The sequence below is a fragment of the Myodes glareolus genome, chromosome 5 (genome assembly GCF_982192425.1).
Source record: "Myodes glareolus chromosome 5, mMyoGla1.1, whole genome shotgun sequence".
In the NCBI taxonomy this organism is placed as follows: Eukaryota; Metazoa; Chordata; class Mammalia; order Rodentia; family Cricetidae; genus Myodes; species Myodes glareolus.
In genome coordinates, this window is record NC_142030.1 from 87885241 (window position 1) to 87940363 (window position 55123).

General features: G+C 48.9%; 2 protein-coding genes across 3 annotated transcripts; both read left to right on the forward strand.

Annotated features, from left to right (window-relative positions):
* The first annotated feature begins 837 nt into the window (after positions 1-837).
* Inava (innate immunity activator) lies at positions 838-16338 on the forward strand. 2 transcript variants are annotated; one of them, XM_087906470.1, is made up of 10 exons: positions 838-982; positions 1597-1721; positions 2280-2396; positions 3016-3238; positions 7630-7683; positions 8442-8474; positions 8512-8689; positions 9251-9424; positions 12646-13330; positions 14608-16338. In XM_087906470.1, exons 1-10 carry the CDS (start codon positions 928-930, stop codon positions 14698-14700), a joined length of 1737 nt encoding a protein of 578 aa, XP_087762596.1. In that variant the 5' UTR covers positions 838-927; the 3' UTR covers positions 14701-16338. The 2 variants fall into 2 exon arrangements, with proteins under 2 accessions (XP_087762596.1, XP_087762597.1); XM_087906471.1 differs by having other exon boundaries at positions 9254-9424.
* A 1085-nt stretch (positions 16339-17423) lies between these two features.
* On the forward strand, positions 17424-50329 carry LOC125398220 (maestro heat-like repeat-containing protein family member 7). Its single transcript, XM_085688178.2, has 22 exons — positions 17424-18377; positions 20912-20976; positions 21330-21452; positions 21566-21645; positions 22011-22140; positions 23313-23399; positions 28500-28607; positions 29080-29215; positions 30317-30405; positions 31795-31944; positions 33454-33608; positions 40432-40576; positions 41029-41186; positions 41619-41756; positions 41859-41973; positions 44851-44991; positions 45552-45728; positions 46580-46738; positions 47783-47884; positions 48810-48912; positions 49446-49505; positions 50052-50329. Exons 1-22 carry the CDS (start codon positions 17975-17977, stop codon positions 50201-50203), a joined length of 2976 nt encoding a protein of 991 aa, XP_085544304.2. The 5' UTR covers positions 17424-17974; the 3' UTR covers positions 50204-50329.
* Positions 50330-55123: the final 4794 nt, after the last annotated feature.

Here is a 55123-nt window from a genome sequence, read left to right on the forward strand (position 1 = left end):
TAGCCAACAGCTGCCAGCCATGGCCAGCTGGGATCCCTCTGAGGGTGTGGGTTTGGAAAAGAGATAAGGGGCAGTCACAGGTGTTTGGGTTAGTGACGTGCTGGGTTGTAGCTATACCACCAAAGTGCTCTCCCATCACAGAGGGGCAGAGAAGCCAGTGTTTTCCTTTCCATCCTTGGTAACTTCTAGTCTGCTCCCAGCCATCCAATAGACTCCTCCCACCTAGCTATGGAGTGTAGAGCCTACAGGTTAACTCCTCCTGGGGAAGTCTCCTAGGTATGCTGGTGGCTTGGGATTCAGGACAACTCTCTGGCATGGAACTGCTTCCTCGACCTACAGGTGAATAACCAGGTCCAGACAGCAAGGTGTCCTGGTCCTTGGGTCCCAGACTGGCTTTGGCTTTGTGCTCACTGCCCAGCCAATTCTTGCCAGTGCCTTTAGCCAGTGGGGCAGTAGGCTGGCCATGCCTCATGCCTCACAACTTGAGAACACAGTGTTCTCGAGGTGAGGATGGCTGTACCTCATAAAGACAGCTTGTCATCTCCTTCCTTTGCCATCCTGTCCCATCTTCCCGCCTTCTCATCTCCTCTCTGTTATTTTTCTTGGTCTTGTACAGCCGCCAGTTCATTCAGCCTCTTTGGACCTAGGGGATTTTCTGTAGAGGAGACGTAGCGAGGGGGAGCGAGGCTGTACCCTAAGGGTGTCCCACCACCCCAGAAAACCTCTCACCCCCAGACCATTCCAGAAACACAATCCTCACTGCCATTTCCCCACCTCAAACATCAAAACCACAGGCGGCTTCACAGAGTGTTCTTGTTATTTTCTCTTAAAAGCTGGAAAAACGCCAGGCAACCTACCCATCCTGGCCCGGGCTGGGACCGGCGCAGCCCCTTCTTCCTCTGCGCCCCTTCCCCCCAGAAATTCATCATGGAGAGCAAGGATGAGGTCAGCGACACGGACAGTGGCATCATCCTGCAGTCTGGTGAGTGATGTAGGAAATTCCCCTGCCCTGGTCGCTGCTGACTCCAGACTGACTCCCTAGGCCTTGGGCTAGTTAAGCTAAAACTCCCAAAGGGCTAGAGAAGGAGAGGTGGCGAGGGAAGTGGGGGGACTGGATGGTCTGGCACCTCCAGGAACTGTAGTTTTCCTTGCTGGAAGACACTAGCCAGGAGTTTCTGTCCTGTCTGGAGCAGGGATCTGTTATATCTAACTTTAGCTGCAGCGATGAACTAAGAAGCCGAAAACTCTTATCTAACAACTGTTAATGTCCTGTCTCTCTACTAAGTCTGGGCCTGTGGGTCTAGACTGCCCTGGCTTCGAGAGAGGACAGGAGACGAGGGGGAAGACACAGTTCTGCCCATGGTCCCTTCTCCCCACAGGTCACCTGGTGGGACAGCTCTTCCTTTGCACTATAATGGTACCAACCTTTGGGCAGCCAGGAGATAGGATGCTTTGTGGTTGTGACACAGACCTTAGCAGCTAGCTTGTAATTTGTGGGCAATGATGAGACTGTAGGGGTGTGTAGGGGTGGTCAACGGTATCCTAGGGATGCCTTGCTTCCGCAGTCCTGAGCAGGTGTCCCTTGTCTTCCTGCAGGCCCAGACAGCCCTGTTTCACCAATGAAGGAGCTGACCAATGCCGTGCGCAAGCAGCAGAGGGCCCTGGAAGCGAGGCTGGAGGCCTGCTTGGAGGAACTCCGTAGGCTCTGCCTGAGGGAGGCGGTGAGGAGGCCCCTGGAGCCCCTGCCCCTTCAAGCTTAGGGTTCATCTCAGGAGCCCTGGAGCAATGCTTTGGGATATTGGGGCCGAAGGGAAAGTCACATTGTTGAAGGGATTGGAAATCAGACTGAGGTCTGGGCCTAGAGTCTCCCTCATGTGGGTTTGACCTGAACACTGGGTAGAGGGGAAATAGACCTGGCAGATGTCCAGGTACTGGAGAGGAACAGATGAGGGGCTGCAGAGAGGTCAGAGAGATGACCGCACATTTGATAAATGTACCTTGGGTCAGGGTAGCCTTTGGGAGGAAGTGATCAGATGGGCTGAGAAGGCGAAAGGGGAGAGAGCGGGGTGCTCGAGAATGGGGGTCAGAAGACAACTGTGGCATGCTGGGAAGAGCTGGGCAAGAGCACAAGTTGCTCTTGATTTCTAGAATTCTTGATTTCTAAGGTTTCTGGGACGTCAGGCCCATGCAGCGTGGGACTAGACAGCAAGTTTAAATGGTTGAGTGAGGGCGGAGCAGGTGGTGAGGGCCTGACTTGACTCTGCCCCCTCCAACCCCAGGAGCTGACTGGAACTTTGCCAGCAGAATATCCCCTTAAGCCGGGAGAGAAGGCCCCCAAGGTCCGGCGCAGGATCGGAGCAGCGTACAAGCTGGATGAGTGGGCTCTGCACAGAGAGGTGAGGAGCGTCCGAGGGAATGGTCTCTGTGCCCCATCCCCGGAGGCTGACGACCGAAGCGGTCCAGTGCTCTGGCAATGTCTGCCATCCAGTCTGGGTGCTGGCGGTGTTAACCCAGGGCTTCTCCTCCTGAGTAGCCCAGATGGCTCTGAGTAAGCATGCCACCTCAGCAGCTGGGGAGCTGAGCTCTAGGGAAGATACTGGGCTTGGCCCTAGTGGGCAGAGGATTGAGAATACCAATAACCACCACGAAGAAGCAGTTGCCAAGGAGGTTGGTGTAGCATGAGGCCTGACCTTTCTCAGCCTAGGTAGAAGGAGGTGGGGTGGCTCTGGCCTTAGGTGACCTTCCCCATGAGTTGGCATGCTTGGTTCTTTGGGGTCAGGAAGGAAAGTGCCCCACTTAAGTCCTCTCCCAGTCCTGCACAGCAGGTAGCTGGGGTGGGACTCTCATAATTGACAAGTTGACTTTGAGCTCCTCCCACCGCTCCACCCTTTGCTCTGTATCCCTGGACACTGTTGCCTGCTCACCACCGGGTCAGAGCCGCCTGGAGTCTTCTGTTCCCCCTAGCGCCAAGGACTCTTCTTGGCCCTCACTCCCAGTTCCCCCCTGTACCCCCAGGACCCCCTAAGCAGCCTGGAGCGCCAGTTGGCTCTGCAGCTTCAGATCACCGAGGCAGCTCGAAGGTTGTGTGCGGAGGAGAACCTCAGCAGACAGGCTCGCAGGCAGCGGAAGCATGCGGCTCTGCAAGAGGAGAAGAAACTGAGGGAGCTCGAGCGCCGCCTGGGTGATCGGCGGCGGAACAGCGAGCCCCCTCCCACCACTGTGCCCTCCCTGGGCAGAGGTGAGCCCGCTCTCCTGAGCTGCGCAGGCCTCTCACAACGCAGCCCTGTACTCCATTTTGCATTATGCGTTTGGCTACTGCCTGTGTTAATGTTTCTAGCGCACCATCAGGGTACTCCTTCCTGGGTCCACAGAGACTCGGTCCTTACCTATGTACCCCACCAAGGCATCTCCACCCTGAGAGACCTTCTCCATCCATTTCCTCTTTCTGATCTCCCTCACAGTACCCCACTTTTACAAAACTTTATAGACAGAAGGCATTTCTCTGCCTGATCATAATCCAAGGATTTATTCAATCTGGACTATTACCTTCAGGGCAAAGTGCAGTAAACCGAAGGTTCTACAGTGATGCGCTTTCCTCTAGGCCGAATTAGGAATTTACTGTGGCTGTGGGTAGCCGATTGCTGATGGGGTCAGTGCCTCCTACTTGGGTGTTTAGGCTGAAGTCCAGTTGTATCCTCAAAGTCCTTTCAGTGTCTACAACTGCCGTGGTCAGGAGTCCTGGTTTTCACGTCTCTGCTGAACCATTCTTGTAGCTTAGTGCCTGAGCTCCGATCCAGAGATGAGGCTGCAGGGTACCTCAGAACCAGAGCCAGCCAAAAATGACTTCAGTATGTCCAGTCCGGTGAGCTTTTGAGCCCTCAGGTGGGACTGTTTTCCTTTGCCCTGACCCAAATCCGGCTTGTCAGGTCCGGACTTGTAACCTCCATTTCACTCCTGGTTCAGCCCTGCTCCCAGAAATCTCTTGGCCTGGCCCCGGCCGCATCTGAAGGAGGCAGTGTTAGGGACAAGCTGCTGGCCTGTTCACTGTAGCCTTGGATCAGAGCCTCAAGCTCAGCCTGTGGAGCAATAGCCTCCCACGCACCCCTGTGTCCGTCGCCACACAGCTGGGTTCTTGCCCAGCTGTTCTCTTCCCTGACTGGACACACGTTAGAAGCCTGCAGGTCCTTCCTGTTCCCCATGCTCCATGCCTCAAGTAGGCCTTGCTTTCGGCAGCTGCGACTAGTTCAGAAGTGTGTGAATAGACACCAGCCAGGTCACCCTTGGAAACCTGGAGTAGATGGCAAAGAACAATGTTCTGCTATGTCATGGCTGACCGAGAAACCCAGAAGTGCATTAGACTGAGTCAGGGCCTAGTGGCCAGACTCTTCTGCTTCCAGTGGGTCTGGTCCCAGTACAGGACGTCACTCTCACTTCCCAAGGCTCCAAGAAAAAGGCCACTTTCTGTTTAGTCTCCATTTCCCACAGGCCCTGGGTATGGAAAGGATAGCAAGTGACCGAAGCGTAATGATCCCCAAGGGCCACCTCTGTACTCGGAGGAGCCATTAATGATGAGATGCGTCCTCTCCCGGTGGGTCTCAGCCCCTCTGGTCCCTCTCCTGCATGTACTGTTTGGGAGCTCCTTTGCCCATAGGTGCTGACATGGCTAGGCGTTTGTGTTCAGAGAGGGACTTTGCTGGGGGGAGGGGGAGGATGGTGTCACTACCGCTGCCATTGAGACTGATGACACTCCTTGTCGGAAGTGGGGAAGCAGGCCAGGACGTGCCTAGGGCTTTGGCTTAACCCTGTGTAGGAGGCGAGCGGCTGAGGTTCTCAGGGCCTTTAGCCCAGAGAAGATAGAGGTGTGCAGAGAAACACCTGGCACAGGCAGTGCCTCGTTTGCCTCCAGTGCAGACCCTGCCCTCCAGACAGGCCCGAGGTTCTGGGTTCTAGTGTCCTGACTTGGGAGCTCAGAAGGAAGTCGTTCTGGACTAGCCATTCCTGTTTCGTGGCTCCTCCGTCCCTTGTACTCACCTGGAAAGGAGGAAGTCGAGAGAGAGAGATTAATAATTAGTTTGAGGCTAGAGGGTGTTTTCAATTCAGAAGGAAAAATAAGCAAACAGACCAAAAAAAAAAAATCAAAACGAAACCCCACCCACCACCCCCTTTGCACACAAGGGTTATTCAGTTTGAGAAAGTAATTAGCCAGGTGAGGGTAATTAGTTCTCTGCAGGTGGCAAAGAGCGGCCAGGTGTTGAGATGATTTTTACCATGAGCAAGCCGAGAACCACCCCCTGGACTCCTCATGCAATGGGTGCTCAGTATGTGCTTGTTGATTGGCAGTGTCAATCAACACCATCTAATAGGGACTCAGTGATGGAAACACTGTTGCGGTGACTGCCTGCTGAATACGCTGTGTGCATGGTGACTGCCTGCTGAATACGCTGTGTGCATGGTGACTGCCTGCTGAATACGCTGTGTGCATGGTGACTGCCTGCTGAATACGCTGTGTGCATGGTGACTGCCTGCTGAATACGCTGTGTGCATGGTGACTGCCTGCTGAATACGCTGTGTGCATGGTGACTGCCTGCTGAATACGCTGTGTGCATGGTGACTGCCTGCTGAATACGCTGTGTGCATGGTGACTGCCTGCTGAATACGCTGTGTGCATGGTGACTGACTGCCTGCTGCACGTAGCTCCTGGACGTTTGGACTGTGTCCTGTGTGACTGAGGAACTGAAATTTTAATTTGAGTTAGCGTAGTCTCGTATTGTCTGGTTTGATTTGTCGTGCAGTGTGGCTTAGTAAGTATGGTTTCATGGTTCTATCTCTGCCTGGGCTATTTTGTCATGGCTGCCAGGGGAGAGTCGTGGTAGGTAAGAGAGCAGGACAGGGGTGAACCAGAACCAAACTGGGACAGGGTGGAGACAGTGGGCATCTCAGGAGCCACTGTGTTTGGCAGCTTGTCCTCCCAGCTTCCACCCTGCAAAGCCACGTGTCTCCAGAACTTTCCTCACAGCCTTGTATCCTTTGACCTACAAAACCGACAGTCCTGTTCATACGAGGATTGGAGGTGACAGGGAATGATGTCTTCACAGACCTTTCCGCCCTGACCAACACCTATGATTTGAACCCACATTGCACTAGTGGGCCGTGAGAATAACACTTGGATAATTTCTTCAACTTGACATTTGCAAAAAAATAAAATTTCTCTTAAAGTTTTTTTGTAAAAGACACCAAACGGAGAACCAGAATTCAACCAGAGGACTTCTCGTCATTGCACCCCAAGGCAAAGGTTATATGCAAAACTTTGGCTAGCTACTCGGCAGCCTAGCCACAAGGCCATAGACGATAAGAATTGCTATAGGTATAGTTTATCTTTGGCTTTAGTTACAGATCAGAAATTGGCAGTTTTCTCCATAAAGACCTGGAGAACAAATATTTTAGACTTTGTGGGCTATACAATCCCTTATCACAACTAACTCTGCCTTGGTGCTGAGGCAGCCAGACACCACAACTCTAGAGCTGTGTCTCAATGCGACCTCACCGGTGCAGCCCTGCCTACAAACTGGATTTGGTCTGTGGGCTGAAGCATACCAGCCTTTTTAACAAACGATTTTAAGATGGTTGAGACTGTTTCTTCCACTTAGAACTTTCTGGTAACAACCTATACTTGCTGACAGGAGAGCCAATCAAGGGGTGTGGCTTACTTGGATCACAGCCTCTAGCTAGACAGGTCCGGTGTGAATTCTTCCTCAGCAGCCTTTTTGGTGGATTGACCCAAATCTCCTTGCCTGGGCTAAGACTCAGTTTCCCCAGTTACCTGGAGATGACAGTATCTACCTCAGTTATTATGGGTTTTACATGAATTAATGTAGGTGACGTATTTAGGAAAGGATTGGCACAGTAGAAATATTAGCTATTATTAATATTTTCTCATCTCCGTTCTCAAACAGCTGAAAATGTTTTCTGGGTTCTGTCTGGGTCACTCCGAGTTAGCCTCAAACTCCAGAGCATCACATCTGTTCAGGGGCAAAAGAAAAATAGGGCTCCCCCTCCCCCACCCCGTGTCCTGAGTGACAGCTGTATTTCACACGGCGCTGCTGGGCTCCAGTTCCCTCAGGCGACTGGCAGGGCACTAGCAGGCCACTCTGCTTAGGGCCCCATAGTCCCCGCAGCCCAGACTCCCACCCCCACTGCTCTTGTTCCTACTGCAGGAATCCTTATGTTTGAGACCCTGGAGATGAGTTGCATTTGGGATATTTGAAGATTGTAGACACCCTAACAAAATACTCTGCATCCTAAGAGCATTCTAAAGTGGCTCTCGGTCTTTCCCCTTATTACCAGAAAGTCCTTGTTGGCTGATGGGAAGTCTGTAGTCCAGAGCCTTGAAATGACTTATTCAAGGTTGTGTGGTTCAGCATAGAGGAAGATTAAAATCACCTTTTCTGTCTCCCAGTCCTTAATTTGTGAACCCCTTTTTACCTCTAGGTAATAAGTTCTGAGTACATGATTTAGCACGTAGTGGGTATTTCCTGGGGGGAATTCAGCCGCTGTCCTGGCAGAGGAATTGGGCGGCTTAACTCTGGGCTCATTGTCTCTCTTCTCTGTCCTCCCCTTTGATTGCTGCAGAGCTCAGTGCCTCGGATGACAGCTCCCTGTCTGATGGGCTACTCCTGGAGGAAGGTGAGATGCCAAGGCTGTGGGGGTTTGCAGAGTGTGCTACTGAGGTCTCTCAGGGGGACTGGAAAGTTGAGGTTGCTGCTGAAGGCAGGGGCGCCAGCCAAGGGTCTGCTTGGATCTGATGTCAGTTGCTGTGTGTCCAGGCTCATGCCCGGTTGAGGGTGGGGGATGTGCTGAGCTCCTCTTTCAATGGGTCCTTTTGATGAGGAAGGGACCCATGAGCTCTATCCTGTCCCATTAACCCTGGTGTCTCTGCTTCGCTCAGAGGCTATGTTTCAGAGCCAGTGAATGGGCTACTCAAAAATCATTGCTGTGGTTGAAAGGAAGGTAACGCTGGAGAGGATGCACAAGACTGTGGATTAACGATCTTGTTTAAAAAGAATGAGAGCATTGAGGGTCAAAGTGGACTAAGAAGGCGATGCAGGCGTGCCTAGGGTGTGCCCAGGCCAATAAGGAAACAGGGCACCTAGGTGAGGCAGGAACAAGAAAAGTAGGTAGCTGCAGACAGGCACCGTGGGCAAATGCTGGAAAGTGGGGTCGAGAGAATCAGCAAGGAAGCAGGTGTAAAATTAAAACAGGACGGGGGGGGGGGGGAAGGGAGGGTGTCCCAAAGGAGAAGAAAACAGCGTTTCTTATCTGGGATTGGGGCTGTGGCCTGGAGCAGTAGGTCAAGGCATGGGGAGGGAGAGCAAAGCCTGCGCTGAGGAGGTTCTTGCTGAGCCGGTTTTCCCCAGCCTCTGCCTTTTCTTCTACCCTTGCAGAAGATTCCAAAGCACCAAAACCTCCCCCAGAGTCCCCCGGCACCGGCTCCGGCACCAACTCCGACACCGGCACCGGCACCATCTTCGCGGCCTCTCCCACCCCAGAGCCTTGAGGGCCTGCAGCCAACAGGACCCGAGTCTGGCGGCCTAGAACGGGCCCCCATCCAAAACAGTCCGTGGAAGGAGACCAGCCTGGATCACCCCTATGAGAAGCCCAGGAAGTCTTCTGAGCTCAGTAGCGAGTCCAGGTCAGGCTGGGGAGGAAGGCAGGGGGCAGATAGGTGGAGAGTACTAGGGTGGTCCCGACTGGGGCTGTGGATGGGGAATGTGCAGGTGGTCACTAGGGTCGTCCCGACTGGGGCTGTGAGTGGGGAATGTGCAGGTGGTCGCTAGGGTGGTCCCGACTGGGGCTGTGGATGGGGAATGTGCAGGTGGTCACTCTTCTTCACTAGGTGATGCCACAGGTGTGAGAACTGGTAGCCTTTTTGGGTGCTGATCACTCTCATCGAGGCCCCAGCCTCATGAGCCTTCAAATTAGAGGTTCTCAACCTGTGGTTCCTGGCCCTGTGGGTGGGGAAAGACCCTTTCACAAGGGTTATCTAAGATCATTAGAAAACACAGATATTTACATTCTAATTCACAATAGTAGTGAAATTATAGTTATAAAATAGCAACAAAAATAATTTTATTTATGGGAGGGGTCACCACAACTTGCGGAACTGTGTTAAAGGGTCACAGCATTAGGAAGGTGGAGGACCACTGCTCTAAGTAAAGCACTGTGGTCACTGACATCCCCCATTGCTTTGCAGCAGCCCAGCCCCCACTCCTCAGGAGCAGCCCAGCGCCTCCAGCCTGTGGCTGCTAGATCCTGCCTCCTACCACATGGTCCCCATCCGAAATGTTCCTGGCCAGCGGCAGGGCCGCACCAGTGCCCCAGCTACCCCTGAGATGCAGGGCAGGAGGGGCCAGTCACAATCTCTGAGGTAAGAAGGCTACCTTAGGGGTGCAGGGGACCGCCCATTCCCATCCCCAGCTCTGCAGATATGGCTGAGACACCCTGGGCGACACATGGCTAGCACCTTGGGTGCTCCTTTGCGTCCCTCTGGGGTGGCTCTCTGAGGAGGTAGAGGCTGCTCTTCAGCAGAGTGCAAAGCATTTCGTCCACGAAGGAGGATTCCTTGACTCGAGGTTCCCAGCCTCGCCCAAGTTTCACACACTGGCGAATATTGGTTTACTGTTGGTCGCCGACAAAGCATACTTTTCCAGTCGATGCACAGTTGTTTCTCGTTATTCACGGTGGTCGTGGTCTACAGCATGGCTGTAAACACATAATAGCAAAGGTTCTCAACCTGTGGGTCGCAACCCCTTTGGGGGCGGAGCCCCCCTTTCTCGGGTGTCATCTAAGACCATCTGAAAACACAGATATTTACATTACGTTTCATAACAGTATCAAAATTACAGTTACGAAGTAGCAACGAAAGTAATTTTGTTGGAGGTCACCACAACATGTATTAAAGAGTTGCAGTATTAGGAAGCTTGAGAACCTCTGTCCTAAGGAAATACAGATTTTGGTGACAGTGTCGCTCATTAACTGAGTAGTGCACATATCCTTGTGGAACATGAGTTTCTCTTTAAGGACAGTTTCTGTTTAAGGACACTTAATATATCTGTGGCTTTATTAACACTGGACTCTTGCCAAATGACACTGTAAGTTAGTCTGAATGAAGTTGATCTAGCAGTCTTATTTTCTCTACAGGACGGTTCACAGTGTTCTTGTGCTTCGAAACTTCAGGGAGCAGTTCAGCATCACTTGTGGGGCCATTTTAAATATAAAGTAGCCAGGTGTGGTGCCTCCCATCACTTGAGAGGCAGAGACAGGTGGGTTCCAGGCCAGCCTGGTCTACAGAACAAGGTTCAGGACAGCCACGACTACACTGAGAGACCCTTTCTCGAAACAAGCAAGCAAGCTGGGCAGTGGTGGCGCATGTCTTTTATCCAAGCACTTGGGAGGCAGAGAGAGGAGGATCTCTGTGAGCTCCAGGCCAGTCTGGTCTACAGAGCGAGTTCCAGGACAGGTTCCAAAGTTACACAGAAAAACCCTGTCTCAATAAACCAAACAAAGCAAAAAAGCAAGCAAGCAAACAAAAAATAATAAAGTCACCTTCCCTCCCCATACAGTAAGTAATACCACAGGAAGTCTGAAGGATGTCGTATGGTGGCCGCACATGAACTTCTCTTTAGTTCTGTTTCAGTGTGGGCAGAGCTGGAGAAGGAACCAGGCCTCGTGAGAGAAGCTTTCTGTGTGCCCCCACCTGTGTTTTGTTATTGTTGTTGTTTGCTGGTAGATAAGATTTCCCTGTGTAGTCTAGCCTGGCCTGGCATCCACCATCCTCCTGCCTCAGCCTCCTTGGTGCGGTACTTCTGTACTACCCACACCAAACTCAGCACCTGACCCTTGGTCAACTTCTGCTGGAGATGTGTTCTTAAGGCAGTCTGAATCCTTTGCTGCATCAAGCGACCATGACTATGTGTTAGTTACTTTTCTCCTTCGATGCTGGGATAAAAATACCAGACAAAGCAACTCGAGGAAGGAGGTTTTGCTTTGGATCACAGTTGGAGGTGCTGTCCACCGTGTAGGGAAGGCATGGAGGCAGGAGGATGAGGTAACTCAGTGGATCTGCGGCCAGGGAGCAGAGAGATGAATGTTGCTTCCCAGCTCATTCTCAGTTCCTTTGTTTTGTTTTGTTTTTGTTTTTCAAGAAGAGCTTCTCTGTGTAGTCATGGCTGTCCTGGAACTCTGTAGACCTGGATAGTCTTGAATTCGGAGATCTGCCTGCCTCTGCCTCCTGAGTGCTGGGATCAAAGGTGTGCGCCACCAGGCTCAGCAACTCTCAGTCCTTTTAATTCCTCCCAGGACCCTAGCCCGTGGAAAGGTACCATCCATATTTAGGGTGGTCTTCTCACTTCAACTAACCCAGTATAGAAACCCCTCACAGATGTATCCAGAGGTTTGTCTTGTACGTGATTCTAGATCCTGTCAAGCTGACAAGATTAGCCATTGCAAAACGCAATGCATATTGACTTTGGAATCAATTTTAGCAAATAGGTGAATTGGCAAATACTAATCCTATGAGTAATGAAAATCAACTGTATGTTTCTTTCCAAGCCCCTACTACCTGATAGTAGTTTCAGTCAACGAGATAGGAAAAGTGGTGCTAGCCATGCCTACCTGGTACCACCAAAGCCTCTTCAGGTTGCTCATCAGGTAGCCTTAGACAGGTGCAATGACTCTAAAGTAAAACTGATTTTATACTGTCACTACCCCAAGGTCATTTTATAAACAATGTCTTTGTACAGAAATTTCAAAGGGAATCCTGTCCCAGGCCCAGTATATAAGCAGACAGGGGCTAGATTGTAGCTCTCCATGATCCCACCCTGCACGCTCCTGCCCTTTGGAACACATGAAAGCTTTTCACATTGAAGTTAGATGCTTGACAGTGTCTAAGCAGACAGAGTCTGAACGAAATGTTACTGAACAGAGTGTACCCTAGTTGCCTGGGAAATGTGACATGGGTATCGCAGAATGTCCGCCTTCCTATCTGTGGTTTGAATCGACTGAGAAACCAGAATCCTTTTAAAAATCACATATGTGTTGGACAGGAACAAATTCCTTTTGCAGGGCTGGGCATTGGACCTAGGACTTCATGCATGCTAAGCAAATATGCTTATCTCTGAGCCACATTCCCTGTCCGTCAGATTCTCATCACTATTCCTAAATAGTACAGTACGTGAACTAGTTGCATGGCCTTTGCACCGTATTAGGAATTATAAGAACTCCAGAGATGGTTTAAAGTCCACAGGATGTATTGTATATAACGCTTACCTATTTTATGCAAGGGACTTGTGACCTGGATTTTGTGACTCATGCTAGCACCCATGGATTCAGTTTATCCCGATGTAGAAAGGGCTAGAAGGAATCACTTGGGCGTGAATGGAGCAGGAACAGATAGCAATAGAGCTTGCAGGGAGGAAATGTGTTGCCTTTGCATATAAGCACAAGACTGAGGAGGTCTGACCAGAGTAAGCCAAGCACACGCTCATTGCCTTGGCTTTGGGATAGAACACTGGCCTCTAAAGTCATAATTTATCAATTCCAATGTGGCTCCTCCGCAACTCAGAGCTTTCCTGCTTTCTTCCTCTTCAGGATGGACTCCTTCCGATCAGGTGCGGAGGGCCGAGGTCGCAGTGCCTTTCCCCGCCGCCGCCCCACTCATTACACGGTGACTGTGCCGGACTCCTGCTTCACGCCCAGCAAACCCCCGCTGCCACACCCTGCCTGCCACTCTTGCTCTGAAGACAGCGGCTCTGACGTCTCCAGCATCTCCCACCCCACCTCACCGGGCAGCAGCAGCCCAGATATTTCCTTTCTGCGGCCCCTCGGTCCCCCTGAGCCACCTCGCCATCATGGGGCCTGGGGCCCAGCCTATGGCAGAGAGCTGGCCCCTCACTACTCTAAACTTCTGCTGCCCGCTGGATATTTCCCAACGGGGCGCTATGTGATGGTGGCCGAGGGCCACCTGCCACCGGCCGAGTGGGAGCTGTATCGTGCAGCCCTAAGCGCTGCCTACGATGAAGAGGGCGCTCCCCTGCGCTACCAGCGGCTGGTGCCCTCCCACAGCCGCATCGTGCGCACACCCTCATTGAAGGACAGTCCTGCAAGCAGGGGACTCAGCAAGGCAGCCGTCTCCGAGGAGCTCAAGTGGTGGCATGAGCGGGCACGTCTCCGGAGCAGCCGCCCCCACTCACTCGACCGCCAAGGGGCTTTCCGCGTTAGGAGCCTGCCGCCCGGGAGGGAGAGCTTCGGGCGGGCCTCAGGACCCCGGACTCAGGTCGAGCATCCCCTGGGGGAAGACATTAGATCAGCAGACTGCTGGCCAAGTAATCCCTAATTAGGAAAATTAGGCAAAAAAGAGAAAAGTATTCTTTTGGCTTTAAAAGGCACTTATGACCTCCCTAGGGGTGTCTCTTCCTTGTGCCTGCTGTGTCTAGTGTCTCCTGCAAGAGCACATACCAGTGTGGCCCTGTAAAGATCGTCCACACAGATAGCTGTGGAGATTTCCCCCTAATGACTTCACAGACGATCCACACCACAGATAAACTTCCTTGTAACCAAATGTGCAACCCAAATTAACCCCTGGAATTTCCTGACTCCAGGGCCCAGGACAAAAGGAGAATCTGAAAAACGGGTTTGCAGAAAGCAACTCAGGGCAGCCAAGCTGAAATGGTTTTTTGGTTAACAGCTAGAGTACCGGGTTCTAATCCTAGCCCCACTTGTTACAAGTTATATGCTCCTGTGCGCAGGCTTCTATTTCCTCCCCTCTAAAAGACAGGCATTGTGAGTGACTCCTCTCATAGGGCGATTAAGCATCTAAAATGGCTAGATCAATGCACAAGAGCTCTGGAGTAAGAGGTAACGTCACTCAGGCTCCCAGAGGCCCGGGGTAAGCTGCGGTGGTCGTGTTTAGGCTTAAGAACACTGACTTTGGGTAGGGATGCAACCTTGGTTTCTGTGAGACCCATTTCTTCATTCTTAGAGCAAGGATAGCAGGCATGAATCCTTTCTTTCTTTCCCTTCCTGATTCAGAAGGCTATGCAGGGGACACGCTCTAGAAGTTACCAACAAGCTGCTTCTTTGAGACCCCAGATTCCCAGCAGCCCAGCTGCATCATCTGTCCCCCCCCCCCCCCGGTTCTTTGGGCTGTTGCAGCTGCCATCCCTGGCTGGGCAGCACCCTGGCCCAGTCCCAGGCTGAACACCCTTCCAGCTGACATGCTCTTCTCTTCCTGCGAGCTCGGACCTGTCTTTGGTCTAGGCTTGGCCCATCCCAACCTGTCAGACAGGGACGGTGATGAAACATGAGTCCAGGAAAGGTGGGGAAGAAGGTCAGGGTGCCCGTCACACCCCAAAGAACCTGGAGTGGTAAACAGATACGGGGGGGTGGGGGTGGTACCTGGGAGCATCATTCTTGGGGAGGGCGGGAGCAGACCACAGGGTCTCGGTCTGTGATGGTCTGTGCTTTAAAGCAAAAAGGAAGGTGTGAGTGTGTTCTCAGTGCTGACATGTCTGCCTGGTTTGCTCATCCGCCTCTCCTTTCTCCCTGTGACAGGTGCCCCCAGTGTGTGTACTCCGGAGGTCACCAGATGGGGCTCCGGTGCAAGTCTTTGTGCCTGAGAACGGCGAGATCATCAGCCAGGTGTAACTACGTTGAAAGCCTTGGCCGCAGCTGTAAAAGACTTTCATATTGGAGCTGGGGTTGACACCCCTCACCCCTAAGTGCTTCTTTTGGCTCTCCTACCCTCATCGCCGGCCGATGACTCAGAGCTGAAGCCTTTGTTTTTTACATGAGCGTTTTCCAGAAGCCCTGACCTGAGGATTTTTATCTGTGATTTGTCTTCATGGTTCCTATAATATGATTATACTTTATCCCCCGGAGTCTGGCCTTTTGGACTTAAGGACTTGCTGGGCTGATTGCCGCATTTATCTTATGCAGTCCAAGTGGCCTAGAGGCCCCTTGGGATTCCCCCGATGCTCTGTGCCTTCTTCCTGAGGTAGCTGCTGGTTCCGACCACGGGAGGCGGGATGTGGTACACACCCGACAAGGACTCTTCCCTTGTTCCCAGATCTCTGGGTACCGTACGCTGGGCAGGATTCTCCTCTCCCTTTTATGTGCTCTGTGATGCACACTCCATGGCCGGAGAGGTCATTATGTCCTGGAGCCTTGTCTTTCTGCTGTTCTCCCAACCTTACAGGTCTCTGCTAGCAGCCTTCACCTCTGTTCTGTCTCCATACGTTTGAGCTCTCAGCCCACTGAACCTGGAGTTTGAGGCTACACTAGACTGTCTAATCAGGGGGCTGGTTGGTGGGGACCACCTCGCCCTTCATAGCCACTGCTGGCCGTTGTGAGGCTAGGCTGGTTAGCAAGTATGCCCTCTGAGATCTTCATAGTCCTAGAAGCCAGCACCTTAGAAAAATGTATACATATGTATGTATGTATTATATATAAAATGTATACATTTTTTGAGTGCCACTTTTGTGGCATGTTTGAGGAGGCAGTTACTGCCCCCTTCCATTTTCTGCTCAGCCAGCTTCTGCTCTGAGAAAAATCCTTGCTTGTTCAGACCTGGAGAAGTTCATTAATGACTCCCGATGGGGTGCTGGACAACATGAGTGAGTTGTCCCAGCTCCTAAGACCAGGCAAGCCAGGAAGCTGCCTACGCTTAGACCACTGGTACAGTTAAGTTCCTTTGCTGCCGGGTCAGATAACCAGGTCAGCATCTTGCTTAGAAGCAACTAGGAAGGTAGCGGTTGTGATTCTGTGTGGCCTCTACTTCAGCACGGCCTCTTCTTCGGTTCCTCTCCGGACTGGACGAACGCCAATGTCTGACTCTCCTGCTGGAGAGAAAACAGTGGGACCCATTGCACTGGGGCTGGGGGAGGGGCGGTGCTAGGAATTTGGGGGGGCTAAGGGAAGCTCTAGGAGATGCACAAGGCATTTCTGTCCTGTGTTCTCACCTCATCCTACACCGTCCCAACTCCACTCTCCACACTGGCTGCCCTGCTTTGGTTTGTCTGGCTTCTGAGCCCCTTCCCTAGTGTATAGATGCTCCTTCCCAGCATGTTCTCTGGATCCCTAAGTGCCTTAGATCCTAAGTCACAAAGCTGGAAGACATCTGAGTGCTGGGCCCTCCCGACGCCTGAGCACCCTCCACGTTAACTTATTGGTCTTACCTAACAGCTATTTCGTGTGTTTGCACAGTGGCGGTGCCCGCAACTGCAGGGCTGAGACTGTGCAACATTGTGCCAAATACTCCAATAAAGTCTGATTGGCCCAGCCGAGGAGGAAGGATTTTGTGTGTGTGTATGTGCAGAGTTTTCTGACAAAGGCTGTGCCCAGCTCCCTGAGTGTCTGGCTCACCTTTCCAATGATCTGGCCATGTCTCTAGGGAGCAGGTGGGGTGGCAGAGGGAGACCCAAGCTGCTTCTTTGACCAAAGGGAATCCTTTGCAGCTCCTTGATGTCTCCAGGGACTGAGAGCTATGCTTTGGAAGTCATCTCCAGAGAGATCAGAGTTTGGGACAGTTGTCAAATGGCCCAAGCCAAGCAGTGGTTAGAGGCTTGTGAGAAACAATTCCTGTGGCTGGGAAAACAGGCTTTCCTTGGGTGGAAGAGGGGTTGTCCATAGCTTCTTCTGTGTTTCTGCGAAAAGCCCATAGCGTCTCCCTCTATGTGGGGGTGGGGGTGTAGGAGACTGCAGCTTTCACTGGGCCCTGTTGGGGTGCTCAAGAACTGGGAGCAGACTGCCCCCATGACTACAGTTTCTGGGGAAGCTTGTGGTCTGGGTCTGAGGTAGCATGTAAAAGGGTCTCTGTTTTGCCTGTCCCTGTCCACAGTCAAGAAAGAGGTAGGTCACAAAGGGGCAGGCAGGTGGTTATGTAGGTGTGACTGCAGCCCTGCCTGGGTGCCCAACCCTAGGGACTGTGGGCATCTGACCTTCAAGGGCCTGACTTCTTTAGGCCTGGGGTTACTTTATACTAGGGGTTAGGCGGGGAGGGAAGGTAGTTCCAGAGCCTCTGGAGAAAAGCTGTGGGCATCCTAATCTCAGATCTGAGTATCAATTTAACTTTTAGCTGTGGGCAGTAGGGGCTTGATTTTGGATTTGACTTATTTTGTGGTGAGTTTGAACCTTTCTTTGCTGCGTTGGGGATGGAACCCAGGGCTTCACACATGTTAGGCGACTATTTGATTTTGTATTTTAGCTATTTGTTATCTGTTAGGCCAAGGAAATATAGTTTTAGACTTTTTTTTTATGTGTATGGGTGTTTTGACTGTATGTGCACTATGTGTGTGCAGTACCCACTTCAGCCAGAAGAGGGCATCAGGTTCCCTCACAGAAGAATTACTGTGAGGGTGTTGGTAATGGAACCTAGGTTTTCTAGAAGATCAGTCAATGCTTTTAACTGTCGAGCCATCTCTCCAGCCTCCACCCCCAACTCCAGGAAAAACTTGAGCCAATATCAGAGGGCTTTGCTGAGATAATCTGTGTAGGAGGCAAGGCAAGTTAAAGGGGATGGGTTTAAAAAAATATCGAAGTTTTTCCTAAGCAGCCAGCCATGAAATGTGCCAATGTGAAGACCTGGTCAGGCAGCAGTTCCTTTCAGTCCACAGGCTCCTTCTGCTGCGCCATGTCTGGGAAGGGCAGGCCTGTGGAGCACTTAGCTCCCCTACCAGAGGGCAGAAGTGGGATGATGAATCCCAGGGAATGGGAGTGAAGCCTCTCCACTCAGAGCAGCTTTGGGATTCGACCTTAAGGCACCCAGAGCCATAGGTGGAAACTTCCCTGAGATCCAACTTGAGTTTGCGATCGTCCCGGAAAAATCCTTGGATGGAACAGGTGCCTACACAAATCATAAGTAATCAGGACCCTTCAGGGGGCTGTGCACCTGGGGGTTGTGCCCCTTCCCCTGAGGGAGCAGATGAAGCGGGAAGCTGACAAAGGAGACCCAGCTTGGGCAGCATCTTGGGGTGGTTCTTTTCCTGTAGTTAATCTCCCGTTTTCTGCACTCTGCCCCCATGCCGTGGATACGTTTAGAGCCTCAGTGTACGCTAAGGCTAATGGCAGCACTCTGTTATTGAACCACACCTCCCCAATCCCACCTTTTTCCTGTAAATGGTCAGGCTGTCTCCTGCAACCTCCCCCTATACTAACCCTGACTCCCCAAGAAGACCCAGCTCATACCAGGCCTGACTGCTGGTCCCATCACAAGCTATTTTGTTCTATCCTGGGTGTGCAGACGAACCGATACCTCGAGAAAAATCTGAGCAGAGTAGCATTTCATCCATCAAGTTACAATTTGTTCTTGAAGCCAAACTTCTCAGGTGAGCAACTTTCTCCAGGCCCAGTATCTCTCATCTTACTGCCACAGTTTGGAAGTGAGGGAGGATGAGGATGATTGCCTGGCCCTTGCTGGAGACGCCACTCCAAGGGCGCATGTCTGCTTACTGCTGGCTACCCCCACCCCCACAGCTCTCATCTCTATAGGTCTGCCTCTTTTGCAAGCTTGCCTCCCTGAGGGGCCTGGAGCTGGCACTGACATTGTCTAAGATCTTGGCCATAGCTCACCTAAAGACAACTAGATGTTCAGGGGAGCTGGAGAGCAGGCCATCAACCTCTAACAGACACCTGCTGTTCAAAGTCCAAGTTCCAGTATTTTTCAGTTTAAGTGTCCTTTATTTCTTTAGTGTGTGTGTGCATGTTGTGTACAATATGCACACGTGCTATGGCACACATGTGGAAGTCAACAGACAACTTACAGGAGTAGGTAATGTGGGTCTGGAAGACTGAACTCAGCCTCTCAGCCTTGGTGGCTAGCTCTTATTCTGCTAGCCTGCTCTTATTCTGTCGGTCTTCTCTCTTTCTTTCCCTTCTCTCTTCCTCTTCTCCCTCCTCCTCCCTCCTCCTTCCTCTCCTTCCTCCTCATCTCCTTCTAGACAGAATCTTGCTACATTACTCAAGCTTGCGAGTTACCTGCCTTGGCCTCCTGATTAGCTAGGATTGCAGGGATGCATCACCATGCCTTATCCGAAAGTCTATTGATGCCCATTGATTATCTGCACTTTGATGCCCGGTAGACCTCTCAGAATCAACATGGTCCATGCTCCAGCTGAACTCTGTCCTTACTGCCATTTCCTGATCTCCTCAGGTCAACAAACCGCAACCCAATCCTTCTAGTTTCTCAGGTCAAAATTTAATCTGTTGCTTGTTTTTGTTTTGGGTATTTTCCCCCTCGAAGCAGAGTCTTGCTATGTGGTACCGTGTACCATGGCACTGGCTGCCTCGGAGTTCATTCTGTAGATGAAGCTGGCATCACGTTTGCACTGATCCTTCTGCCTCAGCCTCTCAAGTACTAGAATCACAAGTGTGTGACACCACAGCTCTTCGTTTGGATTTTGCTTGCTTTGGTATCTATTTTCACTTCCTGAGACAGGATTTTGCTCTGCAGGCCAGGCAGGCTTAAAACTCAACTTATATAGCTCAGGGTGCCCTCAAATCCAAGATCCTCTGCATATGCCTCCTCAATGCTTGGATGACAGGTGTGTGCCTAGTGCCTAATTCAATTGTGTTTCGTAGTTTTCCCGAGGAATTGAACCAGGCCCTTCAGCATGTAGAGCAAGCGCCCTACCACTGAGTCCCAGTCCTAACTTCCACACTCACATCCCGTCCATCATCTGTCTCTGTGATCATCAGAATAGATTCCGGATCTGACAGCTTACTGCTGCCCCCTCCCTTGCTATGCTACCATTTGTCTCTCTGGGCTGTTATTTCAGTCTCTCAACTCATCCCACTGTTTTTAAGACAGGGCCTTCTTATGCTGTCCAGGCTGGTCTTGCACGCAATATTAGCCGAGGATAACCTTGAACTCCTGACTCTGTCTCTACCTTCCAGACGCTAGGATTACAGGCATGCAACTACAGCCCTGGGTCGGGTGGGGGTGGGAGCACTATTTTATTGAAGATCCCTCTGCCTTTATTAGTTCGTTGAACCCCACAACGTGGAGGTCCATCTTCCCCATTGCACAACTGAGGGAAATAAGTTGAGAGCTTCTTATGCCGCAGGCTGTAGGGCTAGCAAACGGAAGAGCTGTGCCTTCAAGCCCCGCCTGGGATCGTGTGTCTGTAGGGCGATGTGGAAGAACAGCAGAGGCCTGAGCTCAGGCCCCTTATCTGTGCTGCTTTGGGGCCATACACTGCCATAGTCTTCACCCTTATCCCTTCTGGACTCTTTCTAACCTCCCTCCTAAACTCTGTCTTCACTTTTCATTGCGGCAGGCCCTTTAGGTTATAGCCATCTCCCCCAGGTGGATAAGAAAGGCTCCCAAGGCTGACTTGAGATTCAAAGTCCATTCACAACCAGGAATTTCTTTCTTCTTTCTTCTTTCTTCTTCCTTCCTTCCTTCCTTCCTTTCTTTTTTTCAAGACAGGATTTTTCTATAGCTTTGGAGCCTGTCCTGTAACTAGCTCTTGTAGACCAGGCTGGCCTCAAACTCACAGAGATCCATCTGTCTCTGCCTCCTGAGTGCTGGGATTAAAGGCGTGTGCAATCCCTGCCCAGCCACAAACAGGGCTTTCAAAGGCAGTGTGGGACAGTCCCCAGAAATCTGTGGGACGCTGAGAGTGACTTAAAGGCTTCTCCCTTCCTAATCATTCTCAAATCAGTGGCCGCATCTCATGCAGAAAGTCTAAATGAAAGTCCCGTGAGAGGCAGTATGCAGGCCCACGCTGCACGTTGGTGGTTTTCTGCTCTTCTCAATGGAGGGGGAGGAGAAGAGAGTCTAGAAGACTAGAGAAGGCTAGTCTTCCTAGCCCATCTGATGAAATCAGCTAACCTCCTTCAATGACACTCCCCTTTTCAGGATTGTGTCAATCAGAAAAAGAAGCCTATCAGCTAATTCTGAACTTTACGGAACCAGGCGAGATGGTAAGAAAATTCTCTACAACTCCCTGAGAATTGAGGAGCAAAGTGGAAAAATCTGAAGGTCCATCTTTCCTTAGCCCTGTTCCTGAGGCCACCCGAATGTCAGCTCACTAAGGGCTCTTGATCTGGGGAACTCTTGGGGGCCAGGTCACTAGGCAAAGCGGCAGTACCCTTCCTCTCTAAAGGACCTTCCTTGTAGACTCTTTGCCCTCCTGTCCCCAGAAGGCTACACAGGCTGGAAATAGTGCTGTTTAGCACCGGGGCATAACCAATACTTCAGTCTATTTGAAACGGCGTAGAGTGTAGAGTGCCGGTCCCACGGTTTCCCCCGAGACTGGTTTTGTCTTCTGTCTTAGTCCCAGTCAGACAAGCTGAGTTTCCTGAATGCTGTGACAACTCTGAGCAGTGTTGTGCGTTACCAGGTAAACGGCAACATGAATAACTACTATCCCAAAACGCTTCTGGCCAAGAAAATTGAGGTGAGAAAGAACATAACTCTTAGTTGGTTACTCTGGGTTGAAGGTGGCAGTCCTTCAACCCAAGGCTGGTGACCCTCTCTGAAGTAAATTCTCATTTTCCCTGATCCTTCTAGACATTCATCCAGCAAGAACCCACCGAGACCTTGGAAAGCAGTGTGCGTCAGCAAGCCATGCTCTGCATTGTGGCCTTGAGGTTCCTTCCCCACAGACCCTAACCCAGTCCCTGGGGATTCTGGTCCTGAAGACATTTGGGTTGGAAAGACAGGCAAAGTTTGGGAACTTGGCTGGAGGTTAAAAGTGGCAAAGTCTATAGTTGCCACTTCATCCGCCTGCACCCTGGAACCAGCCGGACCAATTGGAAATCTCTTAGGGCATCGAGTGTAGGAAGCCTCCCTAATCAGTGTTCTCCTACCCAGACAAGGAGTCACTGAAAAGTGGTCCATGGTTTTCTGTACCTCAGAGAACATAGCAGAGCAGCTTCCCCCAGAGGGTTCTGAAAATATACCTCAGCCTCACACAGGCCCCCCGAAGTCCCTTGTTATTCGTTTCTCCTCCAAGCCAGGTGAAGCCACCTTTCCACTTATGCCAGAAGCTGGACCTGGTCAAGGTGAGCATCACCAGCGTCTTCTCCCTGCCGCTTATCACGCCCAGTATAGACCGAAAGGACAGCGCTAGTCTCTACCTCCAGGTAATGGTGGTGGTTGTTTTTTGCTCTTTTGGGGTGCCCACCACCCAGCTCCCAAATAAATCACATGGAGTCTTATTCTTATTTATAACTTCCTGGCCTTAGCTTGGCTTGTTTCTAGCCAGCTTTTCTTAACTTAAAGTATCCTAACTACCTTTTCCCTCTGGGGTTTTATCTTTCTTACTTCTGTATATCTTACCTTCACTCTTATTCCGTGGCGGGCGGGCTGGCCTGCCCCTAGCATCCTCTCTCCTTTTCTTGTTCCTCCTCCTCGATTCTCCTCCTTATTCCCGCTGCCTGCCAACCTTGCTGCTATCCTTGCCCTTGCCTCGCTATTGGCCGTTCAGCTCTTTAGGAAGACCATCAGGTGATTTAGACAGGCACAGTAACACAGCTTCAGAGCATTAAACAAAGGCAACACAAGCAGAAGTCACACACCGGAAAAGGCTGTTCTACAAGGCAAGCACCATTATTGTCTCTTGCTGAAGATCTCCATGGGGTTGGCTTTGTTTCGGGGATCACCTCCTGTTTGCTTGTCTTCCTGGCCTTCTTTCTGCTCTGATCCCTCCCTCAGGACCCCATGGCCTCCATTCTGCTTGCTGTCATCCTGGGCTTCCCAAGGAAGGGTCATCACCCACATCCCTTCTCCTTGAAGTCCACATGCCTTAGTCCTAGATAAACTAGCAATAAAACCCATAGATTATACATAATTGGCGAAGGGACTGCCAAGTTTTCCCAATAATATTTGGTTCTAAAATTTGGACAGGGGCTATTGCTCAGTGGTAAATCACTTGCTTAGGACCCAAGAGGTCTTGGATTCAGTTTCCGAAATTGCAAAGATGAAACACAGAAGTCTCCATAAACTGGGAGAATGACTAGCTAACACTAGGATCCCAGTAGACTTTTAGTTGGCAGGAAGTGTCTACAGCCTGTATTTTACTATTGGCTACAAACTGAGATGGGCCTGCCCCCACCTTTAGTAAGCTCACCGAGAAAGCTCACCACTAAGGAAAACCTGAGTGTAACTGGTGTGTGAGCAGATGCAAGGACAACAGAACCACGCTGGCCCCCTGCTCCTTCATCTTGTAGGAAAGACGGAGAGGGTGCTCTCAGGAAGCTGAGCGCGCCACATGGCCGTCATCCTATGGTCTACCCCATGTCTTCTTGATCCTCAGACAATCCAGGCCTTGGATGACATGTTACAAGCTCTTGTGATGGAACATAGGAGCCCCGACATGCTTATATTGCAAAACTTCATAGAGGTAGGTGGTTGCAGAAACCAGAACCCCATGCTGTTTTTTGTACGTATGCAGGGCAAGGCAGGAGGAGTATGACAACAGTCCAACGCTCCTCTAGGTCAGAGATTCTCTAGCCCCGGCATGTATAAGCATCACTGGAGGACGCAGTCCTGCATCGTCTCCCTCAAGACACTCTGAGGGGGACATTTGGAGACCACAGTCATCAAGTCTTTACTGTCTAGAACTAGGGCATGCTGGGACATTAGCAGCGCTCTTTATGTTATTTTTGCCCAGCTTACACATGAATCTTCTTAGTGTGTTTTCACTGCCCTGTGACGGAGATCCATGTTCCCCCACAGGCTGTTCTTCTACTTCTTGATGAGACGTACCTCCAGCAGGCTCAAAACATTACCAAGTACTTTTGTTTTTCTTTAGTTGACTTCAAATAGTCTTAGTTTTGACTAACTTTCACTTCCTGAGAACGAATTTGAATTAGGAAAATAGCCAAGGGTCCCCTGGAAATAATGTTCATGACCAAAGTGGTTATTGACTGGACTAAGACATTTTGCCTAAAATTCTGTGTGATCACAAATAGAGATAAGAGTGTCCAGGTAGCGCGTAACATGGTCTTGACGAGGGCTGTCTGCAGGAGGCATTTGCTTGTGTGTGCGGAGTGACAGAGTGCTCTGGAATGGACTGCGGCTGGCGTGTTTGCTGAGAGGTATTTCCGTGCTTATAGACACCTCATTGTGAGTGCCCTGTTATTAATAACAAAGCCCTGTTATTCTTGGAGTTCGAGGGGGGAGGGGCACTGAGCTCTACTTCCAGTCATGGCGAAGTCCTCAGCATTCATTACTAGGCTTCTTGTTCTCCAAAGGAAAATGGTGCCCGGCATAGTGCATGTGTCTATAAATACAGCACTGAAGTGCGGAAGCAGGAGAATTGCAATGAGTTTGAGGCCAACCTGAGCTAAATAGTGAGCCTTTGCCTTAACTATATATAACAAAAGAAAATAAAACAGCACCATGCAAAAGTTTTTAACTTTTCATAAAAAATGGATTGTTTTATTATTTTTATTTTTATTATTTTTGTCGAATTAACTGTCTATATATTTCTCTCTTTTGCTAATTGATAATAGATTCTTTTCTCATACAGCATACCCTGATTATAGTTTCCTCTCTCTCTGCTCTTCCTAGTTCCCCCATCCCTCCCCTCCTGCTCTGGATCCACTCCCTTTCTGCTGCTCATTAGAAAAGTACAGGCTTCTAAGCAATAACAATAAACATGACAAAATAGAATACAATAAAGTAAAGTTAAAACCTTTCATTTCTGAGCTGGACAGGGCAACCCAACAGGAGGAAGAGAGCAGGCAAAAAAGCCAGAGACCCACTTTCTCATAGTCAGGAGTCCCACAAAAATACTAAGCTAATAGCTATGGTATATACACGGAGGACCTGGTGTAGACCTGCATAGGTCCTGTGCTTGCTGTTCAGTCTCTGTGAGCTCAGATGCACCTTGCTCACTTGATTCAAAGGGCCATGTTCTCCTGGTGTCCTCCATCCCCTCTGACTCAGAATTTTTCTGTTTCCTCTTCCTTAAGATTCCGTGAGCTTTAAGTTGGAAGGCGGGGGGGGGGGGGGGGAGGGATTTGATGGAGATCTCCAATCCACACTCTCTTTCCATATGATGTCTGGCTGTGGGTATCTGCATCTACTGCCTGGGGAGCCTCTCTAATGACAGCTGTAAAAGGCACTGGTCCATGAGTACAGCAGAAAAGCATTAGGAGTCATTTGATTAGTACTTTTTTTTGACCAGTAGTGCTTGGTTTTACCAGGTCTCTGGCCTATCTAGTCTCTGATTCCTGGGTTATCCTAGCAGCGCTGGTATGGGTTCCTTCCCATGAAGTGGGCCTTAGATAAAATCAGACATATGTCGGCCACGCCCACATATTCTGAGCCACCATTGACCTAGCGTATTTTACGGGCAGGACAGATTGTGTCAAAGGTCTTGTGGCTGGGTTGGTGTCCACGTTTCTCCTTCAGTAGCCTGAAGAGCACCTTCCTGCACCAAAGAGACTAGAATATAGGGGTGACAGCTCGACATCTATGTGTTCAATGAGCTCTGTAGATGTTGCCCACGGCAACGAGCCCCAGCATCAATTTGTGGAGGGCAACCCTTTGTCTTAGCACCAGCCTGGGTTGTTTGGGGGGATTTCCACGGGACTCCCTTGGTCAGCAACTCAGCTGAATGCAACCCAGACCCACCACTGGAAGCCTTGCCTGTCTACAATAGATGGCCAGTTGAGACTACATAGCCTGCATTTCTAGGAGTACACACAGGGGTCACTCTCAGCTGGGGTTTCTATTGCTGTGAAGAGACAGCATGACCATGGCAACTGTTAGAAGGGAAAACATTTAACTGGGGCTGACGGTTTCAGAGGTTCAGTCCGTGATCATCATGGTGGGAAACATGGCAGCATGCAAGCAGGCACGGTGCTAGAGAAGGTGCTGAGGAGTTTTACATCCTGATCCACAGGCAGGTGAAGGAGACTGTGAGCCACTTTTCAGACTGAAGCTTCTGAGACCTCAAAGCCCACCCCCGCAGTGACACATTTCCTCCAACAAGGCCACACCCCCTAGGAGTGCCACTCCCGATGGACCCAGCATTCAAACACAGGAGTTTGTGGGGACCATTCCTATTCAAAATACCACTTTCCTCTCCCTGATCCCCCATAGGATTGTAGCCACAACATAAACAAAATGCATTTAGTTCAGCTTCAAAAGCTCCCACAGTCTCTAACAGTCTCAAACTTGTTTAAAAGTCCAAAGTTCAAAGTCTATTCTGAGACTCTGCAATCTCTTTTTGTTGTTGTTGTTGGTTTTTCAAGACAGGGTTTCTTTGTGTAAGAGTCTTGGCTGTCCTGGAACTCACTCTGAAGACCAGGCTGGCCTCCAACTCACAGAGATCTGCCTGCCTCTGCCTCCCTAGGGCTGGGATTAAAGGCATGCGCCACCAGTACCCGGCTTCATAACCTCTTTCTTCTGTTCTTTACTCTAAAGCCAGAATCATGTAGTCCTAAACTGTCAAGTTCTGCCAATAACATCTTCACTAGCTTCCTGGGTTTGATGGTTTCCTTCGCTGCCTAAGCTTGACTCTCCTGGAACTTGCTTTGCCGACCAGGATGGCCTTAAATTCTGAAATCTTCTTGGTTTAGTCTCCTGGGTGCTGAGATTAAAGGTGTGTACCAACACACCAGGACTTAAGCTTCTCTTTAATTCCTTTTCACAAATTGAAAGCTAGGTGTGGTCTTGCCTTGAGGTAAGCACTTCCTTTAATTCCACTTAATATTAGACTTTTCTTTAATCTGTGAGTTATTTTACATGCAACAAAATTTGGATTATATTTACCACTTCATTTAGAATTTTTGTATAAAATTATGGTAACATACTGCATCATAATTTATTTTAATTTGACTCTGAACTGTAGAATAACACTAAGGATCATTGGAAGGAAAAGCTACATAAAAACCATATATAAAGAGTTTAGAATGGCGTTTCCTAAACAGAGGGACAATGCCTCTACCAGACACCATGTGCTATCAAACTTTAAAAAGCCCGGCTCCACATGTGAGTTACCTCTCTTTAAGATATCGGTCAAGAGTATTTCATGGACCCTTCAAACAATACAGGCAACTTCTGTTGCCCGTGACTGCCCAGCAGAACTCGAGGGTAAGACCCTAGTGTTAAAATACTGTATACTTGAGTCACTGGGCGTGAAGAAATAATAAAGCAGGCACTGGCCTGGAAGTTCCCTTCCTATTGGCTAGGGCTAGGTTTCAGAGCTTAGGCTTGTCTTGCACCCACAGCAGTCCTCCTGCCTCTGTCTCCTGAATGCTAGGGTTCGGGTGTGAGCTGCCCAGCCCGGCTGAACTGTAAGTTTTAAGTATACATCTACTACAAGTCTGAATTGTATTGGATACCAAGTATGGGTAGAGCTCTCTCTCTCTCTCTCTCTCCGCCCCCCCCCTCTCTCTTTCTCTCTGTCTTCCTCTCTCTCAGCCTCCCCTTCCTTTCCCTCTCCCACCCCCTCTCCCTCTCACTGTCTGTGTGTGTCTCTATTTCTCTCTTCCTCTCTCTCTAATCCTCCCCGTTCCTTTCCCTCTCCTACCTCCTCTCCTTCTCTCTCTCTGTCTCTCTCTCTCTGTCTCTCTTTCTCTGTTTCTTTCTTCCTCTATCTCTCATCCTCCTCCTCCCTCTGTTCCTCTCTAATGCAACTGAATTATTAATTCTAACTGAATCCTGGTCCTCAGGCAAATGCTGTATCACTGAGCCACAGTTGCAGCCCATCCAGTCTCTTTCTGTCTCTCTCTCTTTCTCTCTCTCTCTCTCTCTCTCTCTCTCTCTCTCTCTCTCTCTCTTCTTTACAGCCCCTGATTTTTCCTATTTATTTTTAATTTTTAATTTAATTAACTTACTTTTGTTTTTTTTTGAGACAGAGTTTCTCTGTGTAGCCCTGGCTGTGGTAAACTCACTCTGTAGACCAGGCTGGCCTCCAACTCAGAGCTCCACCTGCCCCTGCCTCCCGATTACACACAGGAACTGTGTGGTGGGATTAGCGGCATGCACCACCACCACCCAGGCTGTCCCCCTTTTTTTAAAAAAAATTGTCCATGATAGGGAGAAAGGTTCCTGTTCCTTGGCTCTGACCCCAGACCCACTTTCCAAAAGTAAGTTCCAAGCAGGACAAAGACCCCTCTCCACTGGTGGGACCTCGACCTAAAACAGCGATAAAAATACCATCCCACAGGACTGCGGGAGGAGGCTGTGAGTTCTTGTCCACAGAGTCCTGACTGGAACACTTCTCTGGCTTAGCGGCTGGGGAGGATGTGTCTTCCATTTCCTCCTGCTCCTCCTGGCCCTTGAAGATGCGTCTTGCTCTCCCGGGAACTATGGCCCACGTGAAGAGTCTCAGAGCCGATTGAGCGAATGAGACCTTGCCTTTCCAAGTTCACAGTGTCACGGCGCTCCTCCGTGACTGCTGTAGTGTCCTCTGTCGGTCTTTTCTGGCGAGGCAGGCAGTGCTGCTCCACGGCCGCGTTGATGCGTCTCTCTGTCCCATCCGCAGATCATCTTACCTTGGTTAGTGATGTCCGACAAAGTGCACGAACAGACCCGAGCCTTGGGCATTATCTCCCGGCTGCTGAGGTTTATTTGCAATTTCTCGGAACTATCAGTGAGTATTTGAGATCGCTTGTGGCAAGGCAGACCCAGCAGGCCTTGCGTCTCTGTACAGGGCCTCTGGTTGAACCCAGCTTCTGCAGGAGCAACTGGAGGGCAGGTAGACAGAGTATGTCCCACTTCTCTGCATCAGTGTATTTCTGTCCCTGAGGATCAAGAGACTTGATTTGTTCTTTGTTTTCTCCTGGACCTAATAAGCTCCAATAAGCCTGGTTGGGGTCCTTGGCCTAGGCAGCCGATGGAGACCCATGGCCCGCTGGGTAACGTGATTTGGGGCTTTATCTATTCCTTTCCTTATTGCTGGCTAGGGAAGCTTTCTTGGTCAGGACAGTGTAGGGTAGGGAGGCATGAGGCACACAGAGGCAATGATAGAAGAATGTGGAAGGAAGGAGAAATTTGGGGTGGGGGACCTCCGGGGAGAGAAGCTGCCTTGGGATGATGAGGTGTCCATTTCTGCTTCCTGTCAGCACATGGTGTCGTTCTCCATAATCGGGAGGCTGATTGGGACCTTCAGCATCTTCTGCCTGGATCCCAACCAGGATGTCAGCTCAGGAGCGCTGGAGGCCCTGTATTACATGTTCACCATCCTTGTGCTTCAGAGAAGTAAGTGAGCGGCACTTGGGTGGATGCCCGCAGCTGGACCCACTGAGCTGGTGGAGACCTGCATTGTTTCAGACAAACCCCCAAAGCTGGTCCCTCTAGCGGGCGCATCTGAGAGGGGCCAGGATATGCCATGATGCAAGGAGGCCAGGTGATCAGTTGATCAGACCTAGAAACTTGGATAAATGCCAGCCCCATCCCTGATATTGTGTCTTTTTCAATGACATTCTTGTAAGGGGACAGATAAGCTTACAGCCACTTATGGGGGTCCACTTGGTACCTCAATATTTCCTAGATGTCCCATTCCAACCGTATTTGTAACACTAGGAAAGTAGGCATCTTTTCTTGGGGAACAAATGTGGGGATATTTTTCTTTTCATTTTTTTTTAATTAAAAAATTTACTTTTTATTTTACATAGCAACCCCAGTTCTTCCTCCCTCCCCTTCTCCTGCCCCACAACTCCCTTTCCTTCCCACCCCCATCCACTCCTCAGAGTGGGTAAGGCCTTCCTTGGGGAGTCAACAAGGTCTGGGATACCAACTTGAGGCAGGACCAAGTCCCTTCTGTATCAAGACTGAGCAAGGCATCCCACCCCAGGGAATGGGCTCCAAAAAGCCAGTTCATACACCTGGGATAAGTCCTGGTGTGACTGACCCCACCCACAACAGAACAAGCCACATAACTGTCACCCACATTCAGAAGATCTAGTTTGGTCCCATGCAGGTTCCCCAGCTGTCAGTCCAGAGTCCGTGAGCTCCCACTAGCTCGGGCTGGCTGTTCTGTATCAAACAGTCATGATCACAGAGGTACCAAGGGATTTGTAACCCCCCCTAAAGGCAGTTTCTTGTGATTCAGTGGGGGTGACTCGAGTTCACATCTTATTGTAGTACAGAAATAGGGACCAGCTTGAGTCTCAACCTACATCCTCCCTTTGCCCCTTCGCCTTTCACTTAAATGCTAGGCAACCCCCTCTCTTCTTTGGGGCGAGTGCTGTTTAATCCATTAGTCTCTATTGCTCTCAGGGACCTGGAGGAGAGATGGGAGTGTGGGTTCCTTTTCCTCTGATGAGGCTTAGCCCCTTATTTGCTCTTTTTGGATTGGAGGTATCAGACCAAAGACAGAGACGATCCTGAAGGACTTACAGAAGCATTTCCGTGGCAACTGGCTGGCCAATATGCAGAACCTCACACTGGTAACCCAGATGCCCACCATACATGGGATGCCCAGAGGGGGTGGGCTAGTAGGTCAGAGGGGAGGCTGGGCCGTGGATTATAAAGTCATAATTCCAACAAAAAGAAGTGCTTACGAAGTCCAAGTTCTGGGGACAGGTTGGCTAAAGGTGTAAGGTGCTCTCTCCTAGTGACACTTAGCTGCGTGAAGCTTGAGGTCACCAGGGGGTTTTAGAAAGCAGGGCTGGTGTCTCCTGGCTCAGCCAACCCAGATGGCCTCAGGCAGCTATCCAGGAGGTGTCCTTTGTTCCTTCTGTCCCTCCCTCTCCGAGTCCAGTGCCACACCACATCTGGCTGCTCTGCCTCCTGAGTAGCTAGCTCTTCAACCTGCCCACCCTGCCGCAGCCCCAGGTCACCGTTCTGAGTCCCCATCACTTCTCGCCTGCTCCATACAGCAGCCTCTTACCGAAGGCTCCATTTCAGTCATCTTTCTGCCATGCCTTTTTCACGTATAGGTAGAAAGGCGTTTCTGAAACACAAACCTTCAAACTGCGCACAAACTCTCCATTGGCTTGCTCTGCAGTCTGAACCTCCTCAGGTGGCCCTCCAGGACCTTGCCGGTCTGGTTCTCGCCTTACCTGCCCTGCCTTGTCCTGACTCAGTCTCCTCTTCCCGCTGGCCCCAGTATTCCACGTCGGACACAGCAGCCACACTGAGGGCCGTCCTGCCCCCCAACCTTCACACATTCTGCCTCATTTCTGGGACTTCGTCCCCCCTTCCCGCTCCCCCGCTCCCCCCTCCCCCCCGCTCCCCCCCTCCCCCCCCCCCGTTTCCTCGGTATGACACTCCAGGGAGTCTTTTCGGTCTTCCCGGCTAGTTTCAGCCCCCTCCCCCCACAGCGATTATTAGCATTTTCCTCCACACCATCTTCCCTCTGTCCTAACCCTGGATTATGGTGAGTACACAGAGGGCAAAGATATCGAGCATCATTTTATCCAGTCCTCCCTAGATCCCAACGATGGAGCCACACACCGAGTGGGCCCCAGTATTGCTTGACCCCGATGGGCTTCATGTTTGCAGATTTCTATGTGAGGCAGGCCTGGCTTTCTACTTCCTTGGGAGTGCTGTAAAGTCACTAGGCGTAGAACATGTTTCCAGCGGGCTGACCTGACTGCGTTTCAAGTTTAGAAATAAAAAGGCCTTTGGTATCATCCTCTGTGTCACATTGTCTAAACTATTGCTCTTGCATGGGGACAATAGGGTTGGTAATGCTTTGGAGTTGACCTCAAATCACAGATGCTCCCTAGACTGCCTTCTCCTGGAACCCTGTCTGGTGGGTCTCTGTGGATGCCCGAGGTTTGGGGGCAGTCTTCAAGTGGATGCTGGAATGGAGAGTCCCATTCTTCTTTCAGTTCTTCAGGAAATACCTGACCCCTGTAGAGAGAGCCGATGTGATCATGGTGGCCATGGAGGCCATGACCAGCGGCAGCACAAATCATGTCTTCGCAGCCTCTAAGATGTTAAAGATCATTCTGAAGTACCCTCTTGCAGAAGTTGCCAAGGTAGGCGCTGGAGGACACACTGCTTCAATATCTTTCTGTCCTGTTTGGGGGAACTTGTTCTATTTTCTATCAGCGTGAGCGTAAAGAATCCCAAGTGCCTTAACCCTGAAGAGAAAAGCCTATATGGTGAGTTGTTTTTGCAGTAGTGCAGAAGGTATTTTTGTGGGGAAGAATGACGCAGTGATGCAGAATCAAATGGGACTAACGTACCTTAGAGCCAGCCCTGCGAAGGAAAGAGGGTAAAGACGCTTGCCACCCTCTTAGACACAGCTCTCAAAATGTAATTCTGTATTGGCCCCTGGCTTGTGTTCACTTCTCGGCACCCCACGAGGAAGCAGCTCTCCGTCTTTTGTCAATTTTCTCCCATTACACCGAGGTATTGCCGCCTTGGTTCATGGCATGAGCCAGGGATGAGAACACACCACGTTATACCCAAACTCCAACCTAGACAGGTTTTTGTTACTTTAGACATAGCTTTTTATTTGCAAACTACTTCCTTAAAAAGAATTAAAATCAGACTGGACGGAGAGTTTGGTGGTTAAGAGCAAATCCTGCTCTTCCAGAGGACCCAAGTTCAGTTCCCAGCACCCGTGTCGGGCAGCTCATTTCTGTAATTCCAGCTCCAGGGGATCCTTTGCTTTTAGCCTCCACAGTCACTGCACGTGCACACAATTAATGTAAAATAAGAAAGGCTCAAAGAGGCCATAAGCCTTTGGAGACTGAGGTTTCTGGACTTCGTGCATGGCAGGTAATGGTTCAGCGCAGTGGTTCTCAACTTTCCTAATGCTGCGACCCTTTAGTACAGTTCCCCGTGTTGTGGTGACCCCCAGCTATGACATTATTTTCGCTGCTACTTCGTAACTGTAATTTTGCTGCTCTTACAAATAGTGATGTCAATATACTGTTATGCAGGGTATCGACCTGTGACCCCTGTGAAAGGGCATTCGATCGCCAAGGGGTCGCACAGCACGGGCTGAGAATCGCTGTTCCAGCCAGTGCAGGTGTGCTAACACCGATGCTGAGGGAGATAAAATCATCCCTTTTGTTTTCTAAGTGAGGACAGAAAACACACAGGGAAGACAAAAGTCGTCCTCTAAGTCACAAAGGTGACTTTGGAAGCGACTTTCAAATCCAAGGCTTCCGATCCATGCCACGCAACACGAAGCAGCCTCTGCTCCCTGTACCAGTAAACAGAACTAGCCAGTCCCTCCCTCCCGAGAGACACAACACCTTGTCCTACAGCCCTGTCTTCCACTACCCAAGTCATTCTTCGTGCCGTGTGTTCCAGACCCGGTATGGCCCTTCACGGCTGCTTTCTGTCTGCCCCTCTGAAGGTCTGGAGGCCACAGGTCCACAGTCCTCTGGGAGTGGCTGGCCAAGGCGGAGTGCAGCAGACGGGTGTGCTTGGGCCTGACACTGGGCGCCATGTTGTCTGCAGCCCCACTTTAAATGGTGATTCCCACTCTCAAAAGAACCAACCCCCCTCCCCCCCCCCACGTGTTCTTTCAGGTGCCAGAAATCATCCAGTTAATCTGCTACCACATAGAGAGAGTCACCGACAAAGCTGCCCAGAGTACCATAAGGAAGATCTTCCACTTGCTGGTCCAGTCTCACACAGACGAGGTCATCCTGGCGCTGTCCAAGACAGAGGACCTGTCACAGAGGTTACCTGTTCCCTCAGCTACACATTTACAGGCCACTAGTTGTCCTCTTAGTGAGATATCTGCGTGTGCATGCACATGTCTGCGTGTGTCTGCAGGTGTGTGTAGATGTGCACGTGTGTGCAGAGGCCAGGGGTGAGATCAGGAGTCTTCCTCAGCCACAGTGCGTCTTACTTTTCAGAGACAAGGTTTCCCACTGAATCTGGAGCTCACCAGTTCATCCCCAGGGACTTGACTCTCTGCCTCCCCGGTGCTGGGGTTATGGACAGGTGCCGCTGCGGGCCACTTTGTGAGGTGGCTGGAGCACCTCCCCAGCCCTAGCTTGTTCTTAAAAATCTATTCAAGATTGAATATCTTCTTATTTATGTGGAGCAGAGTGAGTCTAAGAGCTGTCTGCCTAACTGCAGAAAATCTTTTCTTTTATTTGTTTGTTTGTTTGAGACCAGGTTTCTCTGTGTATCTTTGGCTGTCCTAGAACTCACTTTGTAGACCAGGCTGGCCTCAAACTCACAGAGATTCACCTGCCTCTGCCTTCTGAGTGCTGGGATTAAAGGTGTGCGCCACCACACCTAGCTCTTATTGCAGGAAATCTTGGAAGCATGTATAATTTAGAGAAGGTCAAAAAAATGTGTCAAATATCAGCCAATAGCACCTTCTGTTATCATTTGAGTATAACTTATGATTTGCCTACCTTCTGAAAGCCAGTGTTTAAAAAAAAACTATGTATATAATGCATGCTCTGTTATATATGTTATATTGTATATAATAAATGTTATATATAATCTATATTTATTATGTATAGTTAAGCCCATACTATATTTTCCAATTTGTGTGCTTTTTCATTTACTGTTTTATCTCAAAGTTTCCTAAATTATAACCACTTAATAAGCAAAAGTTTAATGGCTTCTCAATCTTATATTATAAAGCTATACTGTATTATATATTTCTTTTTTAAATAAAAAAATTAAAACTGGTGGCACATGCCTTTAATCCCAGCACTCCAGAGGCAGAGGCAGGTGGATCTTTGTGAGTTTGAGGTCAGCCTGGTCTACAGAGGGAGTTCCAGTACTGTCAGGACTATTATACAGAGAAACCCTGTCTCAAGAACAAACAAAAAGTTAACATATGTGTAGCAAATTCACTTTTTAAACATATAGTTATATGGATTCTCTAAAAGTCTGGTCACAACAATCATCACCACAATCATGATGGCATGTCCATGACTACCCCTCCTCAATTTCTAGGACCAGTCCCTTCCTGTACCCTCAGTTGCTGGCAGCCACTGGTCTGTCGTCTATCCCCATCATTTTGCCTTTCTAGAGTGTTCTGTATCTACAACCTTATAATATGTGGATGGCTTAGCAAGTAAAGGTACTGCCCCCAAGTCTGATGATCCAAGTTCAAACCCTGGGACCCACATGGCATAAGGAAAAACAGATTTCCACAAGTTGTCTTTTTAAATTTAAGTTAGTTTTTTGAGTATGGGTGTTTTGTCTGCATGTGTGTCTGGGCACCATTTGCATGCCTGGTAACAGCAAAGGCCAGGAGAAGGTGTTGGATTCCCTGGAACTAGAATTCAGGTGGTTGTGAGCTGCTATGTGGGATTTGGGGATTGAACCCAGGTATTCTGGAAGAGCAAGCAGCGTTTTTAACGACTGAATCACTTCCTCAGTCCTGTAAATTCTTTTAACACACACACACACACACACACACACACACACACACACTCCCACACCTTTATTTTTAAGTAGTTTTAGTTCTATATATATATGTACATGTCTGTATGTGAGTTTGTGCACATGAGTATAATTCCCATAGGAGCCAGAAAAGGGCGTCAGATTCCCTGAAACTGGACTTGTAGGTGGTCGTGATGCTGTCTGGTGTGAGTGCTAGGAACTGAGCTTGGGTCCTCTTCTAGAGCAGTATTTGCCCTAAACCTCTGAGTCATCTCTCCAACCCCCAACAGAAATAAAAAAAATTAAGTATTTTTAAAAGTAAAAAAGAAAGTTTCTTTATATTTGTAGTTTGATAAGAGTGTTTATCACAAATGCATTTTAAATTTAGTTAAAATTTTTATTGCATCTATTAAAGTGATTGTGTAATTTTTCTTTTTCATCCTGTTAATGTAACAAATTGTACCTTCTTGACTAAAGGCCTTGCTCTTCTGGTTTTTTTTTATTGTAGCTAATATATCTAAAATAAGTTTATTTTATTTAGAATATAGCTATATCTTTGTATTTAGCCGTTGTATGTGTTTGTATTATTCTTTTTGTTTTGTGGTACTGGGGATTGACCCGATATCCTCATGCATGTTGGGCAAACACTTTACCAAAAAGCTAGACCATGTGTTTTCATCCAATCTAAAAATTCATGCCTTTTAATTTGTATATTTAGACCATTTACAATGAATGTAATTAATGGTTTATTTGGATTTATGCACCATTTTGTGACTTGTTTTCTGTCTCTGTGTTTTGTCTATTATAGTCTCCTTTTCTTCATCTTTTTAAATTATTTGAATTCTTTCATATATTCCATTTTTCTTTTCTTTCTTTCACTTTTTTTGGTTTTTGCTTTTCAAGACAGAGTTGCTCTGTGTAGCGTTTGGAGCCTATCATGGAACTCGCTCTGTAGACTAGACTAGGCTCAGACTTACAGAGATTCACCTCTCTCTGCCTCCTGAGTGCTGGGATTACAGGCATGTGCCACCACCACCTGACTCCATTTTTCTTTACCCATACACTCATTGGATCAGACTTTACCTTTAACTTATTAGACAATTATGAATTCATATGGCCACACTGCAGTGTACTAATAGCTAATGTCTATAACTTAAGGGGAAGGAAGATAAAGGAACTCCCTTTGCCTTCCTTGCTTCATATGATGGCTGTCGTTAACCTTGCACTTACATATACTGAAAAAACTGCCAATAGGTGCTGTTTTCCTTTTCAACAATCACATATACTTTTGTTGAAATAAGGAACGGCGGGCTGTGTTCCCACCCGGATCCCGGCTAGCTTACCCCGAAATAATTACACGGAAACTGTATTCATTTTAATCACTGCCTGGCCCATTACCTCCAGCCTCTTATTGGCTAACTCTCACATCTTGCTTTAACCCATATTTAGTAATCTGTGTAGCACCCCGAGGTGGTGACTTACTGGGGAAAGGTCCTAACCTGCGTCTGTCTCGGAGAGGAGAGTCATGGCAACTGCCCCACTGCCTTCTTTCTCCCAGCATTCTGTTCTGTTTACTCCGCCTACCTAATTTTCTGTCCTATCAAAGACCAAGGCAGTTTCTTTATTAACCAATGAAAGTAACACATAGACAGATGACCTTCCTCCATCATTCTTTCATCTGTTTGGTTTGGTTTTCTGAGACAGGGTTTCTCTGTGTAGCCTTGACTGTCCTGGAACTCACTCTGCAGACCAGGCTGACCTTGAACTCACAATGATCCACCTGCTCTGCCTCCAGAGTGTTGGGATTAAAGGCATGCACCACTACCACCTGGCAGCTATGTATATTTTTAAACTAAGGGAGAAAATGACCCATTAAAGTTACTTAAATATTTACAATTTCTGTTGCTTTTTAGTATTGAAGTGCCTACTTCACTATAAAAAATTTCTCCTCAGCTAAAATCTTTTCATTAAAATTCACCAAGAGCATATCTTTGAGTAATAACGACCCTTAATTTTCATTCATTTGAGACTGTTTCCTATTGTACCTTCATCTTAAAAGATTATTTTCACTGAGCACAAAATTCTAGGCTAACAGTCCTGTCCCTTTCCCACATGGTTTCCTTTGTCTCAGGATTCCTTGAGTCTTTCTGTCTACCCAAGGACTTGAGGGTGATGGTGGGGTTGTGTTGGTTTGCACACAGAACTGGGGGAATCTCACTTGCTGCCTCTGAAGGATCCTTAGTCTTTCAAACTCTCTTTGTTGATACATAGCACGGTTATCAGGGCCACAAATGAGCCCGAGGACAAGGAAAACAACAGGGAGGTTAGGCTACAGTCCAGCAGCGGAGACCTTACGAGGTTTGTACAAGGCCCTGATAGTTGACCCCCAGCACCTCAGACCCACGTTAAAATAATAAAACAGGCTCTCAACAACAGTAGAGATGTCCTCTTTACCCTACCCACCAAGTCAGATGTCTCTGTGTTCCAGCCAGTCATTCCCAGTCTGCAGCTCTTACAGAGTCTCCAAGAAGAATTTGGAAAGAACAAAGATCTACTCAAACACTGTCTGACTCACAGGGCCCTGTTTTCCCACTGCTGAGGGACAAGGCGGGGGGGGGGGGGAGGGCAGAATTTCACCCAGAGGTTCTGTTCCCTGTGTCTGGTGCACAGTTTTGCCCTGGGGTCATCTGTAGGTCAAAGTTGGGAGATAAAAGAGGAAAAAACCAAAATCTGGATGCTTACTCAGTGGATTTCTTTTCTGCATTTTGGCTTCAGTCTCCAATCTGCCTGTTTTTATTAATCCTTCAGGATCTAATGAAATTCGAGTTTTGGAAATTAGATTGAGTTATAGTTGATAGTATTATTCGAGGCTCTGTATCCTCATTGATCTTTCTGTGTAGCTGTCAGTCACTGAGAAAGGGGTGACAAAAGTCTGTCTGTTTTCAAGTGTCTGTTGTTCCAATCAGTAGGAGAGCTAGGCTAGGGTGGGCTGCTCATTCTTGGTGGGCAACAGAAACTAAAATTGCTCATTATTTATTTCTAATAAATGTTCTTATCATGGTAAGGGAATTTCTGTTTTATATTGCTAATTACAACAGACAAACAAAAGCAAAAAACAAGAATCAACTTTAAGTTTTACCATATATCCAATGACGTACCAGTGCAGATCTTTAACAATTTAGTCTCCAAGTGTTAAATATTTTGTTCAATTTCTTCTTTTTAAATAATGCCTGGGGAGTATGATCTTAAAACCTCCTTTTTAGATTTAGATTTTTAATGCTTATGGACTAGTAAGATACAGTTGTCAATTTTGTTGTATGTTGAATAGATATAAAAAAATATGTTTTTTTCAACATGCAAAATTATTATACAAGAGTGGTTAAAATGTGTTAGTAAATCATTCACATGTGAATGTATTTATATTTACTTAATCTGTTAAATTCTTGATATTGTGTTGCTAGGTTTCATCCAGTTTGTTAGAGCTGGGTATTGGCCCCTTGGATTGTCTGTAGTTTTGTAATATTTCATTATGCGATTGTCCCACACTTTGCCTTACCTATTCTTCCGCTGACAATCATTTGTCGCCAGTGTTTTTGTTGTTAGTATGGTACTGTTGCAACGTTCTTATTCTGACACCATGTTTAGGTTTATTGGGAGGGGGTGCCTTCCCTTCTCCGCATCCCATGCTTTCATTGTGAAACAGGTTTCCTTCTCCCTTGAAGACTGCCCTCTCATAAGAATCTGTCCATCAGCCTGTCCATTGGTTCATCCAGGCAGTCTTCCTTAAACAAGAGACCTCCTGTGAAACTTGAAGATTGAGGTTTTGTTGTTGTCCAACCTTGGAAGCCTGACCTTTTCTCTCCCCCTGGACTTCTTTCTTTGCCTCTTATCATTTTTTTTTCGTTTACTTTTTGCTTTCTTTTAGTTTTTCTTTTTTTCTTTTTCTTTTTTGAGATAGAGTCTACTCTGGCTGTCACAGAACTCAGTAGACGAGGCTAGTCTTGAACTCACCTGACTCTGCCTCCTAAGTGCTGGGATTAAAGGCATGTGCCATTCATTACTCCTGGCTCTTCTGATGTTTCAAAAAGTTCTAGGTGACTTCAGGAGTATATTAAATGGAGTTGACTAAAACTTGATTCTAGGGCAGTAGCAGTACCTTTAAGCCCAGCACTTGGAAGGCAGAGGCAGGAGGATCTCCGAGTTGAAGGTCACAGAAGCCTACAGTTCTAGGAAAGCCAGAACAGAGAAATCCTGTCTCAGAAAACCAAAAAACCAACCCCCTCCCAAAAAAACCCACTTTATTACTTATAGAAAATATTTTTTTCAGTTATTTACTTTTGTTTGTGGTTTTGTCAGATCCAGATGTGCAAAGATATGCTAGGTTAAAACAAAGATGTCTGCGAAAGTCTCTACAGAGGCCAGGGAGGTGGGAGGCTGAATTGGGGCTGTGACAGGAAGAAGGGAAGTCACCAGCCCTGCCTCAAAGTGATGGGATTGTACTAGCATTCCAGGAGGAGACTCGAAGATTCTCTCTCTCTCTCTCTCTCTCTCTCTCTCTCTCTCTCTCTCCTTTCTGTCCTTCCTTCCTTCCTTTCTCCTCTTCTTCCTTCTCCACTTCATCTGACCTCAAACTACCTGTGTGGTTAAGAATAACCATGAACTCCCAATCTTCCTGCCTCCACCTCCCAAGTGCTGGTATTACGGGTGATATTCTGGGTATGTGAACAACCACACCAAATTAGTAGTGGCAGGGATTGACCCTAGGATCACACATACTAGGCAAGCAGGCAACCAACCAAGCTGCATCCCCAGCCCCAGACGCAGGGTTGCTGAGAGTAAGGAGAACTTGGATAAAGCCACAAGGTAAGGACTTGACCTGATGTTCTCGAGGGCACTCCACAAGCTTTGGTCTTGGATGTTTTCAGGCCCTCGGGTGAAGTGACTATTTTCCTATTCACCTATATCTGACGACCATAGGACAGGGAAGTCTGGAGGTGATGAAGTAGCAGAAAGAATGGAAAGAGACGTGGCGGGATAGGGTGGAAGCCAGGAGCTAGGCCTGGGCTAGGGAGCTGAGAGCCCGTCCAGAAAGCAGCGTAGCTCAGCAGAAAACGGGTTACTGTAACTGTTGGTGGCTTCTGTCTCTACAGAGGGACACAGAAATCCTGGGGAATCCTGGATTCCTTTCCTAAAGGCTACCAAGTGATCATGAAATACCTGCTACAGAGGCTGATTTCACCCCAGACACACACGGACCAGGGGACCGGCCATGAAACAGAGCTCTCAGCACTGATTGTATGGAGGGGCAGGTGGAGGGGCTGGGAGCCGGGAAGGGAACACACAGGGATTTCTGCTGGGCTAGCCTGGGCTCTATGGACTAGTACCATTTCGGGACCCAAGTCTCGTTCTAACAGCAACGTCTCCGGGTTGGGTTAGAATGAGGGTTTCCAACCAACTGACTTACTTAGAACAGAAGAGTTAGATTCTAATTTTGAATATGGGGGTGCAGTGAGGTGAGACAAACATCCTGGGCCTTCCTGAATGCTCAAGGATGCTAAGAAGCTAAAGCAAGACCCATAGTTACAAGAGCACATAAAGGTGTTCTAGAAGCAACCTGGCGTAAGTCGGCTCAGTCTTCACTCGCTGGCAACACCGGTGACTGCGCTGGGCAGGCCTATCCAGATGCTAGGAATGATGACTGACAATAAAGATGATGGCATCGTGCTCCCCCCCACCCCCGACTACAGGTCACCAGGGCCATCCATGAGCTGCTGCTGATCCCGAGCCAGCAGTCAGAGGTGCAAACCTTCTTCGCTTCCCTGTTCGTGGCACTGCTTTTCCAAATCTCTTTCCTGGTGACTAAAGGGAGCACCGAGAGCCAGGTCAAGATGCGTGAAACTGTGAGGTACCCTGGGTCCTGGGTCAGTGTGGTAGGGACTATGATCTACATGCCAGCATCTTGGCGTCGCTGCTAGCTTGGCCCCTTCCCATCCTCCACGCTTACTTTATTCCTCATACATCAACTCAAGAAACCTTCCTGGCTTTTCTCGAAAAAAATTTGTTAATGTGGCCACCCACATGGATGCAGTTTCTGTACTAGAATAAAGTCAAAACAAGACTGTGGGGCCCCAGATCTAGATTGTTATTTCCCCGGCCTCTGCAGGCTTCCTGTACTGCTTGGGAGACCCCTCAGCCCTTGTTTGCCACAATTGCGAAATGTACTTGGTCTGTGAACATCCCGCGGCCAGGTTCATACTTCACAGTGGGAATCCCATGGGAGGTGAGGAGGCCGAGGGTGCGGCTGGCAGTGATGCCCTGTCTCCTGCTCTGCCCCCAGTTCTTCTATAGAGGCCCTGAAGACCTTACTGCGAAGCTCGGGGTACATGGAACACATGTCTTATATTCAGACCCTCGGGGGCTGGGAACTGGTTGTCAGTCCTGAAAGGCATTATGAAGGAGTCACTCTGCTGGCCAGGTAAGCGGGCATCCAGTCCCTGGGCAGGCAACTGCCACGCCTTTGATCCTATCCCGTGGCTCGGAATAGGGTCTTATTCTGGGCATCCTATTGTTATCTCAGGTCTCTGGTCGTCAAGAACTGTTGGCACAATCGCCCTGTCTTCAGCTTCCTCATCAGGACCCTTGAGGACTCCAACTGTGACAATTACTTGACAGCCCTGGTGTTTCTGACAGAGGTGACTAGAGACGGTTGGGCAGAGAGCAGTGGGGACAGCCTCCTGGGAAGCAGGTGTGCCCAGGGGACTCATCCGAAAGGCTCCGGAGGGAGAGAAGTGATCCGGCTTACCCCTGCCCACAGATGAGCTCGGGAACACAGGAAAGAATTTTTTATTAGGTTTCATTGAGTCATAGGCCTTTAGCCTCCTCACACCAAGGCTTTGGATCTGCCCTGATCTTGTGGGGTACTAGTTTTCTCTCCTGCAGTTACTTCAGCTTTGACGAGCCACTCTGATTCACTCTATAATTCAGTCATCAGACAGGGAAAATGTGTAGAAAATTTACAAATATATCCAAATTCTATAAACCCATTACATGCCTTTGCTTGTATGAAGATGTGTGTGTATGAGTGTGTGTGTGTGTGTGTGTGTGTGAATGTGAGTGTGTGTGTATAAGTGTGCGTGTATGTGTGAGTGAGTGTGTGTGTGTGAGAGAGAGAGTGTGTATTATGTGGGTGAGTGTATGTGAGTATGCGTATAAGGTTAAATTAGTCTCTAATATTCTATGTTCTTTTCGTTGCATTTTTGTTTGTTTTTAAATTAACTTTTTAGTCAGGATACAAGGAAATGAGTTTCACTGGGACATTTTCATACATATACAGCATTTGTAACTTTGTTCTTATTCACCCCTTCTACTATCTCCCTATTCTCCACCACATGCCCTTTTTGAGACAGATTCTCACTATGTAGCCCTGGCTAGCCTAGAACTTTCTATGTAGATCAGGCTAGCCTTAAACACACAGAGATCACTTGCTTCTGTGGTAGGATTAAAGGCGTGCTCCACCATACCTAGCTCTTGCCCTTTTGCTGGTCTCTTCTGTTTTCACTGCATGTACTCCATAAAACTTTAACGATAGTGGGGTGTTTAACACAATGGTATTCCATAAGGCATAGCATATTCTGTTTCTAATTTGAAACAAGTGCAAACAACACTGCAATAAACATCCCTGTGCACAACCTTTCCCGTACTATAGATGATTGCCTTAAGTAAGGATTATAATAGTGGAAGTATGAATGCCGGGAGTGTGGGTGGCTTCTGTGACTTTTGATGCTGATGTCCAAGTGTTTTCCAGTAAAGTTGATCACTTTGTGCTTTCGCCAGCCGGGTCTGGGCAGGTTTTTGAGGTCTGCCTTACTAGTTTTAAATTAGCTTTTTTTGAAAGTTCAAGTTACTTGATTTTGAAAGTTATTACATATATTTGTTTGTTTGTGTGTGCATGCATGTGCAAGCACACATGTGAAGATCAGAGAACAACATGCAAGAACCATTTCAGTCCTTCTACCGTGTGGGTCCCAGGGGTTGAGCTTGTATCTCAGGCTCAATAGCAAATGCTTTTACCCACTCATCCACCTCACTAGTCCCAACCCATCTAAGAGAAGAAGAAAACTTCTGAATATCAACAGAAGATAATAAAATATCAATAATACTAGGATATAAACAGGGATCTTCATTCTAAGATGCTAGCAGACACTTGCTAAGTATACTAAGGATTTTCTTGGAGAATGCAGAGGGGTGCTCTAGCTGAGGGGTGCATTCATGCAGCAGTTCACTTCCCTGCTGCCCAGACCCGAAATAATCACACAGAAACTGTATTAATTGCAACACTATTTGGCCCATTAGTTTAGGCGTCTTATTAACTAACTCTTACATCTTAAATAAACTCATTTCTATTATTTTAGATTTTACCATGAAGCAACGAAATAATGTTATGGTGTGTGTGTGGTGGGGGGTCACCACGACATGAGGAACTGTATTGAAGGGTCGTGGCATTAAGAAGGTTGAGAACCACTGCTCTAGGAGATGCTAAGCCTCACCCCACCTTTTTCTGATGCTGGGTGCCTAGTTCTTCAGAATTGCTCTGGGGTACAGGAATTAGCTTTCTCTAATCTCCTGAGTTTATAGCTGTGATCTAGGCACAGCTGGTATTGGGGAACACTCTAGAAGTTCCTTCAAATGCTATTGCCCAGCTGAGAAGCGTAGATGCCCACCCACAGAAGCAGTTGCGAGTTTCAGGCTGGAGTGGAGTTAGCAAATTGTTTGTCTTCTAGTCTGAAGTCTCAGGTTTCAAAAAGTTCTCCTTTATCTTCAAGTCTAATTCAATCAAGTTCTTGCCTCCTTCGCAAACTTCCATTCATGATGTTTTGTAGCTGCTTTCAACCTGTGGCAACGCTGCTCTTTCCTTGACATATTCTCCAGGCAGTTCATGGTCATGTCTTGAAAGGTTTCCAGCATTATTCGTAATAGCCAATAACAACCTAGATGCCCCTCAGCTGAAAAATGGATAAAGAAAAATGGGTTACATTTACACAACAGAGTATTACTCAGCTGTAAAAACAACCAACCACATCATAAAATTTGCAGGCAAATGGATGGAACTAGACAAAACCATCCTGAGTGAGGTAACCCAGACTCAGAAAGACAAACACGGTATGTGTTCACTCATAAGTGGATAAGAGAAAGCAAAGCAAAGGATAACCAGACTACAGTCCACAGCTCCAGAGAATTGGGAGCATGGGGGGCACAGGGGAGGGTGGAAGGGGAGAAGAGAGTAAGGAAGAGGAGTGGGAAAAAAATATAGCTCAATAAAAACAAAACAAAACAAAAAGCTCCCCAGTTCTAGGATCTGTGACAGCCGTGTATGTTTCTCATTGCTAACTCCCGTCATCCCTTCTCAAAGATGCCCGAGGAAGACTTGCACCATGGATGAATGACAGGATGTGAACTTGTCCTTTAAGCTCTTACCAAGGCTCTGAAAATGTTAGTTTACAACAAGACAGAACCTAGATTCAGTTGTTCCCTTTCCTACCTTTTTGTCATTCTTGGTTTCCTCTTGCCAGCTGCTCCGCTGTCCAGACGTGGTAGGCATTGTGGATGAAGTTTCCACCAAGGTTCTGGTGAATTGGTTCAAGCGCGAGGAGCCAGCCATAGACTATCTATTCCTGCAGATCACAGAGATCTTCACAAAGCACAAAAACACGGTGAAAATGGGAGAGGGGACAAGGACATGGCACCCGGAGAAGGAACAGATGGACCTGGAGAGTTAGTGTGTCCAGTTATAGACAGGGAGACACACTGAATTAGAGTATGGGTCCTCTTGAGGCCGGTTGTCCAGCACAGAATCCAGATGGACTTGGGCCATTCATACTTCCTCCCATCCAGGAAAGGCCCTGGAGAAAGTTGTCCCATAAGTCACTTCAGAGAACAGGCCCAGCCAATCCCAGGATCCCAGATGTACCATCCAGATGTCCGGAGAGTGGCATCATCAGGACTGAGGGAGACAGTGAGGAAGGCAATTTATGGTGCAGTAGATGGAAAATCTCTATCTTCTCACCTCTGCCCACAGAGGGCAGAAATTTCCTGGCCTGGTACCCTTTGGAAAGCCCAGTTTGATCACCATCCAATGTTGGGGCCATTCCTACTTCCGGAGTGAAAATTGCAAGAGCTTGTACCCACCGGTCCACATGAAGGGAGGGACTGGTGGGAAGTGCCGGTGGGGACAGTTTCCTGACTCTGCTTCTGAGCGGCTGTCCCTCCGTAGATGAGGCACTTCCACATCCTGCAGTCCTATGTGCTGAGCTGCTGCTACTCCCCCAGCCGTGAGATGGTGATGGAGACCTTCTTCATGCTGCGGCACATCATCAGGGACCTCACCTGGCGTCAAGCCTCCTCCTTCATCACTGAACTGGCCTTCACTTTGACCCACTTCTTTGAGGAGGTAAAGCACCCCCTCCCCCAGGGATCTAGAGGGTGCTCTCTTACCCTAGGTAGCTGCCAAGGCCAGCCTGGTCTACAGAGCAAGTTCCAGGGCAGCCAGGGGTTGTTATACAGAGAAACCCTGTCTTGAAAAAAAGAAAAGAAAACCATAGGTGAAGTAAAGGGCTTATGAATTATACCCAATAAAGCTATTTTGGATGAACGTAAGGCTATGCCAGGGAATCAGCCCAGGTCTGGACACACTTAGCACACACTATATTCCCAGCCCCCCACACACACCCACACACATACAAACCATAAAACATCTCTTAAAGTACTTTGACCGACTCCGGAGAGGATCAAAAGTCTAAGGAACCCTGGAAAACAACCCCCTAGAGCAATGGGCCGGGTAGACCCAATGGAAGAGGGTGGAGCTTTTGTGTGTGTGTGCGGGACGAGGGAGTGGTTTTGAGACAGGTTTCTCTGGGTAACAGTCCTGGCTGTCCTGGAACTCACTTTGTAGACCAGGCTGGCCTCGAACTCACAGAGATCCACCTGCCTCTGCCTCCGAAGTGCTGGGATAAAAGGCGTGCGCCACCACCGCCCAATTGGATGGAGTTTTCTTACAAAGCCCTTTCCTCGACCCCAGCCAGTTAAGTTCTTGGGAGACTGCATCTGCGCTCTTGTTTTGTAATGGTCAACAAGGGGGCAGAGGAGAGCAGCACAGGGGAGCTGTGTTGCTGAAGGAAGTAGATGGGGGATGTGCACGGGAGCATGGTTAGTGGGAGCAGAGCTCAGAGCCCTTCTGCGCTGGGTGAGCAGTGCAGGAGCAGAGGTGCTGGTGTCTTCCAGAGTGTGTATCTTCTCACACAGGAGTCAGAGCAGCTGCGCCTGATCACCTTCCAGATCTACAGAAGTATCCTGACTAAGGTCTCGAAGATGACCGTTGTCTGTCCCCTGAGGCACCAGATCCTCAACTTGCTAGTCCTCCTTGTGTTACACCTGCAGGATGCAAATGCCAACGTGGCAGAGGTGAGAAGCTGGACTGTGGAGGCTGGCATTCGGTTCTCCCTGGAAGTTAATACAGAACGTGGCGAGCCCTTGGCCAGGGCTGTGACAGAATTGTGTAACACCGAGGGGACCCACTAGACTTTTGCTATTGGAGACGCTCGGCGAGGAGAGGTGATTGGCTGTTGGGCTGACTCCTCCAGCTCCAGTTTGACCCAGCTAGCTACCAACTCCAGTAGAAGCTGGTGGGCATGCAAACCCCAATGCAGGAAGTCTCATTGTGGTACCAGCTCCTCTCTTTGCTGCCTTGCCTTGGTCCTCGCGGACTTTCTCCTGACTATTTTATGCCCTTACCTTCCCAACGAAGGAAGATGGGGCTCCTAGGGCTGGGTTATATTCCGGGCAGAACAGAAAGGCCTGGATTACGACAGACCGAGCTGTGATCCCAGGAGACCAGAAGCATGTACCACAGCTAAAAGCTTGGAAATTACTGCCTTGATTTGTAGCAGGAGACCTCTCAGATACATCCAAGGATGCTGTTAAGCACATGATGGAGAGGGATGAGTCCCTCCTGATGAACTCAGTAATGTTCCTGACCAAACCGACTTTGATATAGAGCAGGGAAAACCCAGGTGGGGTACAAATACTTTGAGGAACCTGGGTGAGATGGTATACTTCTGTGAACCCAGTACTCAAGAATCTAATGTGCCAGTTTGAGGCTAACCTGGGCTACATAGCAAAAGCCTGACATTTGTTTGCAGAGAGACTGCTTTGGGGTTGGAAAGGCACGGTGACAACGACTGTACTGTAGAGAGTCACACTGCTGTGGGACTCAGTATTTCTATCACAGCAACTGCTGCTTCCACTTCCTCATGGGAAAGAGGTTGTCAGTAGAGCCAGATGTCCGGACAGGCTCTCCATTTCTCCTGAGCCCGAATTCCTGCAGGCTCCGAGTCTTCAATCCACCAAGGCCAAATGGGCTGTGACCTGTCTCCTTCTTGGACCACTCTGTGTCTTTGTCCAACCTTATTCCCATGATCTCTCATGCTGAGCCTCCCATCTCTCCAGGTCTGTAGGCTCAGCCTCTGCAGCGTAGCTACCCTCCTGGGCTGGTCCAAACTCAAAGAGGTCTTCTCCAAGAATGATGTATTCACCATCCTCAGTGCTCTGGTAAGCCAGCAGCTGACTGATCCTTCTGCCCTGTGCCAGGGAGTCGCCACCCACCCCCGCCACCCTCATCCCCTGACCCTCAGCCATCTGAGTCAGTCTCCTCCCTGCAGCTGGTGGGGGCAGGAGCTAACAGAGACAGAGCCTTGCGTTGGCCACCTACCGGTGCCTCCTGCCCTCTCAGTGCCCCCTGTCTACCCTGGAGAGTTAGGCGCATGAATTGGTAATTTCCGAGTCTTTCAGAGAGGAATACACTTTCTAATACAAAGGCAGGGCACTGCGCCCAGCTCCAGCTTGCAGAAAGGCTACCCGTGCAGCGGGGCCATCTTCATGGGGAGGAGTGGAAGAGGGTGATGCTTAGTCCCTTTTCTGTCACCGTGATTAAACACCATGAAGAGTTTATCTGAACTTTCAGTTCAAGAGTGAGAGTCCATGGTGACAAAGGGAAGGTATGGTAATAGGATCAGGGATCCGAGGACTCGGATCTTGAGTTACAAGCAGGGAACAGAGAGAACAAATTTAAAATGGCACAAGTCTTTAAACGTCCAAAGCCTGCCCCCAGTGACACACTCCCAGCAAGGCCACAGCTCCTAAACCTCCCCAGCAGTGCTGTCAATTGCGGATCTAACATTCAAATGCCCGAGACAATGGGGGACAAGGAAACCTAGACCCCAGTAGAACTGAAGAATCGCTATGTCAAGGGCTTTGTTATACATTGCCACTCCCGCGGCTTGGTCAGTCTAGTAAGGCTTCACAGAAGAGCTAAGGTTCCAGAAGCTGGGACACAGGAGACTTTATAAGAGGTTCTAAAGATGTGGCCTTTGCAGTTGGCACGGTTTGCATTGCCCCTCCTATGTAGACTGCCTGAGAGGCCGGAAGATTGGCAGTGTGCCACTCCAGCTGTGCCATCTAACGCTGCTTCTTCCAGCTGCAGCAGGAAAAGAGCAAGGCGCTCTGGTTCCTGAAGCAGAGTGTGGCTCTCTTCAGGAGTCCGCAGGGCCCCGTCCGCCAGGTCGCCGTGTGGTTTGCAGGTAACGATGGCCCTCTGTCTTCTCGGGGCCACCGTCTCCTTGAAGTTGGGTTGTTCGGATTGAGGGCTGGTTACATAAGGCTCTAATTACAGGACCCATGGTAATTATAGAGTCCCTGGTAATGACCCCATCTGTTCCCTTCCACCACAAGGGCTGGGTAGGGATCACCTGTCTATAGCAGAATGGGCCAACTCCTAAGAAACCAAGGCAGAATAGCCCCCAAAGGGTGGCACACCAGGCCTGTGTGTGGTCCCTAGTGGGTTCAGAGACAGGTGGACTCTACCTCCTGCCACCCAGAGGACAAGCATCCCTGCGGCACGGTTTATCTGCATCTTCACCTGGCCTCAATGTGTAGAGTCCTCTGCAGAACTGGAGACGCAGTTTGGTTTCGTGGAGCTAGTCCAACTCTGAGGCTGGGAACTGAGGCTGGGAAAGCTAGACAAAAGGACGTGGTGATGACTTTTACTGGAGAACTTACAGTTAGGGCCCGCTGGCCCCTTGTGAGGCCACTGAATGCCTGTGCACCCCTGTAGGTCAGATCATCCGGGTTCTCAACAGGGCTGAGAAAGAGGAAATCGAGGATGAATATATAGGTGAGTGGTCACCCCATTGCCTGCCACGTACAGCTTTTAGGGGTGCGGATGCTTATCGGCCACGCTGGTCCCTACCTTCTTCCCTGGGGTACCAGTGTCCCAAGCTCCTCCCCTCAAGGATCTCATCACTGCTCATATTATTGTGTGGGAACTTTTGCGTCTCACTGTCCCTGAGATATGGCCCCTAGACACTGTGTCTTTCTCTCTCTCCTGTTCATGACACAGTGCCCCCCGCCAGTGGGCTGCAGTTCTGCTAGGGGGTGGGGGGGTCAGAGAACTTCACATAGAATGGAGGAGGAAGGTAGAGCTAGGGAGAGGCAAGGACCAAAAGAGCGGCTGTCTTAAGCCATTTCTGAGCCGTTTCGAGCCAGGGGCAATTTGGGGGTATTGATCGCAATGAACAGTGTGAACTTCTAAAAGATATCTTTGCTTATACTGTAAAAGTTGCCTGTTTTCCCTCTTCCCCCAAGCAGTGCCAGGGCCCTGCTGCCCCACCTGGCCCCTTTCCTCCGCTCACTGTACCATCCGCCGTATTGTCTGTTACAGCCTTCAGGCACATGCAGAGAGACCCTGACCCCATAGTCAGCTGCCTCACCGTCCAGAACATCTACATCCTCGAAGCCAAGGAGCCGGTGACTGCAGCTAAGACCCCTTCCTCCTGCCTCTGCATGAGGAGGTTCCTAAGGAGATACTGCTGAGCCCGCATGCTGGGGTCCAAGGTGAAGGCTTGCCACCAATGCTGTGACAGCGGGCTACCTTCTGAGTCCTGCACTAGAAATGGTGTGTCTCTGTAGAACTCTGTTAGTAAAAAGAGAAAGCATTCATTTTTGTGCAGTTAGATATCAATCTGTAGTCACGAGCTGCTGGTGGTGGTGTGTGTGTGTGCGTGTGTGTGTCTGTGTGTGTGTGTGTCTGTGTGTGTGTGTGTGTGTGTGTGTGTGAAATCATCTGGGTCAGGCTGGCTTCTCTGGCGCTGTTGCCTCATGGCCACGATTCATTCAGTCACGTGATCTAAGCACTTTGCAGGCTGGGCGTGAGACACATGAGGTATCTAGAACTCATTTGTACTAACAGCGGTGTGTTTTGTTTTTATACAGGGTTTTGCCCTGTGTCCAGGCTGGCCTCAAACTCATATTCTCCTGCCTCTGCCTCCTGAGTGCTGGGATTATGGTTGTGTATCGCTGTAACTAGCCCCCCCCTTTTTTAAGATTTATTTTTTAATTGATATTTATTGAGCTCTATATTTTTCTCTGCTCTCCTCCCTGCCTCCCCCCTCCCTCCTTCAATCATCCCCCAAGGTCCCCATGCTCCCAATTTACTCAGGAGATCTTGTCTTTTTCTACTTTCTACTTCCCATGTAGATTATATCTATGTAAGTCTCTCTTAGTGTCCGCATTGTTGTCTAAGTTCTCTGGGATTGTGGCTTGTAGGCTGGCTTTCTTTGCTTTATGTTCAAAAACCACCTATGAGTGAGTATATGTGATAATTGTCTTTCTGTGTCTGGGTTACCTCACTCAAAATAATGTTTTCTAGCTCCATCCACTTTCCTGCAAAATTCAAGCTGTCGTTATTTTTTTCTGCTATGTAGTACTCCATTGTGTAAATGTACCACATTTTTTCTTATCCATTCTTCAATCGAGGGACATTTAGGCTGTTTCCAGGTTCTGGCTATGACAAACCTGCTAAGAACATAGTTGAGCACATGTCCTTGTGGCACGATTGAGCATCCTTCGGATATATACCCAAAAGTGGTATTACTGAGTCTTGAGGAAGGTTGTTTCCTAATTTTCTGAGAAATCACCACACTGACACCCAAAGGGATTGTACCAGTTTGCATTCCCACCAGCAATGCAGAAGTGTTCCCTTTTCCCCACAACCTCTCCAGCATAAGTTGCCATCAGTGTTTTTGATCTTGCCCATTCTTACAGATGTAAGATGGAATCTCAGAGTTGTTTTGATTTGCATTTCTCTGATGACTAAGGATGTTAAACATTTCCTTAAGTGTCTTTCAGCCATTTTTGATTCCTCTGTTGAGAGTTCTCTGTTTAGGCCTGTACTCCATTTTTTTTTATTGGATTATGTGATCTTTTGGTGTCCAATTTCTTGAGTTCTTTGTCTATTTTGGAGATCAGACCTCTGTCTGATGTGGGGTTAGTGAAGATCTTTTCCTATTCTGTAGGCTGTTGTTTTGTCTTGTTCACTGTGTCCTTTGTTTATAGAAGCTATTCAGTTTCAGGAGGTCCCATTTATTAATTGTTTCTCTCAGTGTCTGTGCTGCTGGGGTTCTATTTAGGAAGTGGTTTCCTGTGCCAATGCGTTCAAGTGTACTTCCCACTTTCTCTTCTATAAGGTTCAGTGTGGCTGGCTTTATGTTGAGGTCTTTGACCCATTTGGACTTGATTAAAGATTTATTTATTATATGGTGTTCAGTAGGCATTAATTCCTGCACAGCAGAAGAGGGCACCAGACCTCATTACAGATGGTTGTGAGCCACCAGGTGGTTGCTGGGAACTGAACTCAGGACCTCTGGAAGAGCGGTCAGTGCTCTTAACCTCTGAGCCATCTCTCCAGTCCACCAGCTTTTTTATTTTGTTTTTGTTTGTTTGTTTTTTTGAGATACTGTATTGCGACATAATCCAGGCTGCTTTTGAATTCTCCTAGTGGCTGGGCAGTATTCTTGCTGGTAAATAGCAGTGTCCCTCTGGCTAGTTGAAGCAGGAAAGTGATTGACTTTTTTTTTTTTTTTTTTGGTGAGCTCACAGAGAGTGTGGTTAGTTCTGTAGGTAAGGCCACTCTATAAAAGTAGCATATGTCTGCCCCTGGGCACCACCCAAACCACAGCCCAGAAGTATTCTTCCCCTAACGTATTAAGCAGACTAGATCAGTGCTTGCTCTTTCTCATATCCATGTTGGAATCAGACAGTGGGTCCTTGGGACGTTCTGGGTCTATACAGGATCATCTGCAGCTCCCATAGCCCCTCTCCCCTCACCATCCTGTCTCCTAATACCTCAAACTTCAGTCACTGGGAAAAGCTTACAGGACAGCAATTTCCTAATACAAATGCAAGCTCCTTCAATGGCAAGCTTGGACTTGGCTGGAGTCCTGGCTTCACAGGTCCATGCTTTGAAGTTCCCAGTGGTCTCCTGCACACAAGCCTTCAGGGATCTGAGGTGTCCTCTCCTTTCTGGGCCTCCCTAGGCCCACATCTTTCTTGCATTATCTTGTAAGCTCACCTGTTTGCAAACAAGCCAAGGATGGCACTAAAGGTCCTGCTAATTTCTGCATCAGCCAGGAGGCTTTTCTCACAGTTCCTGGCTCATCATTAGCTGCCCCCAGTTACCAATGGGAAGCCTTCTGGGCTAACCACTTTATCCATAGGAGTATATACCCTGTGTATAAATAGAAATACCCAAGACTCACTGACACCTGATAGCTCCTTCCTTGCCCCCAAAGGATAAATGTGCCTTTACAAGCAAGGACAAACAGTATACCTTATATTAAAAATAAAATCAAACACAACAACCAGTAACAGGGGTTTAGGATAAAACCTCCTCCAAGACTGGGTGTTCCCACGTGTTACTGCATTCATTCACTTGAGTCAAACCAAGATCCAGGTATAAAAGAGCGGATTCCAGGAGCCCTTCTGTCCTACTATCACTTCAGCTAGTTCTGATGGCCTCTGGGCCTCAGTTCCCTCTGTGTATAAAATAAGGGATTTAGAAAAATATGTCTCTTGAGGTGCCTCCGGGCTTAGACAATGAATGGCATCAGATTCTTATGAGGGACTTAGTGGCTAGTGTCTGCTGCACAGGCGTGATGACCCGAGTCCATCCTCCCAGGATCCGCAGAAGAGAGTAGAGTGTGGGGGTGCACGCACGTAACCCAAGCCCCGGGACTGACTGGCCAGACTGAGTCAGAAAGCTCTCAACTCAGTGAGACCTAGCTCAAAAATAAGGGGGAGGCCAGGTATGGTGGCACTCGGGAAGGAGAGACAGGCACAGCTTTGTGAGCTCAAGGCCAGCCTGGTCTACACAGTGAGTCCCAGGCTAGACAAGACTACATGGTGAGATCCCCATCTCAAGAAATCAAAAATCAATAAAATACAAATAAGTAAGTAAGCAAGGTGGAATGTGATTGACGAAGACATCTGGCGTCAGCTTTTGACCTCTGTATGCATGCACACAGGCATGGGCACCTGCACACTAATGTGTAGGACAAACACGTGTACACAGTCACAATTAAAATTATAATTTTTTCTTTTTGAGACGGGGCTTCTCTGCATAGCCCTGGCTGTCCTGGAACTTACTCTGTAGACCAGGCTGACCTTAAACTCAGAGATCAACCTGACTCTGCCTTCCAAATGCTGGGAGTAAAGGCATGCGCCACAGCCTGCAGACTTTAAATAGACTTTTAGAAGGACCAGCCAGTGCTCTTGACAACTGAGCCATCATCTTTCTAGTCCCCGGTATTTAAGAATCTCTTAACTTTGGGCCCATGGCCAAGACTATTGATATTCCCACAGGCTGACCTGAATTTTGCAAATCATTGCTGCCAACCCTCTGGGGGATGAAGGGAGGAGTTAGCGCAAGCAGGAAGCTGCAGAACCCCCTCTCAGTTTCATCTATGTGCCCAGCCCAGTGGCAGTTGGCCACACCCAGTTGTCACTTCCCACAATTCACAATGGGCTGCATCTGTCTGTCGAGTAGTAGAAGAGGATCTTATGTAAAACATGCGCTTTGGGGAGCAAGGGTGAGACAGGAGGCTGGTATAGGGTGGAACTCAGCTGCCTGCCAAAATCAATGATCTTCAGGAAGCCAACCAGTTCTCCAAGGCAGAAGGCTCTGTGCCTGCTCCTGAAGCTGGGGACACCGGGCAGGAATGGTCACTGTGTTTCCCTTTGTGGCTAAGGGTCCCCTCCCACTAGCTCCTCTGCTGGAAGAGCAGACGCCTCTTTCAGAATTCCTTCCTCCCATAGATGGCATTAAGTGGGCCAGACACACCGGAGGGTACAGAGAGACAGACAGATGACAACACAGAATGGCTGGAAGGGTAAATCAGTGGCAGGTCACGCGCTTAGCATGCTTGAGGTGCTGGGTTCCATTCCAAGGGTGGTGGAGAAGACAGCTTTCTGAAGACTGGAAAGCACTGACCTAGTAACAGCATCACAACCATCGCAGATGGTTTCCTATATGGAGCTTCTCAGTATGTGTACATTTCTGTCTTCTCTCCGCAAGTGGCAACGAAACAAAACATGTCCAGTCCGGGCCACACACAGGGAGTCCCGAGTCCTAGGGAAGGCCTGCAATATGTGAGTGACGGCAAGTGGGTGCTTTGGTGGTGCAGGCTGATCGAAGCCCAGCCCTGTCCTGATGAGTCTCTCCCATTCCGTGACTGTCCTCATTTCATAAAGAGGCCGTCACCTAATACCAGGGATGATCTAGCAAAGAATGCCCTGAACAGTAAGGATCCCGGTACTGGGTGCTCAGTCAGTGCTGGTGTCTGCTCTTGACCAGCTGTATCTGCCTTGACCCCTGCAGGCCACATGAAGGGTGGGGAGAAGAAAACATACTCCAAGGGACCATAAACTCATCATAGAGCATTGTTCTCCCATGGGGCC

What these genes read in the sequence shown, in the direction of transcription:
- Inava (XM_087906470.1), top strand. Translation starts at nt 928, where the DNA reads ATGGAGAGCAAGGATGAGGTCAGCGACACGGACAGTGGCATCATCCTG. An exon ending in AGTGGGCTCTGCACAGAGAG is followed by an intron (nt 2,397 to 3,015) that starts GTGAGGAGCGTC and finishes CTGTACCCCCAG; the next exon opens with GACCCCCTAAGCAGCCTGGA. An exon ending in ACCAAAACCTCCCCCAGAGT is followed by an intron (nt 8,475 to 8,511) that starts CCCCCGGCACCG and finishes CTCCGACACCGG; the next exon opens with CACCGGCACCATCTTCGCGG.
- LOC125398220 (XM_085688178.2), top strand. Translation starts at nt 17,975, where the DNA reads ATGAAGCGGGAAGCTGACAAAGGAGACCCAGCTTGGGCAGCATCTTGG. An exon ending in TATTGCAAAACTTCATAGAG is followed by an intron (nt 23,400 to 28,499) that starts GTAGGTGGTTGC and finishes TCCCATCCGCAG; the next exon opens with ATCATCTTACCTTGGTTAGT. An exon ending in TGACCCACTTCTTTGAGGAG is followed by an intron (nt 45,729 to 46,579) that starts GTAAAGCACCCC and finishes CTTCTCACACAG; the next exon opens with GAGTCAGAGCAGCTGCGCCT.